The 60948-nt window shown below is 36.7% G+C and overlaps 1 long non-coding RNA gene across 2 annotated transcripts; it reads right to left on the reverse strand.

Moving 5' to 3' along the window:
• Positions 1–33812: 33812 nt before the first annotated feature.
• LOC139082787 (uncharacterized) lies at positions 33813–39530 on the reverse strand. 2 transcript variants are annotated; one of them, XR_011539022.1, is made up of 4 exons: positions 39405–39530; positions 39017–39100; positions 35546–35600; positions 33813–35402 (listed from the first exon to the last, which is right to left on the reverse strand). It is a non-coding gene; the product is annotated as an uncharacterized lncRNA (long non-coding RNA). The 2 variants fall into 2 exon arrangements; XR_011539021.1 differs by lacking the exon at positions 39017–39100 and having other exon boundaries at positions 35263–35402; positions 39153–39521.
• Between the last annotated feature and the right edge of the window lie 21418 nt (positions 39531–60948).

Consider the following 60948-nt stretch of genomic DNA (forward strand, 5'->3'; position numbering starts at 1 on the left):
CACATTGTGCAGTGTTTCCAGTAAGCCTCTTGCAGAACAAAGAAAGCTAGGACACTTCTGAAGCTTAAATAGATGAATGACAGCTCTGAACCCAAGTGGCAGGCAGCCTTTCCTTCAGACTTTTGTTACATATATGTGATATATAACAGTTGAAATGAGTACATATATCAACTTACTGTGCTAATACCAAAGCAGTAACTGAAATTACTGCCTTAGTCCCAGAAATGTTTATGACAGCATATAGCAAACTCTGAATGTTCAGGAAAATAGCACTGTTTTCACTTTATCATGGATCTTAAATTTGCTGAATCTTGTTAAGCTGTATTACTGAAAATGCCAATGCGTTAGCAGCAATGACAAAAAATATGCCCCAAAATACAAAATATATGAATTTATTTATTCTACCAAATAAAACACTTTAAAATTTGAAGACAATGTGCTCTGGCTAAATGTTAGATCATCATCTTGAATATATATGATCTGTTAGACAAAATATGCAAATAACAGTTTAAAATTCAATCAGAATTTTTACTCATTTTGTTTACTTCACGATCAACTAATTTACGTACAACTGTTAAATCTCCTGTACACAGAACTTAAGCTGCATATAACAGAATAAAAGTTCTGAAAATAAGTCAAATGAACACTTTTCTTTATCTTTGTAGAAATTAAGGAGCAATTTGTTTTTTAAAATATAAAAATTACACAGGTTTGCCTTACATAATCTGGAAGACATTAAATGTATAAACCTTCTATAATAAAAATATAACCACCATTAATATTGTGATATATTTAATTTTATCTTTTTCCTGCAGGATTTTAGTTGAGATCATTCCTAATATACTTCTGACACTTTGTTTTTCATCTACATTTTCATAAACATGAGTGAAGAACTTGTGAGAAAATGGTGAAGTATAAATATATACTTTGTAAAAATGTTACTATTAAGACATCTTAAAAACTGTGCAGAATTTGGCTATCTAGAATACTTTGGAAAACTAAATTTTAAAATAGTGAAATGAAGCAGGTAAACCATTCATATGTATTAAAAGTGTAGATAAAATTAAAATTTCTTCCTCTCCACAAAACTATAGCAATCCACCTAGGAGTCAACCATTTTTATCCGTTTGGTTTGTACTCTTCTGAAAATTTTATATCTTCAGAAAAAAGCTCCCTCGTCCACTCCCTCTCCCTTCTAGTCCTCCCCACCTCTCCCTTCTCTCCCCTCCCTCCTCTTCCTCTCGCTCTCTGTGTATGTGTGCATAGATATCTGTAAGATACATATATATGTGCTTGGTAACATTTCCATATCTGTATGTAGGGAGCCAAACTCATTAATGTTAACAGTTTTAAAGGGATCTAGGATATTTAACAAAAAAATATGTCTAACTTGTTACCTTTTGAAGTTTTTAAGTTGATTCCAGACATTTACTTTTAAAACAATGGTGTAATGTGCATAGGACTCTGTAGAACTAGGTACAGTGTATCCATAGAAAAATTCCCAGAGGTGGAGATTCTGATCAAACAAATACGCATTTTTTCCTTTTTTTTTTTTAAGGAAGATTAGCCCTTAGCTAACATTTTGCTGAGGAAGCCTGGCCCTGGTCTAACATCTGCGCCCATCTTTCCAAACAAGTTGCATAATTCATATTCTCACTAATAATACCATAACGGTTTGTAAACCCATGTTCCGGTCTAGACTGGGCCTTACCAAAATCTTTGCTTTCAAAATAAGAGGCAAAAAAAATGACCTGTTGCCTGTCAATGTTGTTTAATCTGTATTACTTTACCTAGGAGTGCACTTCATCATTTTATGTTTTACATATCTGTATTTCATGTAGAAAGGAGAGAAGTTTTAGTTTCAATTTATTCATATTAATGTATTACATAAATATAGAAAAGTATGCAAATTGTAAGTGTTCAGCTCAATGAATTCCCACAGTGACCCTGACATCACAGAACTTTAACAGCATTCCTGAAGAGCCCCTGCTTTTCCTCTCAACGGCGATCGCCTCCTCCTCTCCAGGAGTAACCACTGTCCTGAATTCTAACTGTATGTATTTGCTTTCCTGGCTTTTGAATTTTTTAAGTAAAAGAATCATGCAACACACTTTCTTTGTGTCTCTGTTTTGTTTCTCAAAATTATGTTGTTGAGTCTAATTGTTCTACGTTTCCTTTTAATTGCTGTGTAATAGTCCTACAGTTGTGTTACAATGGATTTACCCGTTTCCTGTTAGACATTTGGAATGTTTCCAAAATGCTGCTGTTATGAATAATACTCTTACTAATATTTCCATACCTGTCTGAGTTTTAAAAAATATTTTATATATTTTCTGGTATGCGTGTAGTGATTATATGTCTTACTAATCTGTATGATTTCTTTATATGTGATACATACAGGCCCTTGTAGCTTATATGTGGTGTTGTTATCTTCTCCCACTGTGGGTCTTGTATTTTTAATTTCTTAAGAAGCCTTCCATGCACAGAAGTGCTTAATTTGAATTTATCAATTTTTTCCTCTAGGGCTTTTTATGTCGGGTTTAAGAAATCTCTCCTTACACCAAGTTCATGAAGTTATTCTCCTCTCTTATGTTCTAAAGATAACTGTTTTGTCCTTCACATTCAGATAATTCACCCCAACTTGATTTTTGAGTATGGAGAAAGGAATGGAGTCAAGTTCCATTTTTTTCCCATATAGATATTCAATTGATACTATACAACTTTTTAAACTCTTCTTTCCCCATTGGTCTGCAATGCTCCTTTTTTTACATAAACGCAATATTTCTGTTTGTGGAAGTCAGCCTGGACTCTCCATATTGGTTTTACTGTATATTCTTGCAACAAAAGCACACTGTTTAAATACTGTGGCACCATAATAATTCTTGATCTCCATTAGAATAAGTCCTTTCATTTTGCTCTCCTCCTTCAAGATTGTATCGGCTACTTTTACCCTTTAAATTTCTTTCACACATTGGTTGTAGGGAAGTATATTGCTTCATTTCCCAATATAAAGAGATATTTTAATCTTTTATTTCTGACTTCTACCTTAATTTCAGTGTGACTAGAGATATAATCTGTATGATTATCTGTATAAAGTATAATTCTTTGAAATTACTTAAGAAATCTTTTTATTGGTCTCTCACGTTGTGTAAATATGCCATGTGCACGTGACAACAATGTTTTGCTCCTTGGCAGGAGGGGGGTAGAGTGTTCTCTGTATATATCAGTTACACAAACTTTATACATCTCTTTCAGAGTTCCTTGTTTTTTGACTTCTTGCTCTAATATTTATTTAAAGAGGTAGGATAAAAATCTCTCTTTATGATTTTGGATTTGTCATTTTCTCCTTTTAGTTCTATTGTTTTATTATCATCATTTGAGGCTATGTTTTTAAGGGCACACACATTCAGAATTAATATATCCTCATGGGAATTAACCCCTTTAATCACAATGAAAGAGCTGTACTCTCTTTTTCCGGTTAATATTAGCACAACACATCTTGATTCAAATCCTTTACTTTCACATTTCCCGTTTCTTTATATTTAAATTGTGATTCCTGTAAGCTGTACATGTTTGCATTTTGCTTCAGTCTGAAAATCTTTTCTTTCAAATGGAGCGTTTTTTCAATTGTATGTAATTACTGTTGTTGAGTTTAAATCAATTATGTCTCTTTTTGCTTTTTTTATGTCCAACTTATTCTATGATAATTTATATCTCTTCTGCCATATTTATGTAATTTCCTCCTCTCTACTAGCATTTTTTGAACTATTCTTTTAGTGGCGCTTTAGAAATCAGAAGCAGCTACCTTGACTTAAATCAGTATTTGACCTTCTCCATGACAGCAGAAAGATTAAGACACTGAATCTCCCTGGTGGGTTTATACCCTCATTGCAATGTTGCTACTATTCTGACCTCTTTCATCATAGTTTAGTTTGCTGGTTTTAACTTCATATAGATGAAAATATACACATATTCTTTGTATCTGTTTTTTTTTAATCTCAATATTCTGCCTGTGAGATTTGTCCATGTTTCTGCATGCATCATTAATATTGTTATAGCTGACTAATATTCCATTTTACAAATATGCCATCATATATTTAATGTATCTGATTATTTTTGATTGACTTTGGACACTTTACGAAAACATCAAAATACTTTGAAGGCTGAGATGATGTTAGCTTCTTGGAAATAGGATTTACATTTGCTTTTAGATGGTGTCTAGTGGCAAATTACTTTAATCTAAAGAAGTTTTGAGATGCTTTGACACTGGGATTTCAGGACCACTATATTTCCACTTCACCCTTATTTCTTCCGTGTAGCCTTTTTGGAAAACCAGCCTGAAGTGTGGGTAATGACTTAGACACCCTCATCCTGAGCTGATGTTGATCACCAATTTTTGTCCGCTAATTCCAGTAAGTTTTCCCAAAGCTTTGCTCTGCACTTAGTTTTACAGCCTCCCCCCTTTTAGAAGTAGAAGTTGTCTCAAGGGCTTGTACGGCACCAAATGCATTTTGTCCTGTTTGCAACGGGACAAAATATGTTTTAAGTAACAGTTTCTTATACCTGTACTTTAAAATACAGAGGAATTACTTTATTTTATGTTGTCATACTTCTTAATAGTTGCTACTTCTTTTACATATCTCTATTATTTCTTTCTTCTAAACACTAACCATTCATTCAAAATTGAAATGAACGAAATAGAGTTGCATATGCTCAACTGAGGTCATTTTATATGCTTCATTCTGTATAAACAAAGTTCTAGACTCCCCATTTTGACCTCGTTTTTTCCTCAACATATGAGAAAAGAATTTCAGTTCTGGGGCTGGCCCCGTGGCCGAGTGGTTAAGTTCGCGCGCTCCGCTGCAGGCGGCCAGTGTTTCGTTGGTCCGAATCCTGGGTGCGGACATGGCACTGCTCATCAAACCACGCTGAGGCAGCGTCCCACATGCCACAACTAGAAGGACCCACAACGAAGAATATACAACTATGTACCGGGGGGCTTTGGGGAGAAAAAGGAAAAAATAAAGTCTTAAAAAAAAAAAAATAATAAAGAATTTCAGTTCTTTTTCTCTATTGCGTTTCTATTTCTTATCAAAATTTAACAATAGCACCTTAAGTTAAAAAATTCTCTCTACCTCTTTTAAACTCTTTTAAGCCATAGTTATCTTTCTTGACCAAAGAGAATATATTATTGAATTTAATAAGATTCATTTGATTTAAAACTAAGAAAAAATACATAAAAGAGCTTTAAAGTAGAAAAATTAAAACAAGGTGATTAGAGTGAAAGATGAAATGCAAAAGGACCAGAAGGGGATCTTTGAATGTGATATTAAAGTAATTGTTATGTACTCTAAAGCTGAAAGGTGATACCTATTGATGATTCTTTAACAGACCAATCCTAAATAAAAGAGTAGTTCACAAGTTTACTGGAAAACAGATACATGGCTGTAATTCCTGACTCCAAAGAAATTCACATCAATTTGCAGATAGATGTAGATATAGATGTAAAGATATAAATACAGATATGGATATCTTTCTATCAAGGGCCTTTTGTGGCTAAATTCCACGTCAAAAAACAAAAGAGGTATATTTCTTTTCCAATTTTCTTCAGCCTGGTTTAAATATAAAGTAATTAGTCTGAGTTCCATAAACTGCAGTCACCAATCAGTCTCATCGTGTTGGTGTAATTATGTTGTATACAATGCAGAAACTAGAGGTTTACATAAACATGCAGTCATATACATTTCAGGAAAGAAGATAACTGAAAAAAGGCTACCTTTCTTCTTAAGTGTAAGATATTTAGAAATTATCTCTCCACTCTCCGTCTCAATTTCTATAGCTGTAAAATCAAATGCGATTAATACCTAGTTCACAGAGAGACTATGAGGATGATTTAAAACAGATTGTATGGAGTGCTTAATACAGTGGCAATCTCTCGCTTATTGCTCAGTAAATGTTACTTGAATCTGAATATAAGATTGATCTAAATGTCCAAACAATTTATGTTTCATTTTTTTCTAATAGATAGCGTTTCAAATAAAATGGGAAGGTGTATCACATATCTTCAGAAAATTTAATTTTTTTAATTTCAAAATTGTAAACACGAGTGTTGATGTCAGATTTTTTATCTAAATAAATAGGTAAGAAGTAAAACTGGCAGCAAGTGACAAATCACAACATAGAAGTAATAAATGGTGCCCAAAGAAGGTGGGCAAAATGATCCATTAGATTGCAGAAAACATATTAAAAATTCTGTTTATAATTTTAAATAGTATGTTGAGACTTTCATTACAATGCAGATTAAAAGAGCCAGGATCAAATATGAGGGATCCTGCCTCAAAGCCCAAAAAACTTCTGGGCAGGGCCTCGGAATGTGATGGCAACCGGGCACCTGTGCACCTGCTGACACTGCACGGGGCTCTGCAAGGCTCCTGCAAGCACCCTTTGCCATGGTCTGCAGAAAAGGTGCCAGGACTCAGAAAGACACCAGAACAAACAAACTGGAAAAACAATTCTGAAAATTCAAATGAAAAGTAAATGTAAGTATAAGTCTTTAATACCTAATGGAGCATTTTTAGATCTGTTTTTTACAAAAACAGTATAGCCTGGTTTCTCAGTCCTTTGACTTTCTGGCCTAAAAAAAAAATGCACCAAAGGAGATCACAAGTAATTCAATTTACGTCATTAAATGATTTATCAATCATTTTGATTGATATATAGTTTACACCGTTGTGAAATTTGAGTTGTACATATTTCTTTTTTTCCTTTTTAAATTTTTTTTATTGCAGTAACATTGGATTATAGCATTATATAGCTTTCAGATGTACATCATAATATATTTCGAATTCTGTGTAGGTTACATCACATTCACCACCCAAAAACTAATTACAGTCCATCCCTTCACATGCGAGCCTAATCACCCCTTTTGCCATCCCCCCCCTTCCCCTATGGTAACCACAAATCCAATCTCCATTGCTATGTGTGAGTTTGCTGTTGTTTTTATCTTCTACTTACAAGTGAGATCATACAGTATTTGACTTTCTCCCTCTGACTAATTTCACTCAGCATAATACCCTCCAGGAGCATCCGTGTTGTCACAAATGGCCAGATTTCATCATTTCTTATGGCTGAGTAGTATTCCATCGTGTATAAATACCACATCTTCCTTATCCATTTGTCCCTTGATGGGCACCTAGGTTGCTTTCAAGTCTTGGCTATTGTGTATAATGCTGCAATGAACATAGAGGTGCAAGTATCTTTATGCCTTTGCGTTTTCAAGTTCTTTGCATAAATACGCAGCAGTGGGAAGCTGGATCATATGGTAGATCTATTCTTAATTTTCTGAGGATACTCCAAACTGTTTTCCATAGTGGCTGCACCAGTTTGCACTCCCACCAGCAGTGTACAAGGGTTCCCTTCTCTCCACATCCTCTCCAACACTTGTTGTTTCCTGTCTTGCTAATTATAGCCATTCTGACCGGAGTGAGGTGATACCTCATTGTAGTTTTGATTTGCATTTCTCTGATAGTTAATGATGTTGAGCATCTTTCCATATGCCTGTTGGCCATTCATATATCTTCTTTAGAGAAATCTCTGTTCAGATCTTTTTCCCATGTTTTAATTGGGTTGTTGTTTATTTTGTTGTTGAGCTCTATGAGTTCTTTGTATATTTTGGATATTAACCTCTTATCTGATATATGGTTTGCAAATATCTTCTCTCAATTGTTAGGTTGTCTTTTCATTTTTTTGATGGTTTCCTTTGCTGTGTTGAAGATTTTTAGTCTGATGTAGTCCCATTTGTTCATTTTTCCCTTTGTTTCCCTTGCCCAGTCAGACACAGTACTTGAAAATTGGGTGCTAAGACTGATGTCAAAGAGCATACTGCCTATGCTTTCTTCTAGAAGATTCATGGTTTCAAGTCTTACATTCAAGTCTTTAATCCATTTTGTAAGGATGTAAGGTAATGGCTACTTTCCTTCTTTTGCATGCGTGTGTCCAGTTTTCCCAACACCATTTAATAAAGAGACTCCTTTCTCCATCGTATGCTCTTGGCTCCCTTGTGGAATATTAGCTGTCCATAAATGTGTAGATTTATATCTGGGCTCTCGATTCTGTTCTACTGAAGTGTGTCTGTCTGTTTTTATGCCACTACCATGCTATTTTGGTTACTGTAGCTTTGTAGTATAATTTAAAATCATGGAGTGTGATACATCCAGCTATGCCTTTTTTCTCAGGAATCTTTTTGCTATTCAGGGTCTTCTGTTGTTCCATATAAATTTTAGGATTCTTTGTTCCATTTCTGTGAAAATTGTTGGAACTTTGATAGGGATTGCGTTGAATCTATAGATTGCCTTGGAAGTATGGAAATTTTAGCGGTGTTAATTCTTCCAATCCAAGAGCACAGAATATCTTTCCATTTCTTTGTGTCTTCTTCAATTTCGTTCAACAATGTTTTATAGTTTTTGATGTACAGATCATTCACCTCTGGTTAAGCTTATTCCTAGGTATTGTATTCTTTTTCTTGCAATTGTAAATGGGACTGTATTCTTAATTTCTCTTTCTGCTACTTCGTTTTTAGTGTCTAGAAATACAACTCAGTTTTGTATGTTGATTTTGTATCCCGCAACTTGACTATATTCCTTTATTGTTTCTAAAAGTTTTTTAGTGGATTCGTTAGGGTTTTCTAGATGTAAAATCTTGTCATCTGCAAAGACTGACAGTTTCAGTGCTTGTTTTCCAATATGGATCCCTTTTATTTCTTTTTCTTTCCTGATTGCTCTGGCTCGGACTTCCAATAATATGTTAAATAAGAGTGGTGACAGTGGACATCCTTGTCTGGTTCCTGTTCTTAGAGGGAGAGCTTTCAGTTTTTCTCCGTTGACAATGATATTTGCTGTGGGTTTGTCATATATGGCCTTTACTAAGTTGAGGTATTTTTCTTCTATACCCATTTTATTTAGAGTTTTTATCATAAATGGATGCTATATCTTGTCAAATGCTTTCTCTGCATCTATTGAGATGGTCATGTGATTTTTATTCTTCATTTTGTTAATGTGGTGTATGATGTTGATAGATTTGCAGATGTTGAATCATCCCTGCATCCCTGGAATGAAACCCTTTTGATCATGATGTATGATCTTTTTAATGTATTCGATTTGCAAGAATGTTTTTGAGGATTTTTGCATCAATGTTAATCAGTGATATTGGCCTGTAATTTTCTTTTTTTGTGTTGTCCTTGTCTGGTTTTGCTATCAAGATAATGTTGGCTTCATAGTATGATTTAGGAAGGCTCCCCTCCTATTCCATTTTTGGAAGAGTTTGAGAAGGATAGGTATAAGTGTTCTTTGCATGTTTGGTAGAATTCAACAGGGAAGCCATCTGGTCCTGGACTTTTATTTTTGGAGAGGTTCTTGACTGCTGTTTTGATCTCCTTACTGGTAATTTGTCTATTCACATTCTCCACTTCTTCTTGGTCCAGTTTTGGAAGGTGGTATCTTTTTAAGAATTTATCCATTTCTTCTAGATTATCCAATTTGTTGGCGTATAGCTTTTCATAGTATTCTCTTATTATCTTTTGTATTTCTGAGGCGTCCATTGTAATCTCTCATCTCTCATTTCTGATTTTATTTATTTGAGCCTTCTCTCTTTTTTGCTTGATGAGTCTAGCTAAGGGTTTGTCAATTTTGCTTATCTTTTCAAAGAACCAGCTCTTGGTTTCATTAATTTTCTCTATTGTTTTTTTAGTCTCTATTTCATTTATTTCTGCTCTGATTTTTATTATTCCCTCCTTCTGCTGATTTTGGGCTTTGTTTGTTGTTCTTTTTCCAGTACCTTTAGGTGCACTTTTAGATTGTTTATTTGAGATTTTTCTTGTTTGTTGAGGTAGGCCTGATTTGCTATAAACTTCCCTCTTAGAACTGTTCTTGCTGTATCCCATAGATTTTGGCATATCATATTTTCATGTTCATTTGTCTCCACGAATTTTTTGATTTCTCCATTGACCCAATCGTTGTTCAGTAGCATTTTGTTTACTCTCCACATTTTTATGGCTTTTCTGGTTTTCTTCCTATAGTTGAGTTCTAGTTTCACACATTTTTGGTCAGAAAAGACGCATGTTATTATTTCAGTCTTCTTAAATTTAATGAGACTTGCTTTGTGGCCTAATATGTGATTAATCCTGGAGAATGTTCCATGGGCATTTGAAAAGAATGTGTATTCTGTGGTTTTTGGATGGAATGTTCTGTATATATCTACTAAGTCCATCTGGTCTAATGTGTCCTTAAAGGCCAGTGTTTCCTTATTGATCTTCTGTTTGGATGATCTATCCATTGGTGTAAGTGGAGTGTTAAAGTCCCCTTCTATTATTATGTTACTGTCTATTTCTCCTTTTATGACTGTTAATAGTTGCTTTATATATTTAGGTGCTCCTGTGTTGGGTGCATAGATATTTACAAGTGTTATATTTTCTTTTTGGATTTTTCCTTTTATCATTATGTAGTGCCCGTCTTTGTCTCCTGTTACAGTTTTTGTTTTAAAGTCTATTTTGTCTGATATAAATATTGCTGCCCCTGCTTTCTTTTCTTTGCCAATGGCATGGAATATCTTTTTCCATCCTTTTCACTTTCAGTTTGTAAGTGTCTTTAGGTCTCAAGTGTGTCTCTTGTATGCAGCATATACATGGGTCCTGTTTTGTGATCCAGTTGGCCACCCTATTTCATTTGATTGGAGCATTTAGTCCATTGACATTTAAAGTAGCTATTGATAGCTATGTATTTATTGCCATTTTGTTACTTTTTTTTCTGGGTGTTTTAGTAATTCTTCTATGTTCCTTTCTTTTTCTCTAGCTCTAATCCCTTGTGGTTTCAGGGCTATCTTTAGTAATATGTTTGATTTCTTTTGTCTTACTTTTTTGCTTACTTATAAGTTTCTGATTTGTGATTACTATGAGGATCCTATTTAATATTCCATATATAACAGTCTACATGGAGTTGATATACTCTTTAGCTTGACCTCTTTCTAAAAGCTCTACTTTTTCACTCCCTTCCTCCCACATTTTACTTTTTTGAAATCATATATAGTCTCTTGTTTAGTGTGTGTCTATCTGTTACCTTCTTATCATTGAAATGGCTGATTTTAGTACACTTGTCTTTTAACCTTCATCTTATCTTCACAGGTGGTTGATCTGCTACCTTTACTATACTTTTACCTTTACGAGTGATTTTATTGCCTGTTTTTTTTGATAATTTTTTTATCTCTGTTTGTGGTCATTGCTTTCCTGCTTAAATAGGTCCCTTCAGCATTTCTTTTAGAACTGGTTTCTCAGTGATAAACTCGTTTAATTTTTGCTTGTCTGGGAAGCTCTGTATTTCTCCTTCCATTCTGAATGACAACCTTGATGGATAGAGTATTCTTGGCTGTAGATTTTTTTCTTCTTATCACTTTAAATACATTGTGCCATTCTCGTCTTGCCTGTAGGGTCTCAGCAGAGAAGTCTGCTGATAGCCTTATGGGCTTTCCTTTATATGTCAGTTGTGGCCTTTCTCTTGCTGGTTTTAGGATTCTCTCTTTGTCTTTAATGTTGGACATTTTAATTATAATGTGTCTTGGTGTGGGCCTCTTTGGGCTTATCTTGTTTGGAGCTCTCTATGCTTCCTTTACTTTGATGTTTGTTTCCTTCCTCAGGTTAGGAAAATTTTCATCAATTATTTCTTCAAATAAATTTTCTTCCCCTTTGTCTCTCTCTTCTCCTTAGGGACCCCTATAATCCGAATGTTAGCATACTTGATATTGTCCCAGAGTTCCCTTAGACTATTCTCATTCTGTCTAATTCTTCTTCCTTTTTTCTGTTCACCCAGGGTGAATTCCTCTAGTTTTTCACCTAGCTTGCTGATCCATTCTTCTGCATCCTCTACTCTGCTATTGAGTCCCTCTAGTTATTTTTTCATTTCCAGTATTGTATCCTTCACTTCTGATTGGTTCTATTTTTATCTTCCAGTTCTTTGCTGATGAGCTCACTGTGTTCATCCAGTCTTCTCCCAATATCTGTGAGCATCCTTATGATATTTTGTTTGAACTCTTTGTCAAGTAGGTCGCTGATTTCTGTTTCATTTAGTCCTTTTTCTGGGGTTTTGTCCTGTTCCTTTGCTTGGAAAGTATTCTTTTGTCTCCTTATTATGCTTCTTTCTCTGTGCTTATTTCTATGTATTAGGTGAGTCAGCTGTGTCTCCTGATCTTGGAGAAGTGGGCTTATGTATGAGATGCCTTATGAAGCCCAGCAGTGTGCTTCCCTCTCATCACAAGTCTAAATGATCCAGGGGTGACCCCTTTGTGGGCTACTTGTGTCCTTCTGCTGTGGCAGGGCTGCTCTTAATGCAGGTACCCAGGGAGTCTAGTCTTTCCTTCCCTGGCCAGCTGTTTGTAAATCCCGTTTGGCAGCCTCAGCATCGTGGGCTACAAAGTCTATCTGCACACTCATTTAGCATTTTTCCTCTTAATTTGCTTGGTACTCAGTGTAGCTGGTTGCTAGGCTCAGGGGCTTACGGTTGCTATAGGCCTCATGCCTACAAGGCTGTTGTCAGTTCTCTTAGGATTGCAGCTCACTGGGGCTACCCTTAGGCACAGGAACACTCAATTGTTTCAGGCTTAGGAAGGTGGGACTGATCCTTTATATTGCTATTTGTGAAGCACAGATCTTCTGCTGCTTATAAGCTTCATCCCCCCCCCACCAGACCACACACACCATCAACACAGTCCTGGTCCATGCACACTTCCCAACCCACAGGAGCATACCCTGATGCTGCACTGCAGAGGCTCCCACCTCTCCACCAATGTCCCCCACAGTTCACCTGGTCCTCACATAGGCCCTGCCCTACAGACGCTGACAAACTTGCCTGCCTGTAGAGGATCAAGGCACCCAGTCAATGCAGGCTGAAAAGAAACCTGAGGGCTTGCTGTTAGGTGGGGCCCTTCGCTAGGACGGGCTGCCTGCCCTAGCTGAACTGGATTAAACTTGTGCTCTAGTGGGCATGGCAGCCCCCTGGGCTAACAGGCCCAGGGAAGAACCTCAATGGCGCCCATTGGGGTCTGTGGCAGCACGCCTGTACCAGGTCAGAACAATGGCCCCCACCAATGTCTCAGTCTCTGGAGAGGTCCCTCCTCTCACCAAGATGCCCCCAGAGCCCACCAGATGAGTCTTGTGTCACCAAAGGACTGTCAGCCTTCTCTCTGGTTATTTTAGCTTGCTGCAATGAGTGAGTTTGTGCATGGGCCCTTTAAGTCCTGGGTCTTCTGGGCTTTCAGTCGATAGCTTTTCTGGGGGTATCTCTGCTGCAGTTAATAACCAGTGAAGCCAGACAGTAAGACCCCTGTCTCAGTCGGGCTGAGTCTGAAGGATGCTTATGGCAGTATCGGCCACTGTCTGTACCTCACTCCTCGAGGGAGGGCTGCATACCTTAGGGTGGCTCCCGCCTGGCTGGCTGAGAAGCTCTGCTGCTCCCAAAGGTGGCTTTTTTCCTCTCCGGCAGGAATTTCTGCCTCTTCAGCCTTAGTTAGGACTGTCCCTTGTTGTGGGAGTTCTTTTTATCCAGCTTTGAGTTTTCTCTCCAGGATAATTTTTCCAAAAATAGTCGTAACCTTGTTGTGTTTATGGGAGGAGATGAGTTCAGAGTCTGCTTATGCTGCCATCTTGATGAGATCTCTCCTTAGTTGTACATATTTCTTGTCTGTCACCACGCAAGTGCTCCCCTTCACCCCCTGTGCCCAACCCCAAACCCCCTCCCCCTGGTAACCACTGAACTTTTCTCTTTGTCCATGTGTTTGTTTATATCCCACATATGAGTGAAATCATGTGGTGTTTGTCTTTCTCAGTCTGGCTTATTCACTTAGCATAATACCTTCCAGATCCATGTTATTGCAAATGAGATGATTTTGTCTTTTTTATGCCTGAGTAATATTCCATTGTCTATATATGCCACGTCTTCTTTATGTAATCATGACATGATGGGCTCTTAAATTGTTTCCACATCTTAGCTATTGTGAATAGTGCTGCAAAGAATGTAGGGGTGCATATGTTACATTGAATTGTTGGTTTCAAGTTGGTTGGGTAGAGACCCAATAGTGGAATAGCTGGATCATATGGTATCTATTTTTAGTTTTTTGAGGAATCTCCTTATTGTGTTCCATAGTGGCTGCAGCAGTTTGCATTCCCACCAGCCGTGTATGAGTGTTCCCTTGTTGCTGCATCCTCTCCAACATTTGTTGGTTTTTGTCTTGGTAATTATAGCCATTCTGACTGGTGTAAGGTGATATTTCATTGTAGTTTTCATTTGCATTTCCCTAATAATTAGTGATTGAGCATCCTTTCACGTGTCTGTTGGCCACCTGTATATCTTCCTTGGAAAAATGTCTCTTCATATCCTTTGCCCATTTTTTGATCAGGTTGTTTGGGTTTTTTTGTTGTTGAGTTATGTGAGTTCTTTATATACTTTGGAGATCAATCCCTTATCTGATAAATGATTTGCAAATATTTTCTGCCAGTTAGTGGGTTGTCTTTCTGTTTTGTTGATGGTTTCCTTTGCTTTGCAGAAGCTTTTTAGTCTGATATAGCCCCGTTTGTTAACTTTTTCTTTTGTTTCCCTTACCTGAGTAGACATGGTATTTGAAAAGATGTGGCTAAGATTGATGTCAAAGAACGTACTGCCTATATTTTCTTCTAGGGTTTTTATAGTTTCAGTTCTTACATTCAAATCTTTAATCCATTTAGAGTTAGTTTTCGTGTCTGGTGCAAGATAATGGTCTACTTTCATTCTTTTGCATGTGGCTGTCCAATTTTCCCAACACGATTTATTAAAGAGAGTTTCCTTTCTCCATTGTATGTTCTTGGCTCCTTGTCAAAGATTAACCGTCAACAGATGTGTGGTTTTATTTCTGGGCTTTCAATTCTGATCCATTGATCTGTTTGCCTGTTTTTGTGTCAGTACCATGCTGTTTTGATTACTATAGCTTTGTAGTATGTTTTGAAGTCAGGGATTGTGATGCTTCCAGCTTTGTTTTTTTCTCTCAAGGTTGCTTTGGCTATTCAAGGTCTTTTGTTGTTCCACACAAATTTTTGGATTTTTTGTTCTATTTCTATGAAGAATGTCGTTGGGATTTTGATTGGGATTGCATTGAATCTGTAAATTGCTTTAGGTAATATGGACATTTTAACTATGTTTATTCTTCTAACCCATGAACATGGAATATCTTTCCGTTTCTTTATATCTTCTTCAATTTCTTTCAATAATGTCTTATAGTTTTCAGTGACAGGTCTGTCACCTCTTTGGTTAAGTTTATTCCTAGGTATTTTATTCTTTTTCTTGTGATTGTAAATGGGATTGTATTCTTGATGTCTTCTTCTGCTAGTTCATTGTTACTGTATACGAATGCAACTGATTTTTTAAAATTGATTTTATACCCTGTAGCTTTGCTATAGTTGTTGATTATTCCTAAGAGTTTTCTGGTGGATTCTTTAGGGTTTTCTATATATAAAATCATATCATCTGCAAATAGCGAAAGTTTACTTCTTCCTTTCCAATTTGGGTTCCTTTCATTTCCTGTTCTTGCCTAATTGCTCTGGCCATAACCTCCAGTACTATGTGAAATAAGATTAGTAAGAGTGGGCACCCTTGTCTTGTTCCTGTTCTCAGAGGGATAGCTTTCAGTTTTTCACCATTAAGTATTATGTTGGCTATGGGTTTGTCATATATGGCCTTTATTATGTTGAGGTAATTTCCTTCAATACCCATTTTATAGAGAGTTTTTATCATAAACGGATTGGATCTTGTTAAATGCTTTCTCTGCATCTATTGAGATGATCATGTGATTCTTATTCCTCACTTTGTTAATGTGATGTGTCACATTGATTGATTTGTGGATGGTGAACCATCCCTGCATCCCTGAAATGAATCCCACTTGATTGTGGTGTATGATTCTTTTAATGTATTGCTGTATTTGGTTTGCCAATATTTTGCTGAGGATTTTTGCATCTAAGTTCACCAGTGATATTGGCCTATAGTTTTCCTTCTTCGTGTTGTCCTTGTCTGGTTTTACTATCAAGGTAACGTTGCCCTCATAGAATGTGTTAGAAAATGTTTCATCTTCTTCAATTTTTCAGAATAGTTTGAGAAGGATAGGCACTACCTCTTTGAATGTTTGGTAGAATTCTCCAGAAAAGCCATCTGGTCCTGGACTGTTGTTTTTTAGGAGGTTTCTGATTACTATTTCAATCTCTGTACTTGTGATAGATCTATTCAGATTTTCTATTTCTTCTTGATTCAGCTTTTGGAGGTTGTGTGAGGCTAGGAATTCATCCATTTCTTCTAGGTTATGAAATTTGTGGGCATATAGTTTTTCATAGTATTCTTTTATAATTCTTTGAATTTCTGCAGTATTTGTTGTAATTTCTCAATTTATTTATGTGAGTCTTCTCTTTTTTTTTCTTGGTGAGTCTGGCTAAGGGTTTGTCAATTTTGTTTATCTTCTCAAAGAACCAACTCTTAGTTTCATTAATCATCTCTGCTGTATTTTTAGTCTCTATTTCATTTATTTCTGCTCTGAGTTTTATTATTTCCTTCCTTCTGCTGACTTTGGGTTTTGTCTTTTCTTCATTTTCTAGCTCTGTTAGGTACATTTTAAGATTTCTTATTTGAGATTTTTCCTGCTTGTCGAGGTGAGCCTGTATTGCTATGAATTTCCCTCTTATGACCACTAGAGTTGGTATGTTGTATTTTCATTTTCATTTGTCTCCAGGTACTTTTTAATTTCTCTCTTGATTTCTTCAATGATCCAATGTTTGTTCAATAGCATGCTGCTTAGTCTCCATATATTTCTAAGTTTCCAAGTTTTGTTTTTGTGGTTGATTTCTAGCTTCATAGCATTTTGGTCAGAAAAAATGATTTTGATGATTTCAATCATCTTAAATTTATTGAGAATTGCCTTGTTACCCAACATATAGTCTATCTTTGAGAATGCCCCATGGGCACTTGAGAAGAATATATATTTTCTGTTTTTAGATGGAATGCTCTCCATATATCTATTAAGTCCATCTGGTCAAATGTTTTATTTAAATCTACTATTTCCTTATTGACTTTTTGCCTGGATGATCTGTTCCTTGAAGTGAATGGGGTGTTGAGGTCCCCTACTATTATTGTGTTGTGTTAATTTCTCCCTTTAGGTCTGTTAATAATTGCTTTATGTACTTTGATGTCCCTGTTTTAGGTGCATATATGTTAATAAACATTATTTCCTCTTGATGGAATGTCCCTTTTATCATTATATATTGCTCCTCTTTGTCTCTCATTGTCTTTTTTAACTCTAAGGCTGCTTCATCTGATAAAAGTACGGCAAGACCTTCTTCCTTTTCTTGGCTGTTAGCTTGGAGTATTGTCTCCCATCCCTTCACTCTAAGCCTATGTTTGTCTTTGAAGCTGAGGTGCATTTCCTGGAGGCAGCATATTGTTAAGTCTTGTTTTTTAATCCATCCAGATACTCTGTGGCTTTTGATTGGATAATTCAACCCATTGACATTTAGAGTGATTATTGTTATATGAGGGCTTAATGCTGCCATTTTGTCATTTTATTTTTTCTGGTTGTTCTGTTTCCACTGTTTCTCTTCCTTTGTATTTGTGAGTGCCATTTCATTTTGTTGGCCTTCTGAGGGGGATTTCTCAATTTTCTCTCTTTTTGTGATTTGTGGTTCTGCTCTGATTTTTGTTTAGTGGTTACCATGAGGATTATATGAAGGATCTTGTAGATGAGGTAGTCCATTTTCTCAAAACGTCTTGTCTCCATTAACCTAGCAGGTTCCTTCCCTTTCCTCTCCCCTTCTGAGTAATTGCTGTTACAAATTGTTCTGTTTTTAATTTTGTGAGTTTGTGGCTAAGTTGTAGTGTTTATAATTACTTTTAATGCTTTCTTTCTCTTTTAAATTGTAATTGAGTCTCTGCCTCCCTGTTCTGGTAGAGATCTGCAGGCTTCTGATCATGTCTGTCTATATTTCTCCTTGCTCAGAGCTTTGTAGACCTTTGCTTTTTTGTTGCTGGTGTGATGGCATCTTTAATTATTTCTTGTAGGGGAGGTCTAGTGGCAATGAACTCTCTCAGGTGTTAGCTAGGAAAGCTCTTATTTCTCCATTGTATTTGAAGGACAGTTTCACTGGATACAGTATTCTTGGCTGAAAGTTTTTGTCTTTCAGTAATTCGAATATATCATTCTGTTCTGTAGGGTAGCCTGTAGGGTTTCTGCCAAGAAATCTGCAGAAAGTCTGATATGGTTTCCTTTGTGGGTTATTTTCTTCTGCCTTGTTGCTCCTAATATTCTTTCCTTATCACATACTTTTGCCATTTTTACTATTATATGCCTTGGAGAAGGTCCTCTAGCATTGATAAAGTTGGGCGTGCCATTAGCTTTATTTATCTATAAATCTGAAACCATCCCCAGGTTTGGGAAGTTCTCAGCAATTATTTCTTTGAACAAGCTCTCTGCTCCTTTCTCCTTCTCTTCTCCCTCTGGAATACCTATAATCCTTATGTTGCTTTTCCTAATTGAGTTGGATATTTCTTGAAGAATTCCTTCATTTTTTAAAATTGTTAATTCTGTCTCCTCCTCCACATTTAAAATTTCTACATTTTTATCCTCAAGAAGACTGATTCTTTTTTTTCTCTGAGGAAGATTAATCCTGAGCTAACTGCTGCCAATCCTCTTCTTTTCAGTGAGGAAGACTGACCATGAGCTAACGTCCATGCCCATCTTCCTCTACTTTATATGTGGGATGCCTACCACAGCATGGTGTGCTGAGCAGTGCCATGTCCGCACTGAGGATCCGAACCAGCGAACCCCAGGCCACCAAAGCAGAATGTGCGCACATAACTGCTGTGCTATCAGGACGGCCCCAAGAAGGCTGATTCTTTCCTCCATAAGATCAGCTCTATTTCTTAATGATTCTAGATTATTTTTTATTTCATTAATTGTGTTTTTCATATCCAGAATTTCTGCTTGAATTTTTTTATAGTTTTGATCTCTTTGGTGAAGAGATTCATTTTATTGCTGAGCTCTTTGAATTGTCTTTCTGTGTTCTCTTGTAAGTCATTAAGTTCCCTATGACAGCTATTTTAAATTCTCTGTCATTTAGGTTGTATATTTCTATGTCTTCGATGTTGATTTCTCGAGAGTTGTCATTTTCCTTCTGGTCTGAGTTGTTGCTGCAGTTCCTCATGGTGCTTGATGAGCTAATCTTTGGTCAGGGCATTTGTGTTATTCTTAGGACGTAGATTTCCCGTTACTGCAAGGTAGGAGTAGGAGCAGTGTTTCTGGCCCAGCCCCATCTGCTGGAAGCTATGGGACTATTATGGGTGCTTGCCCTGGCCTAGGGAGCATTCAGGCACTTGTGTGGACTTTCCTTGGTGGGCAGGTCTTCCTTGCTGGCCTAGGGCCACTCTTTGTCACCTCAGGGGCACTCTGAGCTCCCCCTCCCTGCCAGAAAGTCATCACCAGTGGAATAAAAGCTGCCACTGCCTCTTCCCCCAGCCAGCCAGGACACGCTCACTCTTTGGGGGCTCAACAGAACTGTGAGCACTGGTGCACACATAGGTAGTGTTTTTTCCAGCACTTAGATCTGCTGTAGACTCTGTTTACAGTCCATTCCGTGGGCTGTGGGGCCTCTGTCTTTGGGGGTGAGGTTTCCTCACTGAGACCCAAAGTATGGCTGCTCCTTGATGGCGCAGTGGAGCAGTGGGCTCCCCCCTTCTGTCGGGAGCATGACCATGAGTGCTGGCTAAGTTTTACTGCCACCACCTCCTACATTGGCCCGGTGCTTGTTCCCACTTCCTGGGTGTTTGCATCAGGTTGGAAAGTCTTCATGTGCATGCACCAGTCTACCAGGGGAGAGCAGAGCAAGGTGACCTATCTCTGCCACTTCCCAGGGGGCTTTTCCATCCACCCTCAGATGTATAGCTGCATGTGTCTCTCCAGTGTCCTGTTGTGCTACGTGGGCTTCCTCCATTGGTCAGTGAATGTCCATTTAGTTTTAGTTCAAAAGGGGGAGAGACAAAGGGAACAACTCATTCTGCCGTGTTGCTGATGTCACCTCCACATTCTATTTCTTAATCACTCTCACCTTCTGGTTGTTGAGCTCAATTAAGACAGAAAAGAAATCTTGAACTCTTTCCTAGTTATTCTTTTATTATAGTTTAGTTTCTAAAAGTTCTATTTACTCTCTATTTCCAAATATGCCTGACAAGATCCTTATTTAAAATTACAGTGGAAAACAAGGCTTCAGACAGTAAGCTTATTTATTTTTTAAAAAATAAAATGTATTATTTTCAAAACTTGAATATATATATTTTTTTGTTTGTTTTGAAATAATTCGAGTCAAAGTAAATTGCAAAGATAGTACAGGAAGGTCCCATGTAATCTTCACCGAGCATCACTTATTGGTTGCATATTTTTATATAAATAAAATCAAATGGTCACATACTATATGATTCTATTTATGTAATATTCTCAAAATGACAAATGTATAGAGATGGAGAATATATTAGTGATTGCAAGGGTTATGAATGGTAAGTGGGAGGAGGTGAGTGTGACCATAAAGAGGTAGCATGAAGGAGATCATTGTGATAATAGGATAATTATGTATCTTGATTGCAGTGGTGATTACATGGATCTAAACACAGGATAAAGTTACATAAAACTACAAAGATACCTTACACCAATGTCAATCCCTGTGTTTGATACTGTACTATAGATACCTAAGATGTTACCAATAAGAGACAACTTAGACTACTATCCACCATGGCCGACCTAGCTGCTACTACTTGTAAAAGTTAAACTTGCCAGGTACAGAGCCCCCAAAATGTGGTACTAACCTTTGAGGGTGGCTGTTCATTACATGGGACCTGTTCTCTAGTGTAAGGCGTAGTGATTCTTCTTGACCGAAATCAACAAATACTTTGGGTATGGGTTCAACATTCCTGCATATAGAGCCTCTCAGCCAGTACCTCTATCCAAGGGTATATAGAGTGTTTTGTCCACCAACCTGGTATACTGCAGAAATCAAATATAAGGCACTCAATTTTAAGAAAAAGAGGTGCAGCAGATCTGGAATACAGTGACGCTATCACAGATTGTACCACCAGAAGCTGCTGGCTTGATAGAGTGATGGAACTTCCTTTTGAAGATGCAGCTAAAAGAACAAGTTAGATATATTGCCTATGATCTTCACCATCCTTCTTGGTTCACCATCCTCCAGGATACAATCTATACTTTATGTCAAAATTCATTATTTCTACCTATTTGGTTCTCCCAATAGATAGAATACACTGTTCTGGGAACCAAAGTATGGAAATAGGAGTGTCCCTGCCTATAATAATTCTTTATGATGCATTTAAGAATTTTTGCTTTCTCTTTTCTTCCAAGAGGTAAAAAACACTACCACCAGAGTTTCTGGAAATGTTACTTTAAATTTTAAGCTTTGCCAGCTACCTCGTCACTTTTGTCTCCTCATGCAAGACAAGAAGTCAAAGAAAAGAGTCACCATTTGGACCCTGAACAACAGAAGGAGATAGAGCTCCTGTAACATGGGCAGGGAGGAATATAACTGGTATCCAGGTGATCAACCAAGACTTACATTATCTCGTATAAATTCCCTTACCAATTGTTGCTCTGGATAAGACAGAAGATAATCTCATTGTTCTTCTTTTTGATAAAATGGGAGTTTTTTGTTTTTTTTTGTTTTTTGTGAGGAAGATTTGCCCTGAGCTAACATCCATTGCCAATCTTCCTCTTTTTTCTCTTTTTTCGCTTGAGGAAGATTAGCCCTGAGTTAACATCTGTACCAATCTTCCTCTATTTTGTATGTGGGATGCCTCCACACCATGGGTGATGAGTGGAGTAGGTCCATGCTTAGGATCTGAACCCACTGCCAAAGTGGAACATGTGGAACTTTAACCACTTGGCCTTGGTGTTGGCCCTCAAAGGGGGCTGAGGGAGTTGCTAGAATATTCATGACATCTTTCCTTTTTCTTGATGTTCAAGAAATTCAGAATATATTATAATATGGATCATTCTCTAATGATGGTGAGTGCTGACAGCCTGAGAGGTGCTCACAGCTTGTTCTAGTTTGCCTGCTGGAAGAACTTAGCATCTAAAGTGATATTGAATAACAGAAAAGCGGAAAATGTGCATATGCAACTACATCATATTTATTACTTAAATTGACTTGAACAGAAGCAACAAAACAAGTACTCTGGAACAAGCAATCTGTCAATGCTTTACTCATAATCACATTCTTCCTCTTCTTGACATCACTTTTGTCCAGAACACAAAGGCTCCAAGTTAGAGCTAATTACATTAATGCTTCTCAGACTATGTGTACATGAATCATCAAATTTCAGGTGAGGCCTGAGATACCGCATTCCCAAGGAGGTACCTGGAAATGCCAATGCTGCTGGTCTGTGGACCACAATTTGAGTAGCAAAAAATCAGACTTCATATGGCACGCCACTATTTCAACTGCATATATTTTTTTCATTAATATTCAGTTTCCCTAATTTGAGGGTTCACTTACCTGAACAGTAGGAATTTGAGCTTTAACTAAAGCTCTTAATATATCTTAGTCAGATTCTTTCTGTCAGAGTCCATTCTTTCTAATTTCTGATTTTATTTTTTGTCTCATTTTCTTTCCTGAGCTACACGGTCCCTGTTGTCTTCTAACCCATCTCATCTGTTTACTTTCTTAAGTTTTACACTATCATAACCAGGATATTAACATTAATAGTCAAGATACAGAACATTTCCATCACTGCAAAGATCTCTTACATGTCCTTTTATAGCCACATCTACTTCCTTTCCACCTTCATCCCCTTCTTTCCCCCAGCAACCACTAGTATGTCTTACATTTCCATGATATTTTCATTTCAAGAACATTATATAAGTAAAATCATATAGTATGTAACTTTTTGAGAGTGGCTTCCTCTTCCCCTTGACTTAATTCTCTAGAGATTCATCCAGGTTGTTGCATGTATCAGTAGTTTGTTCCTTTTTGTTTAGTAGTATTCCATGGGATGGATGTACCACAGTTTGTTTAACCATTCAGCCACTGAAGGACATTTGGATTGTTTCCAGTTTTTGGCCGTCACAAAAAAAGTGGCTATAAACATTCAAGCATCTGTTTTTGTAACAACATAAATTTTTGTTTTTCTTGGATAAATACCCAGAAGGGAAACTGGTATAAGTGCAAATGCTATCCTTCTCTGCCTCCGCTGGGAGTCTCAGCTCCCTACTAGGCCTCCAATGATACCTACCTTCCCCATGTTGTTTTTGGGCCCTCATGTTCCTAGCTTGTCTGACTTCTTTATTTTCAGTCTTATGTTTGTTTTACGTATACTGTCCAGGGTTTTTAGTTATAATCAGCTGAAAGAATAAGGGAAAGAAAATCTACTTGATCTTCCCAGAATCAAAAAACCTTGTTTATTTTTTATTTTGTTATAACTACTATACAAAGGCTCATTGCTCTTAGTTAGAGATATATTTAGTCTTTTGAGTGATTGTATGCCCTCACAATTCATAACAGTTTCCCAATGCAAGGTGAGTCCACTGGTCCAGCTCTCCGAAGTCTGCATTTCTCTGAGGAAAAATTAATCCTCTGGGATTACTTTTCTCATTTTATCGGTCTTATCCATACTCATAAGGGAGTAGATGATGACTTGGAATAAGAGTAACAAAATTTAGTAATCCTGTCTGCTCTAGATACAACATAGGCCATAGGCTACTGGAGAAAGTCAGGTGGATCTTGGTAATACAGCTTTATATCTTCAGTTCAGTTACTTAGCCTCTTGATATATTTAGAGAAGCAGGAGAGACCTTAGGCATTCATGAGAAAGGAATATTGTATCTATACATGTTTACTTTTATTCTTTAAACTCATTGCTCACAATGCCGTATTTCCCTATCTGGTTTTGTTTGATCTATTCTGCACAGATACAGCATAGATATTTCTAGAATCTCCCATAGTTTATACTTATTAAATCAATATTTTCCTAGAAAGTTTACTCATGTTGGCATAAAACTTTCATTTTTAAAGGAACTCTGATCATAAAAACTCAAACAGCATTTTGGCTTATCTGCACTTATTTTTTTTCAGTGCAGATATAGTTTTGTCTGGAAACTATATTTCTTACCAGTGAGTCCCTCTGTCCTCCTCTGACTTGCCCTGACTCCCCATTCCCCATTGCACGTTGAAGAGCCAGGGCCCACAGCATTTCTTATGGCTTCATGCTTGTTTCTCTATCCTTGCTGCTACAGTCTTTGACCTTTCTACTCCATAGCAATGAGATGGGCTCGACCCATGATAATCATAACCCCTATCTCTAATCTTAGTCACAAAGTTCTATGATCTACCTGATAAGCTTCTCTTAAGTAATTTATATTTGATAAAACTACTTCACTAAGAAGCCATAATGAAGCTACTGCCACCTTTTTGGATTATTTCTGAGATTAAGTTTTTAAAACTGCGTTTATATTAATTTCCCTAGAAATCTCTTAGTAACCTACTTTTAAATATGCAAAATGAAAAATATATTATAACAAGTAAGGCCATATTTCATATAACTAGCCCTCATAAGGTACAATATTGAGTGTTTATAACTGACACTGATTTTTTTTTGTTTTTTGGTCCATATTATGAGAGAAGTGATGCTGTGCTGGAAATAATTCTGCTATGATGAAGTTCACTCCTTCATTTACTTTAAGAGAACGTGTAGACAAGCACAAATGAAAAATAGGAAATCTGACTCAAACTTTGACATGTCAAGTAGCTAGCAATTTTTCTTAAATGTATATTCTTCTGAATATTCATAGTTCAACAGAATTCTACTTGTGCTACCTATTTTTGGACATTTTTAAAGTTAGGGAACAGACTCCTGGCTGCCGACTGCAGAAGTATCTCATACCTTCAGCAGCAGCACTCAGTTTTCTTTTTTGGCTTTCAAGTCTCAGAGGGAACATCTGCTTATGGAATTTCATCACGTGTACAGGTTAGTCACAAAGAATACTGGGAAATGTAGGTAGAGGAATCTAGCAAAAGGGACAGAGATATGCAAAAGCCTTTTTGGTAGTAAAGGGCCATTTTTATACTATACTGTCTTTCGCTGTCTGATAAGCTTAAACTTTCCAAAGAAGGTTGTACTCATATATAGATTGCACAAATTAATTTCTATGAGATTGTCACAAGAGAATGCTTAAATATAACACCGTTTATTCAGGTAAGCCCTGAGTAGTAAGAAACTGAATTGACCTTTCTTGGCTACCAGTAGAAGTGCACTCAGGTTGGAGACACAGCAGCCTCCGTTACTTGATTGAATCCTTATAGCATTCGGATCACGATCTTTCTTGTTCTGAGGCAGTTGAAATAAATCATACTGCCTTTACTCTTTAAATTCTACTGCTATCAAATTTGTGTAGGGTTTCTAGCTTGTGTAGGTGTCTGAGTTTGTAGAAACTACTATCATCTGATTGAACATGTGCCATGGACCAACCCAGTCTATATTAGGCATCTGCTTGAAGAAACTTTTGTTGGCATGAAATCATAGCAAAATAAAGAAAAATTAGAATTAAAAGAGTTTTAGGTTTACATCCTATTCATCAGAGAAGGAAGGAAAAACATTTAACAGATCAGTCTGCTTAAAATGAAGAAACAAACAAGAAACCTTAGCCATGAGAATTAGCTGTGGAAGTAGAGTTTAAAATTAACTCTACAAGTATACCTGTTATTCTTTTAATTAAATTAGGATTTCAGCACTAGTGAACAAAAGGCAAACACTAATTTAGATGTTTTTACACCTCAGTTTTCAAGGAGCTTGAGATGAATGCTGAAAATCTTTAAATCAATAGGATCAATTCCCCTGCCATATTCTTCCATGTCAGTAACAGAGATATAGATAACAAGAGAAGCCCAATTTTATTAGTTTCTGCAGGCACTGTAAAAATGATAATACGAATATAAAGGGTACTTTTCTTAAAATCCATTCACAGCTTTTTATAAAATCATCCCCATGCTTTGCCAGTCAATTGAGTGAGTATCTTTCGGATAGGATGTGGCAAATATGTTGCAAATGTAAAACCTGGTTGGTTATGGGTTATAACTTATCCATCTCCCATCTGACCACACACCTGAAGTGAACTCTCTCAACGCTGAGCTTTTAATGGAGTGATTATTTGGAAAATTAATTTTGATTAATTACTACTACTATGTGATATACCCTCTAATCCTGAAAAATATTTTAAATGTTTTTTGTATTTTTATAGGTTTTCACTTCTGTGCTTTGGTTCTGTTTTCCCAATTTTGTAATAATTTCTTTGAGGTCAGACACTTCTCTCCATGCCTCACAGCATCAAGTAAAATGTCTTAAACACAGTTGAATATTTGTTTAATTCAGCACTCTCCTCAGTCTTTCACTTTGAATATCTAAAAAACATCCATCATGATATTTCATAATCTCTCTTAATACCTTTTTGAAATATATAGTTTCTATTATGTGGAATGTAGAACAGATACCACCCAAAGAAACATAAATTGGTAAAAGGTAAATCATAGAACATAAATTGATACTTTTTCTTCCTTTGTACCCACCCCCTACCCCCCCGTACCATCCCATTCCACTCCATCTTATTTCAGAAGTAACCACTATCCTGACGCTATGGGGGTCCTTCCTATTCATGTTTTTATGCTTTTACTTTATAGATATATATCCATAAACAATGTAAGGGATTTGTTTTTAAATTTTTATATCAATTGTACCATACTGATCATGTCATTCTGTGATTTAGTTTTTCCCCTCAACACTGGATGCACACATGTCTCTCCATTCGTTTAGCTACTGTATAGTATTCCGATGTATAATACATTACTGTCTATCCATCGCTCTAGGGACAGATATTTGGACAGGCCCTTTTTTGGTTGTTATAAACATTTTTGCAATGAACACTCTTACATGTATCTCCCTTTATAGGGTAAACATGCTACAGATTGTCTGGGGTAGAATTCTGGAAGCAGAATTTCTAGGTCATCGGGTTTGTGCCTGTTCGGTTTTATTACATTTGAACTCTACTATCTCTCCAAAGTAGTTGTATCCATTTACATTCCCACGAGAAGAGTATGAAAGTTCCTGCTTCCACACAACACATTTTGCCAACAATTGTTACTATCAGGCTCATATTTTCTGATATTGTTACTGAACAAAGTGGGTTCACTTCTTGGCGGGCTGAAGTCAAGCCTCCACCAGAAGCAGTTGTCACACAAAGTAAAATTTATTAGCAGCAAATAAAGAGACCAGGGAGACCACTTCCAAAGTCATGGCCCCCAAGCATGGGAAAACAGGTACCTTTTATTTTGGATGGGGAATAAATATTCAAAAGGGATGTTTCATCATCATGTATAGAGGTGGGTATTTGCTCTTGCAGGCACAGGTTGCAAACATGTTTCCACAGACATCACATGTTATGGCAATAAGGCCTGAGTTCCTCCTGAGGTGGAGATCTTAACAATAAAGTGAAGCAAAGGTAACTCTTGGACACTTCTCAATTGATCTGCGCAGATGTTGCTCCAGCAGCAGGGTTCAGACAAGTTCAGGGTGGTTGGTGATTCCATCTCTTAACATGACTGCAAAACATCTTGGGAAACAATTAAGTCCTTCTGAACCCTCCTTTGCATTACTCGGGGAAGTTAGTCAGTGACAATATCTCTAACAGTTTTCTCATTACCTTTTAGCAATTATTACATAATTGGTTTTTGTTTTGTTTGTTTTACGTTTATTTTTCTGCTTATGTACTCTATTTACCAAATAGAAATCACATATCCTAAAGAATCTCAGCTTACAAAATTTGAAAAACTGCAATACTTAGCCCTAGAGTATTGACAAAAAATAATCTTGCTAATAAGCACTACAACAAAGCATTCCAGGAAAAAAAGAATGAGTAAAGTTTTTATGTAATATGTGCTTGGATTTTGATTGAGAATATTTTTTACTGGTATAATTATTTAATATGGAGATTTTGATTTTAACATTTCCCTTAGCAAAGAGCATTGCTACATCATAAATCAAGACAAGGTCAGTCCTGCCCAGCAGAAAATTAATCCCAGCTTACATAGAAGTCAATAGGAATTGAGGGAATATAATTAAGATAATGCTAATCCCTCAGTTTTCTCTCCCTGGCTCTAGATTAATTAAAGCCCCAGGATCACTGCAACTCTAACAGGGCTCCAGTCATCTTCTGGTCTCTGAAGGGAAGAATGAAGGCTGAGCTAGACCGTAAAACAGTTAGGGCTTCAAGTTGCTTTCTCCTGAAAACAAACCTCAAGTTTCAGTATACACGGAACCACAATGCATGATTCTATTACCAGAACAAAGGGAAATGTTAGATTTAACTATATAAAATCACTAGTATTCTACTAATTTGCACACTAAAAATTTCATATTTTTGACCTCATATTCGTTTTAAAGAATTTTTAAAAAACATTTAAAAGGAATATGGAATCAATGCAAAGTATAATCTCTCTACAAACACTCAGGACCATCAACAGCGATGAGATTGTGTAAATAAACAAACAATAGATATATGAGAGATCAGAATTTGCCACCCCAAAGTGTCTCTCTTTGGCTCGGTTTCACTTTTGTTTTGTTTTTCTGAGGAAGATTTGCCTTGAGCTAATATCTGTTGCAAATCTTCCTCTTTTATTGCTTGGCTGACAAGTGGTGTAGAGGTGCGTGCTGGGGATCCGAACCCATAGACCTAGGTCACCAAAGTGGAGCACACTGAACTTGAACTTAACCACTATGCATGGGGCCAGACCCTGGCTTGATTATTTTTAAGAACAAAAGACTCAGAAAGAGGGGCTAGCCTGGTGGTGTGTCAGTCAACTTCACACCATCTGCTTTGTGGCCTAGGGCTCGTCAGTTCTGATCCCGGGTGCACATGTACACACCGCTTATCAAGACATGCTATGGTAGGCGTCCCACACATAAAATAGAGGAAGATGGGCACAGATGTTAGCTCAGGGTCAATTTTCCTCAGCAAAATGGAGAATTGGTGGTGGATGTTAACCCAGGGTTAATCTTCCTCAAAAAAAAAAAAAAAAAAAAAACACTTGGAAAGAAACTTTGACCTTTCCCCTAACTGCCTAAAAAAATCTAAGATAGAAGCCCTGTCCAGGAAGGAGCTATCAACATAGATAACTCTAGGTGTGGTAGACTGGGAGGAAACTTGCTAAGCCCATTTTTATCAAAGTTCTCCTCTCAGGTCACATTGTCTATAGATGGGCCAGCACACATTTGTTTACCAAACATCTGCTTTTTCAGCTCCGTGGAAATTGCCTTCCTTCCCTTTAAAGTCCCAAACCACCACCCCCAACATCCTCCTTTGTCTTTAGCTGAAGATGGTATTGCAGGTGGTGGCTCCAGTCATTTTGTTGAGTTACTCAGTTTTCCCGGGTTTCTTTCATTTATACACCTTATTACACTTGGTTTGATTTTCTCCTGTTATTCTACCTCATATCAGTTTAATTCTTAGAGCAGCCAGAGGCCTAAAGAGTATAGAGATAGTTCTTCCTCCCGTACAGGTACAAAAACTAAAACTCTTCCCAGGATTGGAGCTAGTGGAGCTTTCAATAGTGAAAGGAATACAAATTGTTATGGAAACATGATTAATGGTTTTACTCTTATTACATAAAATTTAGTCTTTTAAGTGAGTAGTCATAATTATTAATAGTTATTGCTTATTGATTTATACTCTGTCTCGTTTCTAGAATGATTTCAAGGGATTGGCCATGAGTTTTCTATGAGCCAATGCAAAAAGGGAAACCTTGCACATGACTCATATTATAGTATCCTTGCACTAGAGTCCCTCAAGAGAAATAACGGTACTTTGTTTATAAGATCTAGCTGGGTACTGAACAACTACTTAGGGAAAATTCAGTGAGGCTTCTGTACCCTATTTCTTTATCAAAGTGCACTGCAACCTTTAACTATCAAGAACGCAGTGAATACAGCGAAAAGAAATGCAGATAAATGTATTTTAGTAATTTTACTTGGAACTAGCCTAGGATATAACCATAATACAACTGGTTGCAACGGTGATAAAATGCGTGGTACTCACCGATTCTTTGTGTTCTTCATTTCTTTATTTATTCATTCCACACATAGTTACTGAAGAGTTCATATATTACAGACACTATTCTAGGTTCTAGGATGCCCCCTCTTGAGGAACTGAAAATCTATTGGTACTACATGACTACCTATGATCTCTGTGTTTTAGAATAAGATACAATGTCATCACACACAAATGAATCATAAGACAACACATGAGACTCTGACACTTCCTTTCTGCTCCACTACTATCTCCTTAGCAGAGGACACTATCATCTCTTACATGGACTATTGCAATAACATCCCAATGCCCTCATATGGTCTTCATAAAACTGCCCAAAAATGTTTTAAAAATATAAGCCAAATGTCTTCTCTGCTCTGCTCAAAACCCTGTAATTTTTAAAAAATTTCCCATCTCACTTAGAGTTAATTTTTTTTTTTTTACCATGGCTTACAGGGAATAACCCTTGCTATCCCTCTGACCTAATTTATTATTAATCTCTCCTTCGTTACTCCATCCGTTACTCGGGATGCCTTGCTTTCCCTCAAACATGACAAACATGCCTCTACCTCAGGACCTTTGTACTTACTCTTCCCTCTGCCTGGCACAGTCTTTTTCTAGGTATCTGCATGACTCAGTCCTTCACTTTCTGTTGAACTCAACTCAAAAGTACTTTTATCAGAGAGGCCTTTCTTAATCACTCTATATAAAATAGCTCTGATCTCTATTATATACTACCTTACCCACATTACTAAATTGTCCATGCCTAACACAAGCTTACATGAAAAACACTTGTGTTTTCCAACTTGGAGTTTTATAAGAATACAAATTAAACATTAATATAAGCAAAAAATTACAAATGTACTCTGATGTCAATATTTAGTTTCTCTCTAGGGTTCTGGTGATATTCTTTATTCAGCATTAATAAGGAACTGCCACTTTTCCTCTTGCTTTTGGATGCCTCTTTGTCCAGGTTCATCTAATCCTCTTCTCTTTTCTATGATAATCTTGTTTCTTACATTGTAAATTTTTATATTTTCTCTGTTTATGGTCGTATATTACTATTTGCAGAATTTTCTTAGTTTTGCAGATGCAACTATTTGAAGTTCACTCTGAGTACAGTATTTATCAATTTATTTCTACAGCAGCATGCTTTTCCAAAAAATTATGCAAAATTCTGCTGTTTTCTGTTGAACAACAGGAAACATCCGTTATATATCAGACACTGTTCAAATATTGGAGATACCTAGAGTAATACACACAGCCAACAATCAAGTAGATAGGAATTAAGTTCCACCTCTTAAAAGAAAGCGTGCAGAAGAATTTGTGGACGTATTTTAAAACCATGACACATATAAACAGTTAAAAGTATGGCCGATCTCAGCACAAAGTATAGGAACTCTTCTGTGGCCATAAACAAATTGAAAAGGGAGAGCGGAGATGTAAAGGAGCTGCCGAGGGCATCTGCTTATTAGAGAACCCTTATGGAATATACCTGTGAGCTGATTTTCCATCCTGTCTTGCAATAAGGTTATCTCATGTGACTATGTTGACCAATAAAATATGAATGAAAGTAGTGGGTATACTTTCTATGCCAAGATGAGTAACTATCCATTATGTCATCTTCCCTTTTCTCTTGCCTCTATGTAGCTGGTAGTGAAAAACTCCAAAATGTCAGAGTCACATGATAAAAGAAGTTTGGATTCCAAAACCATCATTTGGAGAGAACTGCTCAGGAATCCAAGCAGCACTGAACTTCATGTTCATGAAAAAATATACTTTTATGAAGTTAAGCCCCTGAGATCTCAGAGTTGATCAGTTATAGCAGAATGCCTTGTTCACTCCAAATAATCCACAAATTTGTACTTTGAAGACGTGTTCTTCTGTAACAAAATCATAATGTATGCGGCAATGGTCAACAAACTTTTTCTGCAAAGGGCCAGGTTATATAAATTTTAGGCACTGAGGATTATATGGTCTCTGTTGTAACTACTCAACTCTCCTGTACTCAGCCGTGGACAATAGATAAATGAATAAACATGGCTGTGTTGCAATACCATTTTATTTGCAAAAACAGGCCCAAGGCCCACAGATTTGGCCCACAGGCAGTAATTTGCTGAACCATATCTTACACAGTGACAAGGAAGCTGATAATGAAAGATAGAGATGTTGTGATCCACGTTATTGAAGAGGAGCAGAATTTATCACCATATCACCAAAATATGCCTCTTTGGCAGAAGGATTATTTTAGGCTGATTATTTTTAAGAAACAGCAGATATAAGAAAAGCTCTGAAAACTGAGTAGATTTACTTTTTGTAAGAAAAATGTATATTTATAAGGTAATTTCCATTTGTAAGGGTGTCTCCCTCTCTGTACCGTGAAGAGAAGGATGATACTAAATCTCTAGAAACTCTTATTTATGGAGAAGGCAAAGACCTAACTCTGCATAAGAACCTTACCCTTGTTTACTGAGCTTTTCCTGGTTACCTCCCATAACTGGCTCCTCCCACCCCCAACATCATTTGTCTTTAGCTGGAGATGGTATTTAAGGTGATGGCTTGGGCCACTTGAAGGAGTTTACTCAGTTTTCCTGAGTATCTCCCATGTATACAGGAGGTATACATGTTATTAAACTTCTGTTTGTTTTTCCCATGTTAATCTGTCTTTTATTGTAGGCAGGTCTCAGATAAGAACCTAGGGGTAGAGGGAAAATTATTTTTCCTCTTCCACATTATGCAGGAGCAAAACTGTTGCTGCCATAAAATGGGAGGTCAACCACGTGCCTAGTGAGAGAGGTGATCTGGCAAAGTAATTTTAAAATCCCAGCAGTCGGATGTGCTTGCTAATGCTGGCTGAGTCTAATAATGTGTAGAAAGCAAAAAGTTAAACAAAAAAGAATGGAAAATGCAGTAAATAAAAATGAAATGAATATCAGGGATTTGAAGGACTGGAAAAGCTAACTATTTTCAGACCCCAAGAAAAGAGGTTAACTTTTAAATGGCTTTGAGCAACAAAGAGCTAGAAAAGCTTCTCACTTGCATAAAGTGAATCAGGAATCACAAAACCAGATTAAGAGAGTGGCCTTCACATTCACACTTTTAGGGCCACCACTGGGTTAAGAAAGGGACAAGGGGACCAAAAAGCAAAATTGAACAGGTGCTTACTAAATTTTTAAGGAATCTTCATTGCCAAAGAAATTATAAACCTAGATAAAAAAGCTTTAGGGTAGTAATAGACAATGGCAACCATGTTGTAAAACACTGTCCTAATTCTCTTCCCAGAGGACGGGATTAATTGCACTCTTCACCTATGATAAGTCCAGGCAAATATTGCACCCTCATCATTATTAGAAGACAAAGAATGCAAAAGTATTATGAATGAATAGAGAGCAAACATGAGACTATCAGTGCTTCAGTGCCATGCACCCCCACCCACCCCCATGCATCTCAGACTTTGTGGCAAGCAGAGGCAGAAAACTCTTGCAAGAAACACAGAGGAGGGACACTAGCTAAGGAGCTGGAGAGAAAGTTGAAGCAACCACAGGAAAGATGAAATCTACACTAAATTTGAAAATGTTACCGAACCTGAAGTGAATTCACTCACTTGTTGCACAGCAAGACAATTTCTGACACCGGGGGTGGTGGAAGAAAGTAGGAATTTTATTTTTGCACAGTGCTGAGCAAGGAGAGAGGGCAGCTAACACTGAAATCCCAAACTCCCCGAAAAGCTAAAAGGAAGGATTTTATTTGGGGTTTTAGGGAGGGGAGGGGGAGCATATGGCCTTGCTGGTTGGAGCTTTCCCACCAGCCCATCTTTGGCCTTGAGACACTTACAGAGAGGAGAGAGCTTGTGACCTTGGCTAGTCAGCAGCTTTCCCACCAGCCCATATCTCTTTGCGGGAGGAGATAGTCCAGGTGCTTGTCCATGACAGTGTTTGTCTCCATGGAGGATAGTGGATTCTGGAGCCAGGAAGCCAGAGAGTCAGCAGGGAATGAGTGTTTTGGTTTAACCCCATATATGCTGGGTTTAATGTGGGGAAACTGATATCAGGGTCGATATCAACTCCCCCTATTTTATGTCCATCCCTCAATCTTGAGGGATTTGGGGTGGCGACTGGTCTAGCTACTTCCTGCTGAAATGGGTGTAGGTTGTCTCATCTCATTGAACCAGTCTTTTAATAAGGCAATGATGCTGGTGGGCTCCTGAAGGTAGGCCTGTATCATGTAAGTAAGCAACCAGGTATTTAATAAGAGAAACAAAAAGAGAAAAACAAGGTTAATGGTTGGAGAAAATTATAAACCAGTTTCTGAGCCCAGGGGGCAGCCAATCAAGATTCCTAGAAGTCAGGGTTGAAGCATCTTTTGCAGTTTGAAATGTCTCTGATGGTGTCATCCAGCTTTCAGGTAGCTCTTTGAGTGGCTTACACAGCAGTAGACATGAATCTCTCTTAAGTTTATATTGGGTCTTCCAGCTTCAGTTTGTAAGGCTTTAGGAAAAAGGGCAGATTTAGTTTTCAATGACTCCAAATGAAAATAATGGGAAAAAACCCTGAAAATGTTAGTTTGGAGGTTTTTAGCCAGGTATTTCAGGAGATGAAGAATTCAAGATCCAGTCCAGATAACAGAAGTAAAACAAAAATTTCAAACAGAATTGAAAAACTAAAATTCAATATTTATAAACATGTATTATAGTTTCTATTGAAACATAATCTTCCTCCCTAGAATCACCCTCAATTTCACTAGACATAGCCAAATTAAGACTAACTGGTTTGCAAAATAAGTCTAGTTTTAATAAATTTGGCATAATTATTTACATAAGTACAGCAAGAATAGTAATTGATCATATAGGCTCTTTCACATCTGCTTTGCTGGAACCTTATAAGGAATCTCAGTTTGATCTTTAAAGGCCTCTCAAGGAAAGCCAAGCAAAGGACCTGTTATCACATTCTGCCTGCAGTACCTACAGATTTGGGTGAATTCTTCTCTTCGTGAGCTCCCCCAAAATATTCCTTGTACCTGCCAGAGGGAGCGACATTCTTTGCTCAAAAGTACCAGGTTACAGAACCCATAAACATAGTACCAGGCCAATATTTCCAAGTGGCTTTATTCCAGAATGTCAACCTTCATTCCTCAAAAGCTGCCTTGTTATATTTAAGCCCACATGTTTTTTTCAAATATGATGTTCCAGTCAAAGTCTTGGTAATATAACCAGTGTTTCCAATTGTGTCCTGTTAAAAGAAGAACAGATTCTTATTGGACTTATGCAAAAAACTATATTGCCATAAGAATAAGAATACTTACTCATCAGGGATTTTTACATTTTGGAGGGCTCAGAAAGGGAGGAAAAGACAAATGCTTCAATTTTGTTTACCAATTGCTGTAAGTCATAGTTCTTTAAGAGAATGGAGAAAAAGGTTTTCTTAACTCTGAAAAAAAGCAAAACATCAAAAATCAGTAATATCTCAGTTAAAAAGTCATAAAAATTACAATTATCCCTATCAGTTTATTCTGTCCTGCGTAATTGGTTCTTGATCTTAATTTTCTTTCAGCAGTTTGTGAGGTCATCAGTTTCTCTGTTGGAGTTCTGTAATTTTTACCTAGTTTAGTCTTACAATCTGAACGTTTATTGGAAACCTATATTCTAGAGTGTCAGAGTCCTTTCCATGAATTTCTCTGCAGATGAAACATATTTGCAAAAACATCAAAGTAAAACAGTCACGTTTATAAATAACAAAACATTAAAAAATTGTAATTGACAAAGGCATTTGACCATGTGTGTGATATACAACATTTTGAGGTAATAATCAGGATTATAGCCGACAATCAGAACAGATCAGATAGTTTTTAAAATACTTACATTAGTAACATTTATTTACATAATACCATTTAAGAAAGTTTATCATTATTTATTTGACAATGCTTCTCATGTAATTTAGCATACAAAATAAGCCGTGTTAGTTTAGCATTCTTTTCTTATAAGAAGAGAGCAAATTTCTCCGAGAAGTCCCAGGGGCCCTCTGAAAATTCCCAGAGAAACCTTCCCTCCTCTTCCAGGTCAAAAGAAAGCCTTTATTCAAGACTTGAATATTTGTGTGTCGGGGGGAAGCTTATTAAAAATATTAAAAGCTTTAAAACATTTATTCAGATAGGAAACAAAGTTCACTGCGAAACCACGCTCAGGTGTCTACTCAAAGTGACAACAGAAACAGTCAAGGGGAAGCAGAGTTAAAATAGTCAAAAAAAGCCTTTTTATAATCTTTCCATCAAGAGCAGATTAAAACTTTAGGAAAATTATCCTTTTAAGAAAGAGGAAACCAAGTTTTAATTTTGTATCAGTTTACTTTTGACATATAAGTTTATTTACGTAATTGAATTTACTTTAATCCTGGCCAACTTGACTATACATAAATCTCTTTAGGGCTTTACTTTTACAAACCTTTGGTTACTTTTTTACATTCAGAATTTGTCCCAGCACTTTAGGACAAATTTATCTTTCTCACCTCAAGAAACAAAAATATTTCTATTCTTTATATCTTTTTATTGAAAACATATATTTTACTTTCTTTGTATACAGACCTTTTAGAAATATATGTTTTCTCATAGAAAATTTTAAAGCATACATATAACATGTTTATCAATAAGCCTAAGCACTTTTCAGTCTCTTTGATATAAGAAACCAAAGGCAGACAAATATATGCTTAGTAGTTAACCATCAATATTTTATCTTATGTGTAAATGACCTAGGTACCCAATAAACGGTTATTATTTAATTTAACTTAGTAAAGCTATAAAATTTAAGTTACCAAAAAGATTTTGGAAGTTGTTTTTTAAGTACGCAGGCTATAAAACATAATTATTGTACTCAAAACTCTTACCCAGTTTTAACAATTACTCTTAAAAACTTCATGTGACATTACAGCAGTTAACTATCATCCTCAGTTGTTTTAAGTACATATATCATAATATGATTATTATACATATAATTACATATATAATTATTGTTAAAAAGTTTTTCCAAAAACTTTTATTTTTTTACATTGCTTTAGTTTACCTGTTCTTAACAATTATATTTAGATCATCTACGAAAACTCCATGAGACATTAAATAAAATTAGCTATTATACTGAGTTATGAGTTTTGCTGATACGTTTTGTAACAGAGATGACATGAGCTCATTTGACCAGTAAATCCAGGCTGTATGTCTGCATTATAGCCAATGCTGATAACTTTGAGGATATGTTCATTTTAAATGAAACCAGTAAACTTACACAGGGTTTCATTCATCAAAGATCATTTTATATCATGTTAAATAACTTTGTCTCTTAGAAGTTTTTGCATATTCATTAAAGACTGCATTCCATTATGAGAGATTTTGAATCCTCTTCTGAAACAGGTTTTCATAATGGTAATTACAATTCCAAATTATCTCAAAAGTTTGCTTATTTTTACTTGTTCAATTTTAGATCAGGAATTTTGGGGGAGTTGAAAGGAAGCTCAGCTTGCTGGGAAGCTCAGCAAGAGTAGACAAAAGCAGCAGATTTGGGTTGGTTGCTGGCATGTTTAATTATTTAATTATTTTCTCTTAAAGAGGCAGTAAAGTATTTCTAATTTTATTTGGAAGACTCAAAAGATTAAAACAGGCTCCCCATTGTTGCAGCTGGCTTTTCCAATTGCATACATTAGTTTGGGTAAACTGTAACTGGTCTGTTTAAGTATATTAATTTTTACAAAACTTTATCTTAGTTTTACTAACACTTATATTTTTAATTATAACTTACATTAGAATTCTATGAATAAGTTTTTGTATTACAATATTGTTCAGGGGAAGCATTCCCAATTAGACCTAACATTTATTCCCAAAGAAATCATCCAGGCAAAGTTGACATAACCTCTTCATATAATATTAGCTTAAATGCTTTAATCTTTATAGTTTTATTAATCTTAGTAGGCTAACTGTTGCCTCAAACAATTGCTGCACAGGTTTTTCACTCTGATTTCTGCCTCCTGACCTTTTAAATTTTTTAAGCTGGGGTAAATAGAACAGATTTGTCTGATGTCCTCTAATGTTGGGGAGCCAATATGGGGGTCCCTTTAGTCCATCCAAACTTAGGCAGTGTTTCATTAAAATCTTTGTTTTAACTTCATTCATATCTGTTCCATTTATCCTATTTTTCTTTTAATAACTAGCTAAAGATTTTCATCCTGTTGGGATGAGTCCTGTGATTCTTCCCTTTCTGATTTCTCTTTGTTAACTTAACATTTTCATTAGCATCTGTAAGACTACAAGAAGCTAAGACCCCAAGTTTGATTAGGTTCTTGAGACTAGTCATTATAGTTTCCTCTTAATTTGGTCTTTTCATAGGTACCAATAAAACAGTTGTTTATCATAAGAGCTCTCTAAAAAGTTTCCCAACTTAAGGATCCATTGTTTGGCCATTTTTTTCTCTCCGGAGTCTAAAGAATATTGTGGCCATGTGGTGTTACAAAAGAAAATCATCCCTCTTTAGACATTGGCTTATAGCTATAGGTCGACCATCAGCCAAAGTTTTTCCCAAGGGTTTCTCTTAGGTGGAATAAATGCAGCACCTCCCATGTTAACACTTTTAAAAGGACAGACAAACAGACAACAACAACAAATACCAAACAAACACGCATTCCCAAAAACTCTCGGCCACAAATGGAAGCCAAAACAAAGACCAAGACCAAAAACCAAAGTGCTTCCAGTCCCAGCTTAGTCCGTGTCCTACACTCGGTGGACGCCCAACAAATGAAGATCTGCTATGCAGATCTTTCCAAGTGAGCAAGGACAAGGGACCTCGGTTGTGCACACCCGGGGGACTTACCAAAATTTGGCCGGGGTGTCGCAGTGACTTCAAAGCAAACAGAGCCCAGAGGGCTGCCAAGGTACCCATTATTTCCGGCCGGTCCTGTTGGAAAAGGTTAACACAAAGACAAAGAGAAAAACTACCAGCTACTTACAAGAGATGTCTTCCTAAGTCCTAAACCCAGTTTCTTCCACCACCAAAGCAAAAGCGCCTTGGGCCAATGACGTCTGACTAGCAGCCAGCCACTTGGGGCTGTCCCTGAGACAAGGGGCTCAGGCAGCTTCAGGACAGCTTCCAAGAGAGGCCGTTAGCCAGAGGCCGGTGTGCCACAGGCGAGACATCCACCTGGGACATTGTCCCCTTTGGGTCGCCAAATTGTTACTGAAGCTGAAGTGAGTTCGCTCACCCGTTGCACAGCAAGACAATTTCTGACACCGGGGGTGGTGGAAGAAAGTAGGAATTTTATTTTTGCACAGTGCTGAGCAAGGAGAGAGGGCAGCTAACACTGAAATCCCAAACTCCCCGAAAAGCTAAAAGGAAGGATTTTATTTGGGGTTTTAGGGAGGGGAGGGGGAGCATATGGCCTTGCTGGTTGGAGCTTTCCCACCAGCCCATCTTTGGCCTTGAGACACTTACAGAGAGGAGGGAGCTTGTGACCTTGCTGGTCAGCAGCTTTCCCACCAGCCCATATCTCTTTGCGGGAGGAGATAGTCCAGGTGCTTGTCCTTGACAGTGTTTGTCTCCATGGAGGATAGTGGATTCTGGAGCCAGGAAGCCAGAGAGTCAGCAGGGAATGAGTGTTTTGGTTTAACCCCATATATGCTGGGTTTAATGTGGGGAAACTGATATCAGGGTGGATATCAAAAATACTAGGGGGAAAAAAGCAAACAGCAGATCACACAACAAACTGAAAGGAAGGGATTTCAAGGTATGTGCTCTTAAAGAGCGAAACACCATAGAGACAAGCATGGGATTTAAAGAAATAGACTACATTTCAGGCATCCAATTTAAAGAGGTAAATTATTTAATGCGGCAAGCTTCTTAATCAGCAAATGTAACTTTACTGAGTTTCATGGAATAATCAAAGGAACAACGTGATAATACAGGTTCATTAACGGGATATTCACAAGCTAGTTCAGAGACTGCTATTTTCGATTGAGCATTGGTGTCTTTTGGGAAGGCAAAACATTTTTTATTTATTTAGATGTGTTTGCCTGTCTTACCCAAGACTTGTGAGATTCAGTCTCTATATGTGCTTTCATCTCTCCTTCTGCACCATGCCTAATCACAAATGCTCTGTTTTTGTTGTTTATCTCCCTAACCCAGTTATATATGTCCTTCCGTCTATCATTAAAATAACATAGTTATTTAGCCTTCTTTTTCATTTAAGTCTTGGTCATGCTGGCATTGGTGTTGTAATCATTCTGGTTTTCTTTTCTGTATCTGAACACTTAGAAAACATAGTCACAATATTTCCAATGTTAAAAAGTAAACTAGAACCATCTCCATACAACAGCAGTTAATCCACCAAGTCAAAGAACGCCTGCTATCATTCCCAATTTTACAATACACTGAAGTTGCACACAAGTCACATCAGAGTGATGCAACAATGAATAATTATTGTGAACAACAAATCATGGTTGCCATTATCAGTCATCAGAGACAGCAACATTAGAAACAGTGACCACTTTCATGCATAATCTCACCTGTACCCATTTGACACTAAAATGAAAGACAAAGAAGCTTCTAAGCAAGAATATAAACATGAAAAAATAGTTTACCCTACTTCCTTTTAGAAGTAGGGCTGCAAGAAAGAAAAATATAAAATATTCTTTTCATAAGCAACTGGGAAACTTCGGATTATAAAGACACACTAGCATGTACCTGTTGAACAGAATGCTACACAAAAAGGCAATGAGGCATTCTCTTTTTGTATAGAACACAATAGAGCACAGAGAGTTTACCACATTCCACAACTCAGGGGCACCTGAACAGCTGCACTTGGCCTCTGCAAGGCCCACATGCTAGTGAGGCAGCAGGAATGTAAAAATGCTCAATGGCAGCCAGACCCTTGAAGAAGAGAGAGCAGGATTGATAGAGGTAGCTGTGCCTAGGAGAACCTCAAAGGTGCCCCTCTAAAGCTGGAGTGCCAAGCAGATACCAGGGCTCTAGAGTGGTGTTATATGCCTAAAAGATGGCAATTTATAGAGGTACTTCTGATTTTAAGTGGTTAGTGAATTAAAATTGTCAGCATTTTTTCCCCTTCTTTGGCCATAAATTAGTAATTCTCCCTGAAAAAATGTTTCTTCAAGTCAATCCTTATTCCCAAGTAAGTGGCAACACACAGGGTAGAAGTAGCATGCAGAGAGCTGCACAGGAGATCAAGTTCCTTTTAATGAAAGTCTCACCGTATCCTACAACCTCAGAGGAAATCAGTTGAGAGAGATCCAGAAACTGGATGAAAAGAGCCTCCACAACAAGGAACAAGGAAGGGGATGGAAGAGGCAGAGATACAGTCCTACTGAGGAAAAAAGCACATTCTAGTGGCATTTCATGGTCAGGAACAATCTCAAAAGTATAGGGCAGGCTTTTCCCTGAAGCTCAAGGGATTTGAGCTCCACATTAGGCAACCTAGCTCTTAGACCCAGCATGGGAGAGATGAGACCCTAAAACACCTGGTTCTGAAAACCAACAGGAACATACCCAGGAAAACTGTAGAAAAGGAAAGGAAAACCCACTCTTAAAGGGCTCATGCACAGACTCAATCTGTTCAGAAACCAGCACAAAAACACCAGATAGAAAAGCACGTAGTCCATAGGCAAAGGAGACACACTTACTAAGCTTGGAGTGCCTCTCAGAGAGGCAAGAGGCAGCTGGAACTGCCCCTGCAGAATGAGTCACTGGCAACAGCCATTTTTGTCAGCTCATTCAGCTGTGCTGATGCTAGTACTGGCAGGTGCCATTTTGGAATCCTCCCTGTAGCCTATTAGCATGAGGACATGCCCCACCCAGCAGCACACCCAAGGCAGTAATACACCAGCAGGCTGCACAGCCAGTCCACTCTGTGGGCCTGCCCCAAGACTAGTGTGCCCATAGCAGTCATGTGCTGCTGACTCTCACAGCCAGCCTGCCCCACATACCATTTCTGCAGCAATCCCAGTCTCATCACAACAGAAGGGCAAATGCAGCCCACATAGGGGACAGCCCTGGCACATCTAACTATTGACCAGAGGGGAGCATGCTGCTGGACCCCACAGAACATCTCCTACATAAGGCCACTTCTCCAAGATTGGGAGATATAGCCGATCTACCTAATACATAAAAATAAACACAGATAAGTTGGAAAAATGGGGAGATAGAAGAATATGTTCCAAATTAAAAAACAAGACAAATAATCAGAAAAATAACTCAACAAAACAGAGATAAGTGATCTATCTGATAATGAGTTCAAAGTAATGGCCATAAGAATGCTCACTGAATTCAGAAGAATAATAGATGAACAAGATGAAAACTTCAACAGAGTTTGAAAATATAAAAAAGAACCAATCAGAGGTGAAGAATACAATAACTGAAATGAAAAATTCCCTAGATGGAATCTACAACAGAGTAGATGATACAGTAGAAAAGATCAGTGATCTGGACAACAGAGTAGAGGAAATCACCCAACATGAACAGAAAAACAAAAAGAATTTTAGAAAATGAAAATAGTTTAAGGACCTTTGGGGCAACATCAACCAACTTAACATTCATGTTATAGGGGTCACAGAAGGAAATAGTGAGAGAAAGGTGCAGAGAACATATTTGAAGAAATAATAACTGAAGATTTCTCTAACTTGTGGAAAGAAACAGACATCCAGATGCAAGAAGCAAAGAGAGTCTCAAACAAGATGAACCCAAAGAAATCCATACCAAGACATATTATAATTAAACTGTCAAAAGTTAAAGATAAAGAGTAATCTTAAAAGCAGCAAGATAAAAGCAACAATTTATGTACAAAGGACCTCCCATAAGACTATCAGCTGACTTTCAGTAGGAACTTTGCAGCCTAGAAGAGTGTGGCACAATATATTCAAAATTCTGAAAGCAACAAAGCTACAACCAAGAATATTCTACCCAGAAAGTTATCATTCAGAATAGAAGGAGAAAGAAAGTTTTTCAGACAAGCAAAAACTAAAGGAGATCATAAACTGGCCTTACAGGAAATGTTAAAGGGAGTTCTTTAAGCAGAAATGAAAAAGCCATAAACAGGAATAAGAAAATTATGAAAGGAAAAAATCTCATGAGTAACTGCAAACATATAGTAAAGGTAGTGGATCAATCGCTTATAAAACTAGTATGAAGACTAAAAGAAAAAAGCAGTAAAATCATCTAAATCTACCAGAAGTTAAGAGATACACAGAATTAAAAGAGGTAAAATATGACATAAAAATTATAAAACAATTCAACAAGAGGATATAGCACTTGTAAATATCTATGCACCCAAAATAGGAGCACCTCTATACTAAAAGCAAACATCAGCAGACATAAAGGGAGGAATAAACAGGAACACAATAATAGTGGGGGACTTTAATACCTCACTTACATCAATGAACAGACCATTCTGACAGAAAATCAATAAGGAAACATTGGCCTTAAATGATCCGTTAGACCAAATTGACTTAATAGGTATGTACAGAAAACTCCATCTCAAAGTAGAATACACATTCTTCTCTAAAGCACATGGAACATTCTCCAGGATAGATCACATGTTAGACTACAAAACAAAACACAATAGCTTTTGGAAGACTGAAATCATATCCAGCATCTTTTCCAACAACTACAGTGTGAAACTAAAAATCAACTACAAGAAGAAAATTTTAAAAAATACAAACCTAGAACCTAAACAACATTCTGCTAAACAACCAATGGGTCAATGAAGACATCAAAGAGGACATTGAAAAAATTGAGACAAATGAAAATGGAAACACAATTGTCTAAAATCTATGGGAGGCAGCAAAAACAGTTCTAAGAGGGAAGTTCACAGCTATACAAGCCTATCTCAAGAATCAAGAAAAATCTCAAATTTTACACCTAAAGGAGCTAGAAGAAGAAAAACAAACAAAGAACAAAGTTAGTAAAGGAAAGGAAATAATAAAGATCAGAGTGGAAATAAATGAAATAGACACTGAAAAAAAACAATACAAAAAAAATCAACGAAATTAAAAGCTAGTTCTCTGAAAAGTCAACAAAATTGATAAACCTTTAACCAAACTCATCAAGAGAAAAAGAGAGAAGGCTCAAATAAATAAAATCAGAAATGAAAAAGGAGAAGTTACACCACAGACCCAAGACCACAGAAATACAATGGATCATAAGAGATTACTACAAACAATTATATGCCAACAAATTGGACAACTTAGAAGAAATGGATAAATTCTCAGAAAAATGCAATCTTCCAAGACTGAATCAGGAAGAAAGAGAAAATCTGAACAGACTGACTACTAGTAATGAAATTGAATCAGTAATCAAACACCTCCCAACAATCAAAAGTCCAGGACCAGACAGCTTCACAGGTAAATTCTACCAAACATTTAAAGAAGAGTTAATACCTATCCTTCTCAAACTATTCCAAAAAATTGAAGAGGAAGGATCCCTTCCAATCTCATTCTGCAAGACCAGCATTACCCTGATACCGAAATCAGACAAAAACATTACAGAAAAGAAAGTTATTGGTCAATATCCCTGATGAACATAGATGCAAAAATTCTCAACAAAATATTAGCAAATTGAATTCTATAACACATTAAAAGGATTGTTAAGCATGATCAAGTGGGATTTATTCCATGGATGCAAGGATGGTTCAATGTCTGCAAGTCAATCAATGTGATACACCACATTAACAAAACAAAGGATAAAAATCATATGATCATCTCAATAGATACGAAAAAAGCATTTGACAAAATTCAATATCCAGTAATGATAAAAAACCACAACAAAGGAGGTATTGAGGAAATATAACTCGGCATAATAAAACCTATATCTGACAAACCCACAGCTAACATCATACTCAAGTGTGAAAAGCTGAAAGCTTTTACTATAAGATCAGGAACAAGACAAGGATGTCCACTCTTGCCATTCTTATTCAATATAGTGTTGGAAGTCGTAGCCACAGCAATCAGACAAGAAAAAGAAATTAAAGACATCCAAATTGGAAAGAAGAAGTAAAACTGTCACTATTTGCAGATGACATGATACCATATATGGAAAATCCTAAGGACTCCTCTAGAAAACAATTAAAACTAATAAATGAATTTAGTAAAGTTGCAGAATAAAAATAATTATACAGGAAACCAGTTCTGTTTCTATACACTAATGATGAACTATCAGAGAAATTAAGAAAACAATCCCATTTACAATTATATCAAAAAGAATAAAATATGTAGGAATAAATTTAACCAAAGAGGTGAAAGACCTGTACACTGAGAACTTTAAGATACTGATGAAAGAAATTGAAGATGACACAAATAAATGGAAAGATATAACATGCTCATGGATTGGAAGAATTAATATTGTTAAAATGTCCATACTACCCAAAGCAATTTACAGATTCAGTGAAAGCCCTATTAAAATGCCAATGGCATTTTTCACAAAACTAAAACAAATAATCCTAAGATTTGTATGCAACCACAAAAGTCCCTGAATAGCCAAAGCAATCTTGAGAAAAAAAGAGCAAAGCTGGAGTGATCATGCTTCCTGATTTCAAACTATACTACAAAGCTATAGTAATCAAAACAGTATGGTACTGGCAGAAAAAGGGTACATAGATCAAAGGAACAGAACAGAGAGCCCAGAAATAAACACATGCCTATATGGCCAATTAATCAATGACAAAGGAGGCAAGAATATAGAACAGGGAAAAGACAATTTCTTCAATAAATGGTGTTGGGAAAACTGAAGAAAAGAAGAATGAAACTGGACCACTTTCTTTCATCATATAGAAAAATAAACTCAAAATAGATTGAAGACTTAAATATAAGAACTGAAACCGTAAAAATCCTAGAAGAAAAGTAGGTAGTAAACTCTTTGACATCAGTCTTAGAGATATTTTTTTGTATATGTCTCTTCAGGCAAGGGCAACAAAAGCAAAAATAAACAAAGGAGACAACATCAAACTAAAAAGATTTTGCACAGTTAAGGAAACCATCAGCAAAATGAAAAGGCAACCTAGTGAATGGGAGAATATATTTACAAATGATATATTCAATAAAGGGTTAATATCCAAAATACATAAAGAACTCATACAACTCAATATCAAAAAAAAACAAGTAATCCAGTTAAAAAATGGGCAGACGACCTGAATAGACAATTTTCCAAAGAAGACATATAGATGGCCAACAGACACATGAAAAGATTCTCAAGGTCACTAATCACCAGGGAAATGCAAATCAAAACCACAATGAGATATCATTTCACACCTTTCAGAATGGCTTTTATCAAAAGGACAATAAATAATAAGTGTTGATGAGGATGTGGAGAAAAGGGAATCCTCATATACTGTTGGAGGAAATGTAAATTGGTGCAGCCAATATAAAAAACAATATGGAGGTTCCTCAAAAACTTAAAAATAGAACTACCATATAATCCAGCAATTCTACTTCTGAGTATTTATCTGAAGAAAATGAAAACACTAATTTGAAAAGATATGTGCACTCCTATGTTCATTGCATCATTATTTACAATGGCCAACTATAGAAGCAACTTAAGCATCCATCCATAGATGAATGAATAAAGATGTGGTATATATATATATACACAATGGAATAGTACTCAGCCATAAAAAAGAATGAAATCTACCATTTGTGACAAGATGGATAGACCCAGAGGGTTTTATGCTAAGTGAAATGTCAGACACAGAAAGAAGAATACCATATGATTTCACTTATATGTGGAATTTAAAAAGTGAAACAAACAAACAAAATGGAGTAACAGGGACAAGGTATAAATTGTAACAAAATAAGTGTAAAACATTCAGGAAAGAAATCAAGGATCTAAATACATGAAGAGATATTCCATGTTCATAAATAGAAAGACTAAATATTGTTAAGGTGTCAGTTCTTCCCAATATGATCTATTGATCCATCACAACCTCAATCAAAATCCCAGCAACTTATTTGTGTCTATCAACAACTGACTCTAAAGTTTATATGGAGAGGCAAAAGACCCAGAATAGTCACAGCAATACAAAGAACAAAGTCAGAACACTATCTAACTTTAATATTTACCGTAAATCTACAGTCATCAAGATAGTGTGGTACTAGAAATATACTCTCACAAATAAAGTTAGCTGATCTTTAACAAAAGAGCAAAGATAATTCAATGGAAAAAGGATGGTCTTTTCAACAAATGGCACTGAAACAACTGGACATCCACATGCCAAAAAAAATGAGTATGACGTAGACCTTACACTTTTCACTAAAATTAACTCAAAATAGATCATAGCCATACTTCTAGAAGACAATTGTGGGGGATCAGAACAGACCACCTGAAAATGTACTTCTTTGGCTTGATTATTCTGAAGAACAAAAGACTCTGAAAGAAACTTTGTGCTTCCGCTTAACTGCCTAAAAGAATTTCAGGTAGAAGGCCTATCCCAGGAAGGAGCTAATACCATAAGACAACTATAGTATAATGTAAAATAGATGTGATAGACACAAAGGCACCAGCAAGCCCATTTTTATGAAAGTTCTGTCTCTCGGGTCACGTTGTCTATAGATGGCCCAGCAAACAATTGTTTATCAAACATTTGCTTTCCCATCTCCATGTAAATTGCCTTCCTCCCCTTTGAAGTTTCAAACCACCACCCCAAACATCCTCCCTTGTCTTTAGCTGATGGTATTTAAGGTGCCAGCGTCAGCCAGAATGGTTGAAAAGATAACCGCAGACTGAAAGAAAATATTTACAAAACACACATCTGATAAGTGACTTGTATTCAAAATATGCAAAAAACCTCTTAAAACTCAACAATAAGAAAACAAACAACCCAACTTTAAATAGTGTGAAAGATCTGAACATATGCCTCACCAAAGCAGATATACAGTTGGCAAATAAACGTATGAAAAGAAGTTCAACATCATGTATCATTAGGGAATTGCAAACTAAAACAATAATGGGATAATACACTGAAATGGCTAAAATCCAAAAAACTGACAATATCAAATGCTGACTAGTGTATGGAGCACAGGAACTGATATTCATTGCTTGTGGGAATGCAAAATGTTACAGCCATTTTGGCAAAGAGTTTGATAGATTCTTAAAAAGCTACACATCATCTTACCACACAATCCAGGAATCGCTCTCTTAAGTATTTACCCAAATAAGTAGAAAACTAATATCCACACAAAAACCTGAACATGAATGTAGTTCATAGCAGCTTTAATTGTCAAAGTTTGGAAGCAGTCAAGATGTCCTTAAATAGTTAGGTGGATAAACAAACTGTAGTGCACTGTAGTGAAACAATGGAATATTATTGAACAATAAAAAGCATGAGCTATAAGCCATGAAAATATATGAAGGAACATTAAATGCATTTTACTAGATAGAGCCAGTTTAAAAAGACCACATACAGTATGATTCCAACTATATGATATTCTGGAGAAGGCAAAACTGTAGAGACAGTGAAAAGATCAGTGGTTGTCAGGGGCTTAGAGAAAGGGGAGAAAAGATGAATAGGTGGATCTCAGGAGATTTTTAGGGGAATGAAACTATTCTTTATGATACTGTAATAATGAATGACATTATATGCATTTGTCAAAACCCATACAATTATACGACACTATATATTTATACAAATAATCTCAGAAGTAGGGTTCATCCATTCCAAAATTAAAATAATTAACTCTATCAACAGGCTGAAGAAGAAAAATCACATGATCATCTCAATAGGCAATACAAAGACGTTGATAAAATCCAAATCCATTCCTGATAAAGTTTCTCAGAAAACTTGTAACAGAGAGGAACTTCCTCAAGCTGATAGGGGCTTATACAAAAACCTACAGCTTGGGGCCTGCCCCATAGCCAAGTGGTTAAGTTCTTGCGCTCCTCTTCAGCAGCCCAGGGTTTCACCAGTTCGGATCCTGGGCACGGACATGACACCACTCATAAGGCCATGCTGAGGTGGTGTCCCACATAGCACAACCAGAAGGACCTGCAACTAGAATATGCAACTATGTACTCAGTAGCTTTGGGGAAAAAGAAGAGAAGAAAAAGAATATTGGCAACAGATGTTAGCTCAGCTGCCAATCTTAAAAAAAAAAAAACCTACAGCTGACATTATATTTAATTGAATGCTTTCCCCTAACTTCAGGAACAAGACTACAAGGTCTGCTTTCAACAATTTGGACAAAACATTGTGTTGGAGATTTTCAAAATGCATATAGATTGGAAAGGAAGAAATAAAACGGTCTTTATTCACAGATGACATGATTATAATGTAGAAAATATGAAAGAATCTACCCAAAAAAGCTACTAAGTCTAACACGTATGTTTAACAAGGTTGCAAATTACAGCATGATATACATAAATAAGTTGGAGTTCTATATACTAGAAACACATAATCAGAGATTGAAAATAATAAACAACCCCATTTACAATACTATCAAGTTAAATGTAATACTTATGGATACATCTGAATGAATATGTGAAACTTCGCCTGACAAATACACGATATTGCTGAGAGAAACAAGACCTAAATAAATAGATCATTCATATCTTCATGACTCAGAACACTCACTATTATTAAGATGTCAATTTTCCAAAATTGATCTATGGTCAATCCTAGTCCAAATTGCAACAGGAGTTTTTGTAGAAATTGATAAACTGATTTAGAAACCCATATGGAAATGCAAAGGAACTGGAGTAGCCTAAACAACTTTTAAACAGCAGAGCAAATTTGGAGAAATGAGACTACGTATTTCTAAGACTTAATATAAAGCTACATAATGAAGACAGCACTGTACTGACAAAAATACAGATAAATAGATCAATAGAATAGAATGAAGAACTCACAAATAGATCCACACCCATAGGGATAGCTGACTTACAACAGAGATACAATGGCAATTTAGTGGCTTTTTGATAAGTGATACTGGAACAATTGGATACCTATATATATAAAATGAATTTTTTCATCTCTTATTCAAAAATTAACTCAAACTCTTTCATAGACATAAAGGTAAAACCTAAAAGTACAAAACTTATAGAAGAAAACATAAGATAAAATATTCACTTCCTTGAGTTAGGGAAAGATTTCTTAGTTATAACATAAAAAGCACATTCCACAGAAGGACAAATTGACAAATGAAACTTCATCAAAATTAGAAGCTTATGCATTTTGAAAGATACCATTAACAAAATAAAAGGACAAGCCAAATCCTGGGAGAAAATATTTGAGAAGCACATATGTGATGAGGGACTTGCATCTAGAATGTATAAAGAACTCTCAAAATTCAATAATAAGAAAATGAGCCCGTTTTCTAAACAGGCAAACATTTGAAAATGAGCTTCACTAAAACAAGAAAGGTGCATAGCAAACAAGCTCATGAAAAGATGACCCGTATAATTTATTAGAAGGTATAAATTAAAACCACTTGAAATAACCCTACTTATCTATGAGAATGTCTAAAATTTAAAGCCTGATTATACCAAGTGTTGTTAAGGGTATAGAGGAATGGTAACTCTCAAAAAACCTGATGGAAATATAAATGGTACAATCTCTTTGGAAAACAATCTGGCAATTTCCTTAAAAGTTAAATTAACAGATATCATACGATCTAGCCATTCCACCTCTAGGGATATACTCAAGAGAAAAAAGGCATATATCCACACAAACCCATGCACACTGAAGTTCATAGCAGCTTGATTTGTAATGGCCAACACCAAATTCAACCCATATCTCCGTCAGCAGGAAATTCATAAAGATATTGTGACATATCCATACAATGGAATACTACTAGCATGAAAAAGAGATAAATTGGTGATATATGCGGCAACATGGATGCATCTCCAAATTAGGATGATGAGTAAAAGAATCTAGACAAAAATGAATGCGTGTTATATTATACAATTTTTATGAGGTCCTAGATACGCAAACTAATCTATAGAGACAGCAAGCAGATCAGTGGTTGTCTGGGGTGGGGATGGGTGCGATAGAGGGATTATAAAGTGGTCCAAATAAACTTTCCAGATGATAGATGTGTTCACTTCTTCATCACGGTCATAGTTTCATGAGTGTATACATATGTCAAAATTTAACAAATGATGCTTTTTAATATCTTATGTTTATTGTATGTCAATTATACCTCAATAAAAATTAGGGAAAAATTTTTTTAAAAAACAGGTTTAGAGGTAAGTGGAAGAAGAATTCTTTAAAATATGCTCAGGGTAGGCAAATGATTCTTTTCATACAGTTATAGGTAATGGCTATTCTCCATAACTAAGATTCTATTTAATTCAAGGAACATTTATTTTCTACATTATTGAGTATTCCCTAAGTGTCAGATGTTGCGCTAGGAGCTGAGAATTTGAAGAGGCAGTAGGCCTCTGTGGACTATTTCAGCACAGCGATTAAGAGCTCTGGATTTATAGAAAACTGACCTGGGTTCACCATTGAGCACCATATCTTCCCGCCTGAATATTGGGTGGAATACTCAAATTATCGAAGCCACAGATTCCTCTAGGGTAAAACAAGATTAAATGTGATAATGTATATCATGTGCTCATTAATACATGGGGCCTGGCATGTATTCAATAAATTATGACTGTTGAAATATTATTATTAAAATAAAAACAATGCTTTCAAGCATATCATCAAGACTCTAGAGAAATAAAACAGACGCTGATTTGGAGAACATTAAAAAGCTTTAATAGACATTTCTCCTCACAGAAGCTGTAATAATTTCTTAGTCTAAAAATACACTTTCTGTAAACCTTCTGCCTTTAGTATCTCATTTTTCAATGGATAAAGAAACCAAGAATCCTTTAAAATGTCAGAATGGTATACATGACACCAGCAAGTGTTGTCTTAGTTAGCAGCCTGCAATTCAATTATCCACATGCAAGATGAAGAAAATAGAACTCAGAGCCCACTCTAAGGGCCTTCTGTTGGCTGTAGCAAAGATCACCCGCTGTTTGAAAGTGTACTCAGCCAAAACATCTAATATACACTCAAAATGCCTTTTATCATTTCATTTAGGACATACAATGTCTCTCCTGGCAATCTTCAGAGGATTCTCAACAATATCTAAATTCTGAACCATAAAATGATTGTATATCTGATCGTCACTTTTGGGATAGGAGGTAGGCAGAGTGAAGAAATAAGCAGAAGAATAAAAATCCTTTTAAAGCTTGTTTTTCCTCTGAGAACATCAGCAAGAGAGACAGGTACTATGAAAGACTTAGGCTTGGCTGCAATGCAGATTCATTGCTTCTTTCTTTAGAATTTCTAGGCTTAGTATCTATTTCAGTGGCCAGGAAGGGCCAATACTCAGAAGCAAAGATGTTTTGTAAAATAAATGAGTCCTACAAAATGCCTGTGCCAGAGGAAACACTTTTCAAGTATCTAAGTTCCTTGATGCCAAGGTCTAGAAGTGATCCAGAAGAGTAGACAATAATTTTCAGGTTGGATCACTCATTGCTTCTCTCCACCATCACCAGTAGAGCACAAAGAGCCCCTGGCATTCTACTTATTAAAACTTTTACCAATGGTGAATTGGGTTAGTATACGGTCAAGGGGTTGCATTACTGATACAAGGTATCAGGCATTTGAAACTTAGGGCACGAATAATTACAAGTGCAGTGGGATTGGACATTTATTTCTAAACTGAGGTAATGCACTAGAGAGAGAGAATGAAATGCTCAAGGCAGTTACCAAGCATTTTAAAACTAACTATTAAAGCCAGAGGGCCTCTTACCAAACAGCATACAAAGTCCTAATCTCCTACATCAGGAGTGCAGAAAAAATACTGTATCCTGAACGGAAGAACAAGTCCAGGATATGATAGTCTGAGTGACTGAGCTTCAAAAGATTTAATGTTCATGCCAGGCAAGCCTTTTAGGTCAAGATCAGAATCCTGGTTGAGAAGACCTGGGAGCCTAACACATGGAATGGAGACATCTGGGAGAAATCCTCTAAGATTTCAGGTACCCCAGATTCCTCTGAACCTTCTGAGCTTATGGAAGCAGCTGACATCTTCTATTAAGAGTTGGCATTTCCTTCATGCTGGCCAGCAATGTAGAGGCCTCTCTCATCAAGGCAACAGTTACTGCTAAGGATCTGCCACATCTCCCTTCCTGACTAACCAGGCACACAGCTGGGGTTAAGTTTTGGCATGGACTGGTTGAGGACATACTACACCTGTTAAGGAAGAAAAGGTCATAGCATATGCCAAAGGAACTGCCAGTCCTAATTAGCATGTACCTGCAAGAGCTGGAGGAATATGCATGGGAATAGATTCGAAGAGTGCTTGTTTAAGGGGTCCAGAACAAACACCTGGACAGGGAAGTTTACAGATTTGGAAGCACTCTCCTAAGATACAGGTTTTTAAACAAGCAAAGACTTCAGGAGATGGTTCCTCATAACATGGAAACAGTGAAGAGAAGGCCTATGTTAAGCAAAGTTGCATTGCCATGGCTGATGGTGGAAGAAAGAATTAAAAGGCTCATGGCCGGCCTGCTAGCATAGTGGTTGGGTTTCTGTGCTCCACTTTGGCAGCCCAGGGTTTGCAGGTTCAGATCCCAGGCGCAAATCTACACACCACTCGTCAGGCCATGCTGTGGTGGCATCCCACAGACAAAAAAATAGAGCAAGATAGGCACAGATGTTAGCTCAGCAACAATCTTCCTCAGGCAAAAAGAGGAAGATTGGCAACAGATGTTAGCTCAGGGCCAATCTTTCTCACCAAAAAAAAATAAATAAATAAATAAAAATCTCAGGTAACTGGGCATTCTTGAATAAACATACTATATATGTTCAGAACACCCACAAGATGATTTTCTTCCATAGAAAGACACAGAGCCAAAAGGAATGCCACTGGAGAGAGACATAAAAACTAAAGACTTAACTAGTAGTTCTGTTCTGTAGACCCAAGCTGAAGCTAAGAGAGGTCTTTATAGAACTTGGTTTGCTGATAGTAAACAAGATCACACTAACAACAGAAGCCAGGTAATTGAGTTTGAACGCTGTAAGCAAGTGTCTTACTGATTGACAAGAGTGCAGTTGTAGCCAGAGGCCCAACATCTAGAAAGCTATTGAGTAGCCTAACAGAACTATAACAATCCTGGGGGCAAAACGGATGGACGTCCAACAAGAGTACTACTCAGCACGTACAAGATGACTGAGAGGCTTGAGCAGTCACTCCAATAAGGAGTCTGGACACATTATGCAGTTTACAGACTTAAGTCAGTTTTTCCGCCTGGAACACTTTGCTTCCTCCTCTGAAAGAAGGATCCTGCAAAACAACAAATATATATGATAATGTTTCTTCAGTCCTTCCCCAAAAGTACATATGGCCATGTATTTGGGTAACTGTCTTCCAGGGACAACAAAACACTCATGTATTTCAAGGAATATTGGAAACAGGATCTGAGTTGATAAGCAAAGTGTCATCTTGGCCCCGTTGCTAGAGCAAGATGTATATGGAAATCTGGTAACAGATAGAGCCCTGGCCAAGTTCTGACTTATGGTGGGTCCCCTGAGCCTGTGGGCCTGCTCAGTAAGCGCTCCCCAGCTCGTGAATGTATAACTGGAAATTGACACACTTGGCAGCTGATGAGTCATCAGCCTACCTGATAAGAGCTACCAGAGTGGAAAAAACACATTAAAAGTCTCTCAAACTATCCTCATGCAGCCAAAATAGTAGATCAAGAGCAATAGTACACCCTGGACTAGGGTAGCAGAGATCAGTACCACACTTAAGGATCTCAAGGATTTTGATAGGATTAATCCATTTTCATTACTTTTGATTACTGCTAGTTTTGGACTGTCTTTTATTAGCTCATTTTTTATGTTTACCATCTCCTCTGATTCTTTTTTCTCCCTTTCTGCCTTTTGAGAGCAACATAGTATTAGCTAAGGCCCCAGTTGTTTTGGAAATATAAGTTTTATTTCTGATATTTTAATGCATATCTTTGCATTTTAACAGGCAAACAATTTTTTAAGTCTAAAGTTATTCAAGCTATTCTCTTTCTTAACATAAAGATGCTAGCTTCTTTGTGCCATTCACAAAATATCCTATTTTATTTTTTGCTTAGTTTTATCTTTTTATAACAACAGGCATTATTTTTATAGTCAAGAATAAATTAAATTTATCACAAATTGTTAATTATCATGTTACTCTGATATTTTGTATATCCTACATCTTCCTTCCATCTTCATTTTCTTTTTCACTCAGTACATTTTTAAATAGTTCTTTAACAAAGTTTGGGAGTTATTAAAATATCACAGTATTTATATTTCTCAGTATATCTTTAATTTACCCTTATTCTTGAACAATAATTTAGCTGAGCATACATTGCTAGGCTATTTTTCCTCAAAACTTTGAAAATATTGTTTTATGGCATTCCAGCATCTGCTTTTGCTGAAGAGAAATTTGTTGTCTGCTTAATTCTCATTATTTTGTCAATCATCTGGCAAATTTGGAAACGTTCTCTTTAATCTCGGTAGTCAGCAGTTCCACTATGATGTATCAAGATGATGTTTATATGTTTGTTTTTAATTTTTATCTTACCCAGAATCCTAGGAGAGATCAAATTGAGGATCTAATTCTTTCTTCAATATTCAAAATTTCTCAGCTATTCTTTTGTCAAATACTGCTCTTTTTTCATTTTCTCAGTTTCTATTTCTGGATCTCTTAGAATCTTGATACATCTCCCATGACTCTCATTTACTATTTGTGTGTTTATGTATCAGTGATGTGTTCTGGGGTGAATTCATTAGTGATATATTACTATTTACTATTTCTTATTTTATGTCCAGTCTAGAGCTTTTCCTGCTTCTTGAATTTTTCATTTTAAGGAGCATATTGGTATATTTTCAAGATATTTGTTTTGTTCTCTCTCCTACTCACCATTTTTTATTTCATTTCTATTTTGCTTCACAATTAAATTTTTTATAAATGTGATTTATTTATGTTTTTTAATACTCTAAACATGCTATTTTAAATTTCATTAGACTTTTATAAAATCAATTTATTTATAAAATCAAATTTGCTTATTGTAGAGCAAATTTATGTTTTGGTTGTTGATTTTGCTTGACTTAGTATGCTGTTTCTTCATAGTTCCTCCTATGTTAGGCATCTATGTGTTAACATCATTAGATCCTTCGTCTTCACGAGTTTCAGAATTTTGGTTTGCGGAGACTTACTCTAAAAATTAAGGGTTTTTTTCTCCTTTCTTTCTTGCCCTTCCCCCTCATTTCCTGCACATCCTTCTCTGTCTAGTAATTTTGAAGTGACCTCCAGCACCTCAATATCCCCAGACTCTAAGTTAAGAAACAGGCCTTAACGCAGGGATCTAGAATGACTTTTAAAAAGTTTGAGTAAACAGCATGTCCAGAAGTGGAAACAATGTTTGCTTTAACAGTAGTGTGTCTGGGCCCTACACCCTCACTAGGCCCTCACTTCAAGATAAGATGTAAGACTGGGCAGTGTGCATAGGATGTTAGTTTGTTTTCCTTTCCTTTGCTGGGGAGAGGCCATGGTTATTGCTCAGGCACTGGTTTCAAGAAGTAAATCAGGTTTATTTATTCATCTCGAGTGTGGTACTTTTAGTATCAATTACCACCAGGAGGTGAATTCCCAGACACCACGGCGCACTTGCCGACCCGGAGCCAAGCAGGTCCAAACTTTCATGTTACTCATCACTTTCTTTTTCTCTTCTATTTTCAGTCCATTGTTTAAATTACAAAATAAAAAATTACTAAAAACTTTTATTTTCTTCTCAATAATATCCATTTGTAGGGAAAGTAAATTCCCATATATCAAAGTGATATTTTGATTAATTTAAAATAAAAATAACTTTCAATCCAATTTCTAATGGATAGATTGGGAAGAAAGAGAGTACACAAAAGATTTAACTTGCTGAACATTAAAACAATCTTTCTAGGTCTAATACATCTTGTGTTTTCTAGATAAGCAGGATGAGAAAAACTAGATGGGGTGTCCCCCAAAAAAGATCAAACAGAGGTTAGAAAAACTGGTCCTAGCAGCAAAACCTCTGAAAATAAATTCCTCAGACTAGAGATGAGGTGTTAAAGGACAATCAGATATACTGGAGTCAAAGACATACATTGACTATGAGCAGCAATTCAGTACCAGTGAAGGAAGGAAGGAAGGAGAGAAGGAGGGAAGGAGAAAAAGGAAGGTAGGCAGGAAAAGGAGTGAGGGATGAGGGGGAGAGGTGGAGGGAGGGAGGAAGGAAGGAGAGAGTAGAAAGGGAGGAAGAGAGGATGGATGAAGGATAAGAAGGGATTTAGTAAACAGACAAAACTCTCTGATTCTAAAGGTTGTGAGATAATGCAAAATCTCACTCATAGGGATTATTTAGAAAGGTATAAACAGCTCTCTTTTCAAGCTAGTTTAAATGTACTTAAGCTGGGAACTTAACTTATTGAAGTTCCTTCTAGCTTAGTCATTCTCTCTCATGCCTTGGATCTAGACGTAGTGCCTCATAAAAGTTCTTTCGACTTCTGCATATTCTAGGCATGAAAGTTTAAGCTAGTTTTGCTGAGATTCACACTTCAATATTACTGATCTAAGAGGTTTGTGAGCACACATAAACCTTTGGATACTGATTTTAACTACTCTCTAGGGCTTCTAGGGTTGTCTGCTACTTAATGAGACCTTCCACATAGGAAAAGAGCAATGAGCTTGTGTCCCATCTTCAACAAATGTCTGTGCCAGATGCTCAGAGAGACACACAGTCCATTTCCTATAATGTTGTCTATTGTTCACTTTTACACTGTGTCAAAGAAGCCTTTCAGAGAATACTTCTGGAATTTACAGTGAAAACAAATAGAATATAAATAGTAAAAGGGCTAACCTCTATCTCAACATTCTTGCTGCACATACTTTTTAATGAATATTCTCTTTTCTCTTGTTCTATTGTTCATACTTTAACTTACACTTAACACTTTTTGGTGATTCCAAATTGGAGTTACTGTGCAGCAAAAAGAGCCTTGGTCATTCACAATATCCCAGAGCACTGGATGATGCCTGAAATTCCATGGTCAGACATTAATCTGTCCGCCTTAGGGTAGGCTTTGATAAAATGCTAAGTAGAGAGCATTGTCACCTGACTTGGTAGAGAGAGAGGAAAGAGAAGAAAGAATGTTCCTGAGGAGACAAGAAGATTTTGAAGAAAAAAAATAAACTAATGATAAATCATATCCATTGTGTTATTTTGCTCAAGGCAGTCTCTATCAAGCTTCCCATGTGGGCATTAAAAGGAGAAACTCAAGGAGAAGGACATCCAGCCAGGCAACACATCCCTTTATTTAGAATCATCACTATTTAGAATATATATATGTATTCTAATATCATTATAATTATAGAGTCTATAATTACATTCTAAGACTATAATCATCATTATTTAGAATCATCATCATCAAAGGCATCTTAGAATTGCAGTCACATTCTTACTTCATATATTTGTGAATCTAGATGAAGTATAGTAGAGAGAGCATGGGTTTGAAGGCAGATAATCCAATTTTGATCACTTACTAGCTATCTTACAGTCTCTCTTCAGCTCCTTTGTGTCACTTGGAGATTATAATAACTAATATACAGAGTTGTTGTTAAGTCCAAATGATAAAAATATGCAAAGTATCTAGCACAGTGCTTAGTGCCTAGTTGGTGTTCAATAAATATTAGTTTCCTGTCCACCACTCCCACCCTCACCACCAAGCTTTTCTCTTGAGGATTATTTTTCATATGGTCCATCCTCTATGTCAGCTCTTATATAAGACACTGCAGATATCAGCTAATGACATCCTGCCTTTGGGTACATATATAAAATTACCTCAGTCTTCTATCTCATGTTTTATGTGAAATACAATGCCTCCTCTAAAATTTCAGCAAATTACCAAGAGCTTACATTCATAATCATGTCTGGATCCTAGTTTTTGCCCCAGTGACCTCTCAAATTCCCTTGCATCTCACCATCTGCTGCCATTTGTTTCTCTCTCCTCCATGCTGACCCATATGCCAAACAAATTCTTAACCTTGATTTCTACTGAAAAAAACAATTCATAAGTAACAGAGGTGCACATGGCAGAGATGGAAGTACTTAAAATAGAAAAATACATACCCCTGTTCCTTACACTTCCCTTAGCTATCCAGAGTTGGAAATTTCTTATTGGACATCATTTTCCTCAAGGTCTAGCTCCCAATCCTATTGCTTAGCCTTTCTCTCTTAGTTTTCTCCCTTCATTATTCTTGTTTGTTTTTCCCCACCACTGAGTTTGTGTTCATCTCTTGGTGCTTAGATATTTTTCCGACATTTTTCCAGTTTGGAGCTTCAGGAGCTCACCTTCTACCTTCTATTAACTTAGTAGAGTACATTCAGTTGCTTCACTGAGAGGACCTTTGACTCTATTAAAATTGTATTTTTCATCTCACTTTAAGAGTACTGCATACATTTGCTGCAAGTGAATAGTACTAATCATAATTCTTTTGTACATAAATACGATTGAAAATATAAAGGTGAAATATCTTTCCATAAGATATCAACATAAGCTTCATTTCCCTCTCTGTTTTTTTCCTTTCTTTTTTTGTTCTATAGCTGAACCATGTTTAGCATTCATGGATTATCTGATGCTTAACATATGACTTTCACATTTTACCCTGAGTCTTTGTCCAAGAACAAATAAACTCCAGCTTATTATAATAGTCAAAATAAGTCTTTCTATTACAGGACACTCAATACTAGAGAGTTCCAGTGTGCTCTGACCTCAACCAGACTGCAACCTTCACAAGGGCAGCAATTTTGTCTTATTCACTGCTAAATCCCTGAAATAGTGCAATAGAGCATGGCATAGGAGGTGCAGAAGTATACTATTTTTATATATAAATACATATATAAACACATACATATATACATATATTCACATACACACACAATGAGCAAATGATTTTTGAATCATTTTTCTCATCATTCTGCCCATGGTAATAATAATAGTAACATATTGTTCATATTATTTATTGTTGTGTCACAACTGCCAGCCCAATATATATAATGGCTTAACACAAAACTTTTTCTTATGTTTTTTGCAATCAACTGAGCTCAGCTAGATAGTTCTCACTTGGGAGTCTCCAATGCCAGTGTGAGATAGAGTTTGGGGCTGGAGTTATCTGAAGACTCAGTTGAGATAGATGTGCAATATGATCACTTCACTCACATGCCTGGCCCTTCAGAGTCCCTCCATGTGACCTCTATCCGTAAAAAGTATTTGGACTTCTTTTTTTAATAGATCAGAGGTCCAAGGCATTAAGGTGGAAGCTGCTAGTCCTCTGAAAGTTTGAGCATGGAACTATCATAGCAAAGACTGAAAGTGCTCTCCCAGAATTCATCTTAAATCCTAAGGCCCAATGTGATGGCATTTAGAGATAGGGTCTTTGGGAAATGATTAAGTCATGAGGGCAGAGCCTTTATGAATGGGTTCAGGGCCTTTATAAAAGAGACCCCAGAGAGCTCCCTGGCACCTTCTTCCATGTGAGGACACAGTGAGGAGATGGAAATCTGTGAACTAGGAAGTGGGCTCTTACCAGAACCCAACCTTTCTGGCACCCTGATTTCGAACTTCCCAGTCTCAAGAACTGTGAGCAATAAATACTTGTTGTGTGTAAGCCATTCTTTCCATGGTACTTTTGTTATAGCAGCCCAAATGGACTAAGACACACATTATCACTTCTGCCATAATC

The sequence above is a fragment of the Equus przewalskii genome, chromosome 4 (assembly GCF_037783145.1).
Source record: "Equus przewalskii isolate Varuska chromosome 4, EquPr2, whole genome shotgun sequence".
NCBI classification, from domain to species: Eukaryota; Metazoa; Chordata; class Mammalia; order Perissodactyla; family Equidae; genus Equus; species Equus przewalskii.